General features: G+C 48.1%; 2 protein-coding genes across 2 annotated transcripts; both read right to left on the bottom strand.

Moving 5' to 3' along the window:
* Positions 1-601: 601 nt before the first annotated feature.
* Positions 602-18782, bottom strand: NT5C1A (5'-nucleotidase, cytosolic IA). The gene is made up of 6 exons (XM_054999486.1): positions 18488-18782; positions 11678-11845; positions 10076-10205; positions 7741-7863; positions 5978-6162; positions 602-3331 (listed from the first exon to the last, which is right to left on the bottom strand). The coding sequence occupies exons 1-6, from the start codon at positions 18641-18643 to the stop codon at positions 2966-2968; spliced, it is 1128 nt and encodes a 375-aa protein (XP_054855461.1). The 5' UTR covers positions 18644-18782; the 3' UTR covers positions 602-2965.
* A 9493-nt stretch (positions 18783-28275) lies between these two features.
* HPCAL4 (hippocalcin like 4) lies at positions 28276-48234 on the bottom strand. Its single transcript, XM_054999516.1, has 4 exons — positions 48148-48234; positions 30257-30426; positions 29502-29717; positions 28276-28473 (listed from the first exon to the last, which is right to left on the bottom strand). The coding sequence occupies exons 2-4, from the start codon at positions 30416-30418 to the stop codon at positions 28276-28278; spliced, it is 576 nt and encodes a 191-aa protein (XP_054855491.1). The 5' UTR covers positions 30419-30426; positions 48148-48234.
* Between the last annotated feature and the right edge of the window lie 22582 nt (positions 48235-70816).

Raw genomic sequence — 70816 nt, forward strand, 5'->3', positions numbered from 1 at the left:
TGCTGGCCAGGGGATTTGCCTTATGCATCTCACCAAGTTAATTCCAGTTCACAGAAATGCCTACTAGAATAAAAAACTTTTTAGTCTTTAAGGAAAAGCTCCTGTTTAATTTTATTGAAGAGAAAAGCACCTTCTGCATACCAGTTTAGTGGCTATGGCTTTCCCAAAGAACCCTCGGAAGTGTACTTTGGCAAGGGTGTTTTTGTGAACTGCAGAACTACAATTCCCAGGGTTCCCTGAGGAGTGGGAAAGACTATTTTACCAGATTAACTCTGCTTTGTAAGTACATCTATTAAGCTTCCACTGCCTAGCTTGTACATATCAAAGCTCTGTGCTGTGGTATTTTACTAACAGGAAATACAACTGGGGGATATTCTCCCATAATAAGCTGATGGTACTGAGAGAGAGGAAACTGGTATCAAGTCTCTTCACTAGGGAATCAAAGTGCTTGGAGACTCATTCCCTTGCTCAGCTTCCTGTTAGTCTTTAAACTCCTATCTCTTGCATTCAAAGGCACATGAGCTTGCTCCCAACACAGAGACAGACAGTGTATGAAGGGTAACAGAGAAAGTTTATTAGAGAGGAAACACCCAGAAGGACAGATGGCCATCAATATTTCCTTTCATTCATACAAAAGACTGCTTGCAGACATGGAAGCAAACTCTCTTAATCTCCGTATGCTATGAAAGAACCACCATAAAGACTAGCAAATAGGGATGGCTCCACCATATGGCAATCAGTTCTGGGTGGGTGTCAGGTGGGGTGGCATTCTTCACGAGTGGACAACAATGTGATAGGGTTTGAACTGACTGAGACCAAGACACAGAGAGCTCTTGGGGTTAGAGTGGACAGCTCCATGAAAATGTCGGCCCAGCATGAAAAATGCAAACTCCATGCCAGGGATTATTGAGAAAGAGGGGGAGAATAAAACAGCCAATATCACAATGCCCTTGTACAGAACTATGGTGCACCTGCATTTAGAATATTGTGTACACTTCTAGTTGCCTTCTCTCAAAAAGGATATTGCAAAGCTCAGCTGGAAAAAGCACAGAAGAAGGCAACCAAGATGATCAAGGAGTTGGAACGGTTGAAGAGTCTGGGACATTTTGGTTTAGAAAAAAGACAACCAAGGGGGAAATACACAATAGAGGTGCGTGGGGTGGAGATAGTGGCTAGAGGGATCTTTTTTCCCCCCTCTACCAAAATACTAGAATTTGGGGCACCCGATGAAGCTGCTGGGCAATAGATTTAGGGCAGTGTGTATGTGTGGTGCCCTCAAGTCATAGCTGATTTATGGCAACCCCTGGTAGGGGTTTTCATGGCAAGAGACAATGGTTTGCCATTGCCTGCCTCTGCAACCCTGGTCTTTGCTGGAGGTCTCCCATCCAGTTACTAACCAAGGCCAATCCTGCTTAGCTTCTGAGATTTGAGTAGATCAGGCTCACCTGGGCTATCAAGGGCATGGCCAATTTGGTAGAGACCAAAAGAAATATTTATTTATTCAACAGGTTATGGAATTCACTGCCAGTGGGTGTTGTGATGGCCACAAGAGTAGAGGGCTTTAAAAGATTTATGGAGGAGAGGTCCCTCAATGACCTCTCGCCACGATGACCACAGGGGACCTCCAGATACAGAGGCACTAAACCTCTGGACCTCAGTGCCAGAAGGGGAGGGGCCTTGGGCTCTATGCCCTGGTTTTTGGTCCTCTGGGGCAACTGGCTGGGCACTGCGTGAAACAGGATGCTGGCCTTTATGGACCACTGATGTGATCTCGCAGGGCTCTTCTGATGTTCTTAAGGGCTATTTACCCAACAGAATATGATTCCAGCATAGCCCATGAGCACAGAAGGAAAATTGCAACAACAACGAAGAGCAGGTCAAGCCGACCCCTTCAAAACTGCTTCAGAGACGGTGCCCATAAAACCAGGTGGCAACTAGCAAAAAGGTCCAAGAAATCCTTGAAAGATTCCAGGTGTTGTTTATTCATCACACCTGTGAGTTTTGTGGCTGAGAGAAGCTCTAACAGGGGTCTTCTTGCCAAGACCAGCTCTCTCCACACTACCACACTCATTAACACTGTTTTCATCTACGAACGTTTCACAACAGCCTGAATTGTGAGGGTGGGGAGAACGTTCAGGAACCAGCTTATTCCTCCTCCGCTAAGTAAAACATTTTTTCAGAAATGACTTGATTTATCACGTGTGCATCTGCGCACACGCTTCCTTGCTTCTATATCTGCAAAGGCAGAGTGGATCTCTTGACTGTGAAGCGTGCAGGGAACCAGCTACTTCCTTGTGCCCACCTTTAACCCTGCAGCCAAAACTCAGCTTCTATTCAGTTTCAGACCAAGCTCTTCAGAGGAAACGCTTCTGAATTTCCTCCCTTCTTCTACTGAGTTTCCTATGGTAAAGGCTGGCGTACACTACAAAAAAAAAATCAGAATCTTTGCCAAGAAAAGCCAACTTCTGCACCATGTGCAGCCGAAGTGCCCTGATCTGATTATTTTGCATCTGCTTCCATGAGCTTTGAGGTTCTATAGAGCACAAAGACCCCCATTTCGAGCCCCCAACCTCGTCCCCCACTTCAGAGTCAATACTACTGTTTGAAGTGGGTGAAGTCTGAGACTTCCTCGGGCATTTGCTGCATGTTTCCAAACATATCCACGCAACACAAGAGCTAGAAAAGCCCTCTCTTAGAAACAAGCAATTGTTGAAAGCTAGAACGGGCAGGAGAGAGGCATGAGTGGCACAGGAGCCGACAGGGGAGAGGAAGGACATTTTCACAAAGTGCAAAACACAAGCAGGAGGAAGGCTTTCCCTCCGAACAGCATAGCCATATAAGACACTGGCTGTCTGAACACCTTCGGTTCCCAGTCATGGAAGGTGCTCCATATTTTCCACTCACCAAGAGAGACGTTGATCTCCGTGTATCAAAAGGTGGCCTCAACCCTTCCTGCCCTTTGCAGCTACTTGCTGTTCTGGGTTTGTTTCCCCTGTTCCATGCGTCTGTGTTTCTGTGCCACTCCATAAGGGACATGGGCGGCAATCGTGCCCATCTCCTGTGCCCCCTCGACGTGGAACATCTGGTCATCAAAGAAGATGTGTGGGCGGATCTTCTTCAGCATGGGGCCTTTGGGGGCACCAGCAAGAAAGAGGGCTTCATCAGTTTCTAACCCCCAGCTCCGGAGAGTCTTTAGAGCACGGGCTCCCGAACTGGCAGCACTACGGGCTGTGACGAGGTAGGTGCGGATGGGACATTCCAGGCGGAGACCCTTGGAGTAGAATTTCTTCTGAAGCTTCCCAAGAGCTTCCAAGAAGCCTTTCAGTGGTCCCTGGAACAGTACAGTAAAGAGGAACCATCAGAAACGGAGCACAAAGAGGCCTCTCTGAAGCCTGCAGAACAAATGAGTGCCTCGGGCATTTGTGGGGACATAAATTAATAATAATAACTGTGCTTATCTACTGCTCTTCTAGACAGATCAGTGCCCCACTCTGAGTGGTAAACAATGGCAGTGTTATTATTATCTCCACAATACAGCTGGAGAGGCCATCTACTGAGCTCATGGCAGTAACGTTATACCACCATAAAACCCCTGAAAGCACGGCCAGACGTTTCCTACCTTCCATGAAAACAGAAAGAAGGAGCTAGCTTTAAAAACAAAAAAAAATAATGAGACAGAATATTCTGTCATGAATATGTGTGGCTTGTTCATCTCTAGATTAAACCAGTGGGATACGCCATCGAGAGGTTTGGAGTCAGGCATCACCAATCTGACCTTGCTGACGAAACAAAGCTGAAGGTGGTTCCCAGTTCCCAGTTCCTTATTCGCAGTTCCTAGTTCCTTATCCGCAGAGCAAAACACAAACATTGTGGGAAATTGAAAAGCTCTGTACTCCAAAATAAAGAATGTAGGAGCAGATATCATACACCTCCATATTCAGCGGACTCAGCGCTGGATCCAGGCGCGTGGACGCCGGGGGCAAACCTTGCCCGGGTGCTCTGTGCGCATGCACCGCGCGCGCTCCCGGCGCTGCGTGATGACTTCACTTTTGTGACGTCATCACGCAGGGCGGGAGCCATGCGCGGCAAGCCGGCTGCTCCAGCACCCGGTGAGCCATGGAACTGGCAGCGGTGCAGGCGTGCGCTGGGGCGGCTGGCTGGCTTGCTGTGCGCGCAGGACCTCCCAGCCCAATGCTCAGCCACCCCGCTCAGCAAGCCAGCTGCCCCAGCGCACACTCTCGCTGCCGACAGCTCCGCGGCTCACCAGGTGCTGGGGTGGCTGGCTTGCCGCGCGGCCAGCTGAGCGCAGGGCTAGGAGGCCCTCCGCGCAGTTAGCATGCCCTGCTGCCCTGTGCCGCCTGCGTGGCAAGCCGGCCTCCCCAGCGCACGGTGAGCCACGGAGCTGGCGGCAGCAAGGGCGTGCGCTGGGGCAGCTGGCTTGCCCCGCTGGTGGCTGAGCACAGGGCTGAGAGGTCCTGCGCGGCAAGCCAGCCAGCCGCCCCATTGGCGGGGCTGGCGAGGATCTCCCAACCCTGCATTCAGCCTACTGGGCAGCTGGCAGCCGCGCCCGGCGCCCCCTCTTTGGCTACCCCCCCTGCCCCCCCTCGATCCGGCCCTAAGCGGACTCTGCCCTCTAAGTGGACATATACTGGGTCCTCCTACAAAGCCCAGTTCTTGAATTAACAGCTTCAAATTAGGGTAAGAGATACAAGCTGCATAAGGAACTGGGAACTGGGAACCAACTTCAGCTTCGTGCTGACGAAGCATTTGGGAGCTGCTGTCTCTGTTCTTAACCAGAATTCTGGGCAACCAAATGAGGCTGAATCCAAACAAGTTAGAGCTGCTCAGCAAAACTAGAGAATCTTTGTGCCCCAGGTAAGCTAACTATGCTTTGCTTTAAAGGTGATGTTGGCCAAGGCAAACGCATTTGGGATTTGTGCATTCACACAGTGTCCGCTTTAAACTTTGACTTCTACCCTTGTAGTAGCAAAGGCCTACAGCCGTGCTCCTTTGCCTTGCCATACTTCAACCATGCCTGTGGTGAGAAGAACTGATGAGGTACTTGAACTGATGAGGTACCATCTACACACTTCTGGACCCCCTTGGCCTTTTGTTCTGAGAAGCACATTGCTAAGGTCTCTAGGGCAGCTTTCTAGCGACTGTCTGCTCTGCTAGCTGCATCCCCCTTTGCAGGGCATATCCAAGCTGGTTTCATTTACAAGCTTATAGCATGCTGGGAAGCTGCTGGAAATGCAACACAGCCTTCACTTGGTTTCCACTCCCAGTGTTCTTTTGTGCCTAATTCCAGCATTAGTTTTGGTCATACCTTCGAGACGGTCTCTCCCTAGATCAAAACTCCTTCTGTCTTCCATGCTCAGTCCAAACTCTGCTTCGATCACTTCCATGTAATATAAACTTCTGCTGCTAAAGCAAGGCCTTTGCAGCAGTGGCCCCTACCTAGGCTCTGGAACAACCTCCCTTTCCTCCTTTGCTTGCCTTCTGGAAGGTCTATAAAACCTTTTTTTGTTGTTGTTCACTCTTTAGGGGGACATTTTTGACTCATTGCTAGCTACTTTTGTTTGGTTTTGTCTTATTAAAATGTACGTTATCATTTTAATCTTTTTCTCTTGAGCACATGGGGAAAGCAGCAAATGCATTTTAAAAATAAAATAAATAACAATTGGTGTTTTGCATCCCAAGCAAAGTGGATCTACTGCCTCCTTTGGTGCAGGCACCCATCTCAGATCTGGCCAGTCATGAGACACGCCCAGGAGGCAATGCCAGTCACTTCCTATGCTGCTGACTCCCCTGTACAAAGTTGGCACCATCCTCACTGTGCCCCCACCAGCAGGAATTTGGGGGTAGTTAGCTGAAGAATCCATCAGAAACAAAGAAACCGAAAATTCCTTTCTTCCGACATACCTAACAAGTGGCCCTCAACAGCCCCTCACAGTGATGGCAGCCCCTATATTCTCACCTGAGCCAGAGGTTTGTTCTCATACGTTTTCTCATGTTCAAAGAACTTGTCAAGACCATGAGCCTTCACTATCTGCTCAGATTCATCCGAAAAAAGGACAGCATCCCCATCAAAGGCCACACGCAGCTGATTCTCTGCGATTTGGACATCCCTGTTCGGACTGAAGATGGTGGCAGCAGCAATCCCTTGTAAAAAGAGAGAAGAAGAGAGTCTCATGGCATCCCACCAAGTTCCCACTTACCCCCCCCCCCCAAATCTGGGCAAGTTTCATGACTTTCCCCCCCTCCGATGCATGTCTTTTTAATTCATTTGAAGCTAAAGTGACAAAACTGAGACTATTGTACTTTGGTCACTTCATGAGAAGACAAGATTCTCTGGAAAAGTCAATAATGCTAGGAAAAGTGGAAGGCAACAGGAAAGGAGGAAGACCTAAAACAAGATGGCTGGACTCAATAAAAGAAGCCATGCCCAGTTTGCAAGATCTGAGCAAGTCTGTTAATGATAAGATGTTTTGGAGGTTTTTCATTCATAGGGTCGCCATTGGTCAGAGGAAACTTGACAGCACATAACACACACACACACACACAATGCATTTAAAGCCCTGACCTGGATGGGTCAGGCCAGCCTGACCTCATTAGATCTTGGAAGCTAAGCGGGATCAGCTCTGGTTAGCAGTTGGATGGGAAATCACCAAAGAAGTCCAGGATAACTACACAGAGGCAGGCAATGCCAAACCAACCACCTCTGTTCCACTCTTGCCCTGAAACTTATGGGGTTACCAGGAACTGGCTGCAACTTGACGGCACTTTACACACACAATTCATTTTAAAAGGCAAGCAAATTCAAAATGTTATTTGGATTGAATACGGATATGTAAACAAAATGGTTGGAAAAGGGAACCATCTTAAACTGACTGAGAATGGGCAGATTCCATTTCAAGTTTTTATTGCTGCACCAGAGTAATATGGCAGCACTCTATATTGGCTAGTATGATGATAATAATAATCCTGGTTGGGCTGTTGTAGGGTTGCCAACCTCCAGATGGGGCCTGGAGATCTGGAATTACAACTGATCTCCAGATTACTCAGCTCCCCTGGAGGAAATGGCAGCTTTGAAGGGTAGGATCTATGGCATTGCATCCTGCTGAGATCCCAACTCTCCCCAAGCTCCACCCTTGCTAGGCTCCACCCCAAATCTTCAGGAATCATCCAACCCGGAGTTGGCAACCCATGTCAGTTTGTTGCAGAAAAACTAGCCAGATAGCCCAACAGCATTTTATTCCAGCATGTTCTCAGCATTCATCTGAGCTTATATCTGTCCATGACTGCTTACACAGGAATAATATGTTGTTGGTCTTTAAGGTGCCACAAGAAGCTGATTATGTTTACTGGCCTTTACAGTAATACTAACCTGGCATGGAGATTCTGAGCCACTGGAAAAGTTCAAGCCAAAGCTTGTTTCCCAGCATAATGCCACACAGGCACAGCAGGGGGCCGCCCTACCTCACTAGAGCCCCTCCCCTGTTGTGGATTCTCCCAACCCCAGGAGACCTGCTCAGGGCACACAATCCAACGGTACAGAGCCCATATTAGGCAAAAGGGCCGACGGAAGCACATGGGCCAAACAGCAATTCATCCTTTGAGGAAGTACACAATGGCAGCTTCCGTGCACACAAGCCGTCTTTCTGGCAGGAATCACTCCCCGCCCCCCCCCTCCCCAGTGTTTTCCTCTTCCACCCAAACGTTGACCAATGACAGACTCACCCTCTTCTATGGCATCGCTCACTTTCTCACAGTCAGACGACAGGTACAGGTTGGTGTGGTAGGCCTTCAGGTAGCCGATGGGGCTGTTGCCACCTGTCATGCAGAACCTCTCAATGAACAGGTCTAGAAGGGAGAAGAGAGCCACCATTATGTTCCTTTCCACAGGCGACTTCCTACACACAACCAGCCCTAGAAGAACACACAGCCGTTTCCACACTGACTGGAGCTTACAGCTGCACAGGTTGAGCGGTGGCGATGTTACTTCCAAGGGCCTTTTCCAGCTAAACTTTGCATTTGTGTCTTCCTCAGACTATCCAAATGCCCCCCTCAAAGAAGAGCTTCTAGAACTTCCAGGGGGAAATCTCAGTAACTAACTCCTCCATCTCACTGTATGGCATGAAGTTTGTGTTTGGGAGTTCTGGAGTGTGTGGAAAGCAAGTGCAGACAGGCCCTTTAACTCCACTGGAAAGTGCCTGGGTGGCCACTGAGGAAGGTGAGCCATGTGTGACTAAGTGCTGGCCACGGCAGGTCCATAGCCGCTGCTCACCACATCACATCACACCACAGCCTAAGTCCTGGCCCAGGATGCACCATGTTTTAAGATCCCAATCTGTCCCTGGGGAGGACAAGTGCCCACATGGGAACTGGCTGTGGCCCCCTGCTGCCCAATTCTTTCCCTTCCCAGCCATCACATGGTTGGAGCATACATGCGCTTTATTTATTTTCCTTCACATATACCCTGGCTTTCACCCCCATGGGGTCCCCAAGCAACTTACATTGTCCTCTTTTCTATTTTATCCTCACAATAAGCCTTTAAGGTAAGTTAGGATATCAGCCTAAGACTAGCCCAAGGTCACACAGTGACCTTCCATGGCAGAGTGGGGATTCAAACCCAGGTCTTTCAAAACCTAGTCCAAGACTCTAACCATTACATCACATTGACTTGCCTTCATTGCTGGGAGAATCTTGGCAATTCAGCATATGCGGACAGTTTTGACAATCACTCTTTCTCACCAGAGACCCAAATAAGAGATCTCAGAGTGTTCCCTGCTATCATTTCTAGGGTTTTCTGGGATAAGGTGAGGAAGAGAGATGTGAAGAGCCTAGGAAAAAATAGAGGGGGACCTTTCCCCTTCTGTTTTCCCCTTGGACTTCTATTTTTCCAATGGGAAAAAATGGGAATTTGGGGGAACACCAAAATAAATTCCTGTGAAATATTTTTCCTTTGAAATGAGTGACATTTTTAAAAATAAAATTTCCCTTAATTGACATTATGTATAGGAGGAAAACATCTGAGGGTTTTGGGGTTTTTTTTGTGCAATTATTCTAATGAAACAGTGGTCATCTGAACACTCTTCCCAATTTCTCTATCAGAAAATTTGGAATGAATGAAATGTACTAAGATAGCATAGGATGCAGCCATTTATAGCTCTCTTTCTCATACACTTCAGTATTGGGTGTATTTGCCATTTTGCATATAGAGAACGAAGGTATTTATACGTTTAAATTCCATAAATATGCAAAATAATACAGTTGTATGTGCTAACTAAATTATAAATGAGGAATTTTAGTTAAAGCAGAAACATGGGGTTAGGTTTGATAGGAAAGTAAACACTGCACAAATTTAAATTTTTCCCATAATGTCTGGCTGTTTTCTTGATAAGAAGTCCCCCTCCACTGGCATTTGGAGGGCGGATTATACATCTCTGGTGAGGGGCGCTGACTGTTGAACTGGAATAAACCAATATAGGCTTATATACACATGCACTAGCAGGGCTTTTTTCTGGGAAAAGAGGTGGTGGAACTCAGTGGGTTGCCAGCACAGGACCACACAATGACGTCACTTTGGGTCATCTGGAACAAGGGGGAAGTTTTTTAAAGTTTAAATCGCCCTCGGTGAAAATGGTCACATGGCTGGTGGCCCCGCCCCCTGATCTCCACAGAGGGGAGTTTAGATTGCCCTCCGCGTCGCTCCAGCGGATGGCAATCTAAACTCCCCTCTGTCTGGAGATCAGGGGGTGGAGCCACCAGCCATGTGACCATTTTCAAGAGGTGCTGGAACTCCATTCCACTGCATTCCAGCTGAAAAAAAGCCCTTGCAGTAGCTTGGTCCATTATAGGAAGAAGGTGGGCTTGGTTAGCCCCCCATATGCTATTTTTGAAGACTGCTAGTGTCTAGAAAGACCCTTGGCTTGTGAACACTCCCTCTCCATGCACACTAACTGCACCTGCACACTTACTGGGGGTTGGGTGCACAGCCACTGACAAATGGGCAGGCAGAATGGACACAGCCCACACCAACTTGTTGTGGTACCACTGAGTTGTGGCTACTCACTGTAGTGGTTGATGCTATTGATCAAGCGAACTCCCACTTGGGCATGGTTGTTGGTCATGAGGACAATGTCAAAGAGCTCCTCGCTGTCTGGATACAGCTCCCGCAGTTGAGTGTTGACAGCTTCCAGTGCCTGCAGAATCAAGGATGCTTCTGGCTAAGCATTCAAGGCCACCCCTTGCAGCAAAATGACTGACCGGCGGGGAGTGGCTGAACTCCCCAGTTCCAGCAAATGCCTCTCCTTTAGGACATTCTTCATCTCCTTATGCATGCAAAAAAATCAAACCCTGACTGCATCTATTTATTTAGGTCATTCCTATCTTGCCTTTCTACTTCTAAGAAGCCCTCAAAGAGGATCTCGATAACTTGATCCAAAGCTGCTTTGAAGCAATTCTTTAGGGGCATTTGGCAGAGGGAGAGGCCCCCTGCCTCTGCTAGCCTGGCAAGTATGGGGGGGGGCAGCTGTTCAGGCACATCTTTCCCCTCTCCAGGGCAAGGTAGGTAGTTCTTCAGCAGAAAGTGGCAGACAGAGACTCAGAAGGCTGCCTTAGGTAGGGATAATCTCCAAGCTGGGCAGGTTTTCTAAAAAACTAATAAACAGTCCAATATACCTGCTTTAAAAATTAGGGAAGTGGTGCCCAAGGACCCTGGAGGGAAATCCAGCTACTGGCCCGACCCATGAAAGTGCCTTATACTGCATCAGACCATTGGGCACTCAAGGTCAGTATTGTCTACTCAGACTGGCAGCAGCTCTCCAGGGTCTTGGGCAGAGGTCTTTCCCATCGCCTGCTGCCTGGTCTTTTGAATTGGAGATGCCAAGGATTGGACCTGGGTCCTTCTGAAGGCAAATCAGGTGTTTTAACACTGAGCCAGACCACTGCTCCATCAAGATCAGTATTGTCCACTCAGCCTGGCAGTGGCTCCCCAGGGTGTAAAATAGAGGTCTTTCTTGTGACCTACCACCAGATTCTTTTAACTGGACATGCTGGGGATTGAACCTGAGGCCTTCAGCATGCCGAGCACATGATGTACCATCAAGCTATAGCCAGTTCCCCATGCCTTATTTGATCACACAGAAAACACATGCAAACGCTCACTTTCATGTAGGAAGTGGTCATATATACGGGGCAGTCCTCTGACTGGCAGTGACTTTCAGGCAAAGGAAGGCCTTTCTCAGCACCAACCACAGACCCTTTTCCCTTGGGGTTGCCAGCTCTAGGTTGGGAAATTCCTGGAGCTTTGGGGGTGGAGCCTGGGGAGGGAGGGGTTTGGTGAGGGACCAGAACTCAGCAGAGGATAATGCCATAGAATCCACCCTCCAAAGCAGCCATTTTCTCCAGGGGAGCTGATCTCCATGGCTTGGAGATCAGTTGTAATTCTGGGAGATCTCCAGCCACCACCTGGAGGCTGGCAACCCTATTTTCCCTGGAGGCAAGTTAACTGGGGGCTGGACCTGGAGCCTCCTGCGTGCAAAGTAAGTGCTCTACCACTGAGTCATCCTATCTAACTATAAATGGACTGCTGAGCTAGCTCCTGCTCTAGCCTGATATCTCCAACCCAGATCGTGGCAGAAAGAAGAAAAAGCGCATCAGTAAAAGAACAGACCTTGACAAATGGAAAAGCTGCTCCAGGCAAGAATGGCTCGTTCTCATGATCCAGCTGGTATTTGACATAAGCCTCCACGCCCTGCTCGTTGTAAATCTTCTGCTCCTCTTCCATACGGAATAAAGCTCGGGACGACACCGCAATTGTGATGGCATTTTGTGGCTTTGGCTGGGAGAGAGAAATAGAAAGGAGTCACCTGGGTCGTGAAAGGTCTCTCACACTGATTTGGCTGGGATAGCCAAATTGAAGCTCCATATGAAGAGGCTCAGAACACCAGGTGCTCAGGACAAGCAACAGAGGAAACAGCCGTCCTTTCGTGCCGTTCTTTTCAGCTTCCAAGTGATGACTGGTGCAGTTCTTATGATATAATGTTTAGGGACGGAAATGAATTATGTATCCGTTCATTCATTCAACATGGCATGTCCACCCCCCACTTCACCACAATCCATTGGCTCCTTCTGACCAATCTATAAATAATGGTCCAGCAGCAATGACACCCCCTCACCCCTCTGTGCAAACCTGCCAAGCCAGAGGCATTGGAGGAAGGGGGCACCATCTGTGGCAAAAGGCTTGCCAAGCCCCTTTGGGACGGGAATCAGAGCTTCAGATTCCATTCTGAAAATGCCCTCCCAAGCAATGCCCAGATCTAGAACAACTGCAGGCCTTGCTTGTGTGGCTCAAGCCTGGACTCTTCTAAGTGACTCTGCATCTCTGCCTGCCTGCCTGTCTCCTTGCTCTGCTCCTTCCCTGCCCACTGGTTTGCCATTTCCTCATTTGGTTGGACTACCAAACCAGCCCTGTACTGTAACCACAGCTTAGAAAGCCTCTGTATCTGTGTAGTTGCAATAAAGATGTACCTGGCTTCTGGTTGAACCATGTCTTGTTTACTGGCTCCAACTGTAAGTAAGGATTCCTTTAAAATCTGGGTTTAAAGAGACAGCGCATTGAAGCTACCTGGTAGTCAGCCCCTCCTTTCAGCTGTTCCCAGAATAAGCCCTCTCACCTGCAAGGCTCCCCCTGGACTGACCCTTCAATGAAACTGTCCTAGTGCCTCCCTCTCCTTCTGGTCTCAAACCTGCACTTATGGTAAGGTCGCCAGCCTCCAGGTGGTGGCTGGAGCTCCCCCAGAATTACAACTGATCTCCAGGCCACAGAGATCAGTTCATCTGGAAAAAATGGCTGCTTTGGAGGGTGGACTCACTGTATGGCATTATACCATGCTGAGGTCATTTTCCTCCTCAAACCCTGCCTTCTCCAGTCTTCATGTCCCAAATCTCCAGGAATTTTCCAGCTTAGAGCTGGCAACCCTAACTTATGACTCTTGGTTACCAAGTGCCACCACCTCAACAAATTAGTGCCTGTGATACTAGAACCATCGCTGTGCTCCCAGCTGTAACAGATGGCATGACAGCTATACTTCCTGGGGGAAAGTCACAGCAAGGGAGACGGACGCGTCCCTGTGCCAGCTCCCAGAACCCTATTTGGATTCCCTGTCATCAAATAATCGCACACGTCCCCATGCTGCCTCCCCAAACCTCCTGCCTTCCTGAAAAGGCACTTCACCTCCCATCCCCTGCACTGATTTAGGTCCCAGTAGGCTGTCTTTTTTTCTTCCATTCTGGCTTTGAACCAGACTTCTGCCTAGTGCCTACTTGGCTTTTCTAGTTCTAGAGTTTTTGTTGCTGATGTATTTTGTGGGATTGGTTATTATGATTGTTTAGATGTGTAAGCTGCTTTGAATACTAAAGGTGGAAAAGCAACGTGTAAACGTTTTAAAGTAAATGTTTACAGTATTCTATTCATTGCTGTGTTGGGTTGTGTTAGGAAAGCCACATCATGTTGCATATAGCTGCCCCGGTCTTCTTCAAGTTAATAAAAAAGAAAACCCCACCTGGCTAAATGTGAACTGCTTGACCAAATCTCAGCTCCTTGGAGGATCTCAGCTGCTTCACATCCAATCACAAAAACAACCAAACAAGGTGCCAACAGATGGGAGGTTATAGCCACACTTCCAGTCTTTGCAAGTAGGTGAGATGAAATATTGTGTTAGTCATCGTTCAAAATGGTCAGTTATTAACCAGATGGGGGCTCCCGGCTAGCCATAATTCTCCCTAGTTAGCTACTTGGGAGCCAGGAGTTATTCATTAGCTAAAATATTATTTTAATAGCTCTTAAGAGAGCACAGGCCAGTTTGGCTCCCTGAGAGTGATGAAAAATAACTCAGAACTCCTTTGCATGTACACATTCCTGGGACCACACTTCAAGGACAGGCTCCGTTTGCCTTCTGGGTATTGATTTTGACCTATAAGCCCTTTCCTTTTCTGGTGTTAGAGACAAAAGACCCCAGTAACAGGGCACCCAACGTAATTTCCTGGGAATAACAGAGAAGTATAGTGCCAGCATTTTTTCTGGAAGGGTTTATTTCCCTACCTAATTTCATTCCCACTCTAGAAAAGCTGTCAGGATCCGGTTGCCAGCTCTGGGTTTGGAAATGCCTGAAGACTTGGGTGTGGAACCTGGGGAGGGTGGAGTTTAGAGAAGGGGAGGGACCTCAGCAGGGCATAATGCCATAGAGCCCACCCTCCAGAGCAGCCCTTTTCTCCAGGGGAACCCATCTCTGTGGTCTGGAGATCATTTGTAATACCAGGAGATCTCCAGGACCCACCTGGAGATTGGTCTGATGTTCGGACAGCTCTTAAAGGCATAGCATCCCAGCCAGATCAAAGATCACTGGGCTTTCCCGTGGAGGAAGAAAGTACAAAAGACCAGGACGCTCAAATATTCTTCCCATAATGGCAAACCTGTCCACCGTCATTGCTGATGAGAGAGGGGTGAAATACTTCTCTCCAGAAAAAGCACACAACGGGCCTTGCAGGAACCTGGGCCCTCCCTCGGCATCTACACCCCAGCCATCAAAAAGGCTGCTATTTCTCAGTTCACCTGAATGACAGTAAAAATCAGCTCTTAGCACTTCTGTCGTAGTAAGAAGCCAAAATTCTCTTCTGAGTCACGGGGCAAGACTGAAACCAGAGAAGAAGCCACCTCTGACTATAGAGGGTTTTCCACGGTGACATTCAGCTGTTGCAATGAGGCAGGGTGACTCTGAGCCAGCCCAGTTTCTCCTTCTAGCAACAGGGCTGTGCAGGATCAAGGAATGCCAATTAGATGTCTGGACAAAGGAAGTTTTCTTGGAGTGGGAATGAAAGGAAGTAGCCCTTGGCTGGCTGGCAGGAGAGGGAAAGGAATTCAAGGAGAACCAGGTGGGTTTGATGTGGTGGTGGGAATGCGATTGACTTCCTTCCTCTTGGAAAGTCTTCCTCACTCAGGGAAGGTGGGCAGGAGGGGATGGAGGCTACAGAAGAAATATTCTTGGAGCAGAGAGTGGGGAGAGAAGGGGAACGGGGAAGAGCAAGTTGGTGCCCCCTTCTGAGCAGAGGAGATTGCATCCAAGTCAAGTCATCATGGTTCACACTACGGCAGGCAAGGCGACTGGCACTGCCAACCTCCACAAATGGCTTTTCTTAAAAAAAGCCATTGCACCCCTTGGTAGATGAAAAGCTGCCAGTCACACAGAGAGGGGGGGGGGAGAGCTACCACAGGGCCACTGTTGAGCAACAACAGGCAGGCATCGTGTTCGAGAAGGGCCCTCTTGCCCAGTGATGCCCACCAAGGGAAATGGTGGCCAGGGTCTCAGCAAAGGGTGGCATAGGACAGAAGCAGTCTTCCTCACGGGGCATCCTGAGGAAAGTAATGTGGGAACCACAGGAGTGAGAGGAGTCACCGTAAAGCAAAATGTAACAAGGAACAATGTGCGCCCACAAACTCTGATCCATTGTATGACTTGTAAAACAACATTTTAATTAAAAATAAGCACCCCTACTTCCCCTTCTGTGATGCAATTGGCAGCTCCTCCTCTGCGACTGCATTTCAGAAAAGAGAAAAGCTGTTGGAAAATAGTTCCCGTCGGACCCTGAGCAAAAAATAAAACGTGAGGCAGTTTTGCCAAGGGCCACCAGGAAGTTTTGCCATTTCCAACTTGATCCCAGCTACGGGCCCTTCCAAATGTTTCTGACAACTTGCTCTGGATCAGATGTTGAGTAGGAGAGAAATGTCACAGGACAGGGTAAGAAGATGGCAAGAAGCAGAGGGGCTAGGCCTCCATTGCTGTTTGAGTGCGCGCGTGTGTGTGTGTGTGGGGTGGTGGTACCTGACTCCTGTCTCTCTTCTAGAGCTTCCTGCACCCTCATCACTGGAATGCAGCTTACATCCCTGCCAAAATATTAGTGGCTAAGGCAAGAGCATTATGGGACAATTACCCATAATGTATCACACAGAGCCAGTTTGCATGACAAAGCAGTGTGTCTATAACAAATTGTCTTCCAAGGATGACAAATCTTGACTGCAAGACTAGGGAGCAGGCAGAGTTGCCAACAGACCTGGAGAAAAAAATGTCCTGCTCCTTTAATCGAAAATTCATGCATGGAAATGAGTAGCTGAATCTTTTCCTGGCATGGAGTTGATCACATCACCTGGCAAATAAGGTCCCTTTAAGCCACTCTCTAAAAGGGACAGGGCATTTTTCTCCAGGCAGTTGGTAATCCTAGGAAAAACCGTAGCGGTGTCCCTGAGTTTTCTCCTGAAGAACAAGACCGCCATCCCTCTGCAGCACTTTTGACGGGCCAAGGGTGATACAGACCTACCCAAGGACAAAGACGGTGGTGGCCTGGAAGGGCATCCATCACACTGTTGCCAAACGGACCAAGTTCTTTCCAGAGCTAAACCCAGAGAAAATTAGTTCTGCAGGTTGGATGCAGAAGTAATTATTCCTGCCATGGTTATTCCTTCCATGACATTTCCCCAGTGCTAATTACCCTCTCCTCAGCTGCATTTTGTTTTACAACGGGGAGGAGAGACATGTGATTTCCCCTCCAGAACTATTTGAAACTTGCTGGGTGCTATTGATTGAGGAAACAGGACAGGGGGAAAGTGTTCAGTTCCCTTCCCAAGTGTCCATTTCCTCAACAAATGCAACATGTTCACAAGAGATCCTCGCTGTAGGTGCCCCAGCCATTGCTTTAGGCAAATGTCCGCTTTTTAAAAAGAGTTGTTGAGCCCAGGCTCATGACCCACAGCCAGTGGTGGACAAGAAGGAGTGAAAACAGAGAGTGATTGTCTGTCTGTGCTTCTCCCTAAGGCCGCAGCAGATATTGATGGAGTGCTCCTCGTGGTGTGGTGTCCCAAGTGAACTGAATGTCTCTTCGCTGTAACGCTGGACTTAAACACCAAAACCCGTGGCTGCCAGAAGATGTTTCAGTCCTCAAGGTGGAAAAGGCACAGGGTGTTCTGTGAGCTGCACTAGTCAGAGCAATTGTTATTTATTTTACTTCATTTATACCCCACCTTTCTCCCTAGTGAGGACCCAAAGCAGCTTACACCATTCTCCTCTCCTCCATTTTATCCTCACAACAACCCTGTTAGGTAGGTTAATCTGAGAGTTTGTGACTGTCCCAAGGTCACCCAGTGAGCTTCCCTTAGAGAGTGGGGAATCAAACCTTTGTCTCACAGATCCTAATCCATCACTCTAGCTGCTACACCACACTGCCTCTCAACCCAACCCTTTGCTTTTTTGTAATGCTGTCCAAAATCCTCTGCCCTGGGCAGCTGCCTTATTTTGCCTCCTGGCAGGGCCCGCCTCAGATGATCATCTGGGAACAAAACCTAACCCAACCCTGCTGCTAAAGGACTCAAACATTTCACCCTATGAATGGGGAACTCTCCCATCCACTTCATCAGCAAATAGGATTATGAAACACCCACACCTCAAGGAGATGATTAAAGTCCCAGTTTAGCCCAGGCTTGTCGGAGCCTGAGGGCTAAGCAGGGTTGGCTATGGTCAGTACTTGGATGGGAGCCCACCAAGGAAGACTTGGGCAGCTATGTGGAAGAAGGCAATAGCAAACCACCTTTGTCCATCTTTTGCATGAAATGCCTCGTGGAAGGGGTCATGGAAGGGCCATGAATCAGCTGCAACTCAATAGCATGTTCTTCTTCAGCATGAGCTGGACAGTGATGGATTGTAGCCTGAGGCCACAGGCCCTATTCACCTTCTCTGCGCCCAGACAATTGTATTACTTACAAACAACCAAGACCAGCCTACCTTCCCCCTGGACACGAGGGGTCTCAGCAGCTAGAACATACAACGCAGCCAGTACACGCTTGACCTTGGACGCAGAAAGATGGCATGTTCCACTTTAGTAGCTGTATCTTCCCCACTCCCTCCCCTGTTTCATTGTGTATCCAGAGTGGCTGCCTGCTTGCAGGCAAGGGCAGCTGCTCCTGGAAGCTTAGCACTCCCTACTGAATGCCAGCTATTATCTGAAAGATGTCATTCACCCCCAAGTGGGTCTGTGAACCATCTGGAGCTGCCTTCTCAAAAGCAAGAATATCGGACCACTCAGTGCAGCCGAGTAGCAGACTGGCAGCCACTTTCCAAGATCTGAGGCAGAGAAACCTTGCCCAACACCAAATCCCAGAAACTGGAGATTAAGCCATGCAAAGCACTCATTCCACCTCTCAGCTACAGACTTGCCCGCCATCGCACCTCCACAGGAAACGAGGAAGAGAAACTCAACAAGTCGCTTAACTTAGAATTTCTACTCCGAAGAGGAATTCCCTCTTTGCAGGTTTTCCTCTTCTCTGTTATATAAACACATTGCACTGCACAACCAGACAGCCGCCCGCCTGCAGCATGCATCCCACCAGCCCCCATCCTATTCCAAGCAGAGAAAGGGGGGAAAACATTTCCCTTACTGATTTGGGTTTCTTTTGCGGGGAGAGGTTGGCATAAAAAGCTTTGGCATCTTCCCAAGTCTCTGCTTTTGGCTGGCCTCCAGTGCTGGTTGCTGTGCTCTTGGTGTCTCTGGAAGATCCTTTCTCTTCCGGGGGCCCAAGTCCTGCTGGGTCCATCTTTCTTTCTCCCTGCCCTTCCAGAGGGGCAAGACGGTACTAGCAAGCGGTATATTCTCCTCCCAGTTAAGCAGGGCAAAGCGGGTGGGGATGGAGCCTGGAATAAAGCACCAGTATCTTTGGGATGCAGCTCAGCTCTAGTGAGAACGAATCAGGCAGTGGAGGAGGAGGAGGAGGTGCGAGCAGCAGGTTTGTTTGTGTGTGTGTGTGTGTGTGCTACTCGCTTCTCCGGCCAGGAGAAAATGCTTGATATGGGATCCCATAAACCTCCAGGGCATACTTGAATGCCAAAGCCTCCGGCCAGCAAGCCAGCTTAACCTCCTCAGGGCTGGATCTGCTGCATCCGGCAAGCCGCTGTCCTGAAGGGAGTGATTCAGTTCAGATCAACATGCCAAGGACGGAGGGGGGGATCTCTGCATCAGAGGAGCTGGCTGGAGCCAGTCTCCTGGGAAGTTCAGGCGGGCAGTTGAGTGCTTAGGAGAAATGCTTTCACACATTATAGTAGCTTAGGGAATGGCTGTGGCTCCTTGGTAGAGCATCTGTTTAGCATGCATGAGGTCCCAGGTTCAAGCCCGGCATCTCCATTTCAAGGACCAGGTGATGTGAAAGACCTCTGCCTGAGACCCTGAGAGCCACTGCCAGTCTGACTTGATGGACCAAGAGTCTGATTCTGACTTGGATAGACCAGGGGTCTAATTCAGTATAAAGAAGCAACATATGTTCGGCTGGACCCGGACAAAGAGCCATGCAGGCCAGGTTCTGGTTTGCAACAGTCTCTAGGAAGCCTACAAGCAGGGCATAGAAGCAATACACCAATCCTGCCACTTGCTCTGCAGCGAGGTACTTAAGATATGCTGCCTCTGAACCAAGGGGTGGTCTTAGTTAATGACCTGGATAGCCCAGGCTAGCCAGATCTTGGAAGCTAAGCATGGTCAGGCTTGGTTAGTACTTGGGAGACCCCCCCCCCCAAGGAAGCCCAGGGTTGCTGCACAGAGGCAGGCAATGGCCAAACTGCCTCTGAATGTCTCTTGCCTTGGAAACCCCAGAAGAGGTCACCATAACTCAGCTTTCCACCACCACTGACAGCCGATACTTTCACCGCGGCCAACAGAAGCAGCTGCCCCAAACCTCTTGCTGGGGGGGGTGGCGATTGCCCACAGCTGCTCCCCCTCAAAGCTGGGAGGGGGGAGAGAAGAGCAGTCTCAGAGCCAAGCTACAAGTGACGAATGACACTTGCCTGGCAAGTGAACAGACTCACGTGTATTCCTCCCTGTTCACTTGCCATTCACTTGCTCTCCACTTGATCAAGTGGAGCTCAAATAAATGGCAAGTGAACAGGGAGGAATACACGTGAGTCTCTTCACTTGCCAGGCAAGTGTAATTCATCACTTGTAGCTTGGCTCTCAGACTTCTGGTGGCATTTGTAGCTTCTGCCCATCTTGTACAGGGCAAAGACTGCTTCTTGCTTAGGCCTGACTCGAGAGTGGCAGCGATTCTGGGAATTCATCCTGGACTTCAGCCCAAGAATCAGTAAGATCACACCTGCCTGAACTTGGAGGCTTTGTATAGTGACTGTAGCTAGTAGCTGTTGAGTTACTGTGCTTTCTTTAACATGCTTATAAGTCCACTTTTCTCACTGAGACTCAAAGCCTAGAAAGTTACAGAGTGACGACGATGGTGGAATAAAGAAAACAGTGCAGTGACTAGATTACAAAAACTCAAAAATAATGAAGCACAAACAAGATAACACATACAATAAAGCGGGCAATATGCTACAAGCCTTTGTGTTCTCCAAATAAAGACTGGCACGAAAGGCAGATTGCAGCCCTGAACCAGGAGGACAAAGTCTGTACCGGGCAGTCCAAGATCAAGAATCCCCATACCCTGAATAATGTAGCTGGCTCCATTAGGGCCATGTTGTCTGCTTGAGAGGATAGGCGAATCATGCAGAGCGCTAAAACTCTATTCCTTTGGACAGAGGAAGCCCAGCTCACCACCAGACCTGGGGACAAAAAGCATTCTGTCCCTTTACCATGGGCTTAATATGCAGAAATGGGCTGCTGAAGTTTTTCGTGGCATGAAGGTCAACTGGGAAATAATATCCCATTCAGCCTCTGTTAAAGGTACTGACTATTTTTTCCTCCAGCCCTCCCTCCAGCCAGAAAGCAGAATTATTCCTCCTTCTAGAGCAACTATACCTGCTGGTTAGCCCTCCTCAATACTGCCCCCCCTCCATGTTTCTGTCCTGAATAGACTGGGAAATACTGAAGAACTACATCTCATAGGGCAGCTGGCTGGAATAGAAAAGGACACCTCCTGGATCTTGAAGATTTGGACCCAAGTCAAGAAATGCAGCTCGCCACAGCACATACATTAGGCAGACCTAGGCAATTGTCTAGGGTGCCAGGGGTAGGAAGGGCACCAAAAGAGTCTCAGGGCAAGTTCTGGACTGGGTTAGATCAGCCGTGGGGGTGGTGCCACCTTGCAGATGCTACCAGGGTCAAGCTAGCACCGTTATAATATATTTAAAATAAATATTTGTTATACAGTGTACACAGTAATAATATTAAAAACAAAGGGCCTGAATGCCAAGCTACACAGGAAAGCTTTAAGATAAGCTGTAACATTCTCCAAATACAGTTGATAATTTGTAGAATGTTACAGCTTATCTAAAGCCTGACATTCAGGCCCTTTGTTTTTAATTTTATTACTGTGTACACTGTATAATAAATATTTATTTTGAATATATTATAATGGTGATAGCTTGACCCTTGGAGCGTCTACAGTGTATTTCGGGTTGAGTTGTGGTGTCCCCCCCTTCTTTCTTTGTTTGGTCCCACCTTGCCCCAAGTTCACCACATTATGGGCAGCAGCACCGGGGTCCAGGGAGTGCTAGTCTGGCCTGCCTCCTCCCAGCCCGCTATGCCTCCAGTCCCCCCAAGGGATGGAGGAAGGAAAAACAAAGCTTTTGGGTTCCTGCTGGCCATCTAGCAGTATCGGCTTCTTGCCTGTCTGGCTCCATGACCCCTGCCCGTGTCATGGCAGGGGGTGCCAAAGTCATGGGCTGCCTAGGGCTCCAAAAACCCTGGGTACATTGGAAGGGTAAGAAAAGCTGCGCCGGTTTAAACTCCCTCCCGGGCATCACAGTGAAATGAAGAGGTGAAGCCCACCCAAGGCATAATCTGGTTGACATCTCTAAACGTCTCTTGCTTGGTGGCTTTCTCAGACTGCATGCAACGGCTTCTTGGTGACCCCGAGATCAGCACCAGTTTAGGTAAGGGCTAACTTTGTCTGGGGCAGGGCAGTATTATTCATAAGGCTGATTAGGCCGAAGCCTAAGGGCCCCGCAGGGACTAGGGGCCTCTCAATTTTTTTTGCTGAGGCACACCACCAGATAAATTACAATTAATTGATTCTCTTATATAACCTCTGTGAATAAGATAATTAACTGCTTCCTTATTGAAATGAAACAAATTGTCTCTTATATTAAAACAATTATCCATAAGTTATATATATATATATATTAATAATAAAAATTTTATTCACTTCAGAATATTACAGTATTGAACAATTATACCCCCAAAATGTGCTTTCCTGAAGAGTTCTACTCGTGCAATAAAAATATTTTTAAAATTGTGAATAGAATTCTTCAAGAGACCCTCAAAATGGCTATGTACTGCGGCCTAGTATCTACCATACCAGAGTCAGGCTGTCAGCTGTAGTGGGGTGATTGAAGCGCCGGAGGGGGCCCAGAATACCTGAAAGCCTAGGGGCCTGGCCATGGGTTAATACGGCCCTGGTCCAGGGGTGTCACCAGCGCATTTGTGCCACTTGTTATGGAGGAGCTTCAGCAAAGCACTTCATAGGAATTAGGATGGTTTTACCAGAGGGTTCAGTCAGACCCTCTCTTGTTACCCTTGGGGAGGCTCTGAAGGGCTGAATAGTAGGGGAATTCCTGCCTTGCCTCCTCTGTGTGAGACGTGTGTGCGGCCTGAAGAGAGCAGATGATTCTCTCCTGGATAAATAATCCCCGGAGGGTATTTGGTTATGCAACTCCATCCAGCTTACAATATAAAAGGGGATTAATTTTCATGGCTAAGATACTCTAATTGATTTAAAACCGCATTCAGGTCCTCTTTGCGGCAACTGATGCCCCACTCGTGTGCTTGCCAGCTGGTCCTACTGCTGCAACAACCAGCATCTGCCCCCCCTTCCTCTCCAATCAAAGCTCTCTGCCTTCAACAACTGCCTGAAGGTAGAAATCCAACAGGAGCAGCCTTCCCCTTTCAAGGTGATGCAGCAATGGGGAAAGCTGCACCTTTTGCATTTCTGCCTTTATTGAGGATTTTTACAGTGCCTTTCCAGAGAACTGTCTTATCATGTAGCTGTTAAAAATACAGAAAAATGTGGCGAGTCGCGACCACAGAAGGTGTAACAATGGTAGGGAGCCCGTGGCAGAACCTTCACCCCAGAAGTCATGCTAGATGTTCTACTTGGGAAATAATTATAATAACCACATCTGAAGAAGTGAGCTGTGACTCATGAAAGCTCATACCCTCACACAATTTTTGTTACTTAGAGGTACTACTGGACTCCTTCTCTTTTCTACAACCACATCAAAGTGATATTTCTTTTATATTGCAAACGCCATCCCACAATCTCCACTCCATCACCATCGAATAGGAATTCCCGTAAGAGCCATGCAGTAAATCTGAACAGTTTTCTTTGTTGGTGTTTTTCTTAAATCAAACCCTGCTTGCAGTCTGAAGTGCTGCAGCCAAGACATGGATTTACTCCTTCTGTGGGAAGTAGGCCAAATGTCTCCATTCTGCCCTGGGGGAGAGACTCTTCCATGGCTCATGCTGGTCGCAGAAGCAGCTATCTGAGCCAAGCGATTCAATTACAGCCCCTTTAAAAATAGGTGCTCTGCAATCAGGCCTGGGTTTCTAAAAAGAGGTGCCAGAGCTTCACGCCTGCTTCTGCCCTCTCAGCGCAGGAGCCAAACGGCTTAGATGTGGTTGTCCAGTCGGGCAGTCAATGTGTTCCATGTGCAGCTCAGGCAACTTTCTGGAGAACTGGGGGCGATGCCTGTGGAGGGGAGGATTGGGGGCATCTATGGCATACCATAGAGTTTGCCCGCTGAAGCTGCCATCATTATTATTAGGCTTCTAGCCCACCCTCCCAGCAAGCGGACTCAGAGCAGGTTACAACGAACTGTAATGGATAAAGTGTTCCTTAATACCAGGGCAGAATAAAGACTAGCACAATACCTGGGCAACTGAAATTCACTTGGGGGCTGAATGAGAGTAAACCAAGCAAACCTTCATGGGGAGGGCATACTGATAGCCAAAAGCATAGATGGCTTTAATCCATAGAATTTACCCTCTGATGCAGCCATTTCCACCATGGAAACTGATCTCTGTAGCATGGAGGCCAGTTGTAATTGTGGGAGGGATAGCCATTGTGGGGTTGGTAGCCATACAACATCAGACCTGGCATGGTATAGTGGTTAGAGGGTTGGACTAGAACATGGGAGGCCCAGGTTCAAATCCCCATTCTACCATGGAAGCTGGGTGACTTTGGACCAGCCTAACCTACCTTGCAGGGTTTTTGTAAGGATAAAATGGAGGAAGAGGCATGTAAGCTGCTTTGTGTCCCCACTGGGGAGAAAGGCAGGGTATAAATGAATAGTCATAAAGATATACACTTAGGCCTTGCCCACTTACGAGGCATAGGGGGCAGCCACACCTAATGAAGATCAATCTGAGATTTGCCAATAAATTTCTGAGCATTCTGAGAGAATCCTCACTCAAGAGGGCCAGAATGAAGCTTAAGAATCACAGTGCTGGTGAGGCAGTGCCTTTTTAATCAAAGGGGAAGGGGCTTGGAACGCTTTGAAATGCTACTAATAGCAATTGTGTTCCTTGGTAGTCAGTGATCACTCTGAATCTTGACAGATGTCTCATTAGGCAGATGTGGAGAAATGCAGAAGGCAGGAGATTGTATACTCCAATCTCCTGCCTCAGAAATAAAAGCACGGGAAGGCTTTAAGAGGTGCATCTTCGTGCCCATTGCAGCAACAACCCAGGGGCTGGCATTTGACTTGATCATAAAACTCAGTTTAGAATTCCAAAAGTGTGAGCACACGAACACAAATACCAGGCCAAAGTGAGGTCTCAGCAGCAACAGCGTAGAGAATGCAAAGCTGCAGCCGCTGGCTTTTTCTGTGGCTTCCAGTGCCCTCTAGAGGCCTGCAACAGAAATCCCACCGTTTTCTTGTGTTTATTGCACTGCAGGCTGTTTAGGCTTTCTTAGGCCAGCCACAGCTTGTTTATCCATAAGGTGCTACTGGACTTGAATCTTGCTGTTCTACTGCAAACCAACGTGAAACTTACTTGGACACAGTTTTGTATGATTTTTAATAACTGCATCGTGGACCAGTTGTTGATACTATAAGCATGAGCCATTAGCCACCTAGCACATCTAGTTTTTTTTGGACTTCACACACCTTTCAGAAAACAATTTCCAGAGGCTGCTCCAGGCAAGAAATAGGGGTTTGTTTGGAGACCAGCGGCAGCACTATCGAAACAGCCCCCACCCCCAATGTTACATGAGCCTTTGGAGAATAGACCAAAGCTTTGATTCAAAACAGAAACGCAACCTAGCTCAAACGGGACCGATGCTGCCACAGCTTTTCCCAGGCCCGTGGTGGGGCATTTTTAAAGTCATGAAGACACAGGCTGCTTGAGTGGTGAAAAGTGTCAGCACATACCCACCCAAGAACTTTGTGTTTATCAGTTGGGGTGGCTTCATGGTTCCATATGGTCATCAAGCGAAGAATCCAATATTTGTAAAAACTGATAGGGTTACATCACTGTGCCTTTGCACGCAGGTTCACTAGATCAACAATACAGGAGACAGCAAATTTAGGGTGAAGACATTCTAAAGGCCAAATGCTTCAATGGAAACCACCTGTTTTCACGTGCAGGAAAGAAACTCCTTTCACCGCACTTCAGACTGGAGTAACTCTGCAAAGAACTGCACTAGCTGGGCCTAGGAACGGGCTGTTAGAATGCCTGCCTACACCCTTAAGAAGTACAATGGGTTTCTTGGAAGCCGTGAATCCTCAGAGTTGCCAAGTATGGGGCAGGCTGCCAAACTGAAATCCTGTATTCATGAAAAGGGAGTGCAATGTATGTGTGCATTTTGTATACATGTGACACACCAATTCCAGTATTCGACTTACCTCTTGCCAAGGCAAGGATCACAGGAACTAGTTGTCTTCCCAGAGAGAGTGCCGGTAACACCAGGATTTTTGCTTGAACAGGTGTGGGAACTGAATTCGGAACCTGCTTAGGAAGGCGCTGATCCAAGCAGCACTCCCTCCTAGTGTTTGCAAGAGTCAAAGCTGATTTGTCTCTAAGGGGGTCCTTTCTCCCCAAGCACTTTCAGAGTGCTTATCTTCCTCTTTCCCAAACTGTACCTTCTTTAAGTGTTTCAGACCAAACCAGACTCTTATGTGTAAAATTTATTAGCCTCGTGGGGCTTTTCTTCCCTTGTTTTAGTGGCCAAAGCTATTATTGCTTTAGATTTTGGTCTAAGCAACACAATACTTAGCCTGGAAAAGAGAAGCAGGATTGGCTAGTGTGGCAAGAGGCTCGAACTGGCCCAAGAGGTCCAACAGCCAACTCCAAATCGCTGATCCTTCACAGGCGGGAGAGACAGGAACTGGCTGTGGGGGAAGGGGAAACCAAAGTGCAGTAAAAAAAAATCTCAGCAATTTATAATGCGAGAAATTAACCCCCATCCCAAATTAAAGTTTGCCAATTCTACTCTAGGGCAGATAGTTAAGAAGCAGCCACCAAGTTGGACACGTTTTATTTTTTTCCCCAGTTTTAAAAAAAAATATAACATCACAGTTTGTAAACAATTATTACAATATTCAAAACCACAACAAACAGACTGAACACATAACCCAAGAATAATCTTCAGTCCTGGAGGGGAATGCTGAAGGGCGGAGGTAGCGGGGCTGAAGGGGGAAGGAGAAGCTCAGCTGTGATCTCCCAAAATGCTGGTTTGGAGGCCTTTCCCTCTTCAATGCGGGTCAACTGGGAGCCCCATGGAAACCCCATGGGGACAAGCTCCATCCCACTCCACCAGCCTGCTCAAGGTCATCCCAAGATCACGGTCTCTGAGGGGCACCTTCAGGACTGCCTCTTACTTGCTCTGCCCATCTTGGAGCTGTTCTCTTTCAGCCTCAGTCACCTACATTGTACCCAGGGCACCATCATAGTTGCAGACACGAATCAGGATGAGAACCTGTTGACAGCTTCACCCAATGAACCTGCCCTGAGTCAAATGCAATCCAGGTGAGGAAAGGGGGAAAAGAAGTAGCACCCCAGCCAGGGGAGAGCAGTTCAGCCCTCAGAGGAAAAAAGTCAGTACAAAATGCCAGCCAGCAGTTCCAACACTCCAAATGCAAATTTGTGTACTCTCTGTTCATCCCAGGGACAGAAGAGGAAAAAACGAAAGCAAAACTACTCTTTTCCTTCAGAATGCAAGAATGTCTCCCAGCACTGAAGATTTAGCCCTAGAAATAACAGTTTCTAACAATCCCCAAGTTCTACGTGTGACAGGACTCCCTGTGCCACCAACAGACATGCACCAGAGCCGGATTTTTTTAAGAAGGAGGGGGTGCCCAAAGCAGACTGTCTCAGGTGGGTAGTTGGGAATCCCTTAGATAAGGAGTACCAGAACCCAACAGCGTTTTTCCTTGCCAACCACTGACTCGTTTAGCCCTTTTGAAAAGAATTTTCTTCCACTCTCCCTTACTATAGAGATTTTCAGCTGACTGAGTTTAAAATGTCAAGGACAAGAGAATTAGCATTTATGACACACCACTAAAATTACTTTTGAGCCACTTCTGACCAATGCTAACACTTACTTCTATAGCAGGAGTCACTCTGTTATAAGTGAAGGGAGTAGGAGGGATCTCTTTTAACTTGCAAAAGCCAGATGTTTCACATCTGCCACTGGTTGTTCATGGCAACAAAAAGGAGAAGGGAGAAAGGGGAAGAATCATTCCCATTTGGGGCTTTGCAAACAGAAAACGGAAACAACACGCTAGAATTATCATTAAGGGCCATGTCTCAAAATTACATTTCAGGTCACTAGAGGGAACGGAGGCGCTGCAATGCTAGAGGTTGGACAGCCCAGCAGAACTTGGGGATTACAAGATCTTGCATCAAGAGTCATGGATTTAGGCAGGCCACCCAAGGTAGGTTTGCTGGCACGGTCTTGGGGAATCAGGAAAAAGAGAAGGGGGGATGAATGGTTTGGGTGGATGAACGGTTTGGGTAAGAAGAGAGGGCTGGCACTAGACACGTTGGGGTCAGCAGATCTGAGAGCAAAAAAGACTCAAATCTGATGGCAATCTGAGGCAAGGCTCAAGAATATTGCCTAAAAGAACTTGCTATGTGTTGTCAATGTCAGGTGGTTCATTTTGTGGGACTCGGTTGGGTTGAAGAGGCCATGCAGAAAAAGCCCAACCTGCCACAGGGGAGTGGAGTCTGCAGCTCTGAGAAGGAGTAAGAGGCTGGGGAGAGGGGCAGGTTTGCATGCCGGGCCCCCCTCTATTTCTGCATGTCACACTGCAGCAAGAGGACAATGGAAGGGTCGCTCTTGGCAGCTTCCTTGAACTCCTCTAGGGTGATCTGGTCGTCTTTGTCCTTGTCCATCTTGGTGAAGATCTTGTCGACGCGCTGCTGGGGGGTCAGCCCATCTTGGTTCATTCTCATCATGATGACAGTGCCCACCATCTTGTAGATTGCCTGAAGAGGGAAAGGAAGGGGGGCTGAAATGGGTGCTCTTTGGCATAGTCTGGCCCAATGGCACAAGTCACAGTTGGAGGGCCAGACAGTATAACATCTGGTTCAAACCAGTGGTCCATCTAGTCCAGGACACTGTTCACAGAGTGGGCAACCAGTTGCCCAGGAGGACAAACAGGGCAGAGGGATTTTTGTCTTAATTTTACTTCATTTATAACCTGCCTTTCTCCCCAATGGGGACCCAAAGTGGCTTACATTATTCTTTCCTTCTCTATTTTAGCCTCATAACAACAACTCTGTGAGGTAGGTTAGTCTACTTCATACAGCGAGCTTCTGTAGTAAAACAGGAAATTGAACCTGAGTAGCCCAGATCCTAGTCTGTCACTCTAGACCCTACACCACATTGGCTCTCATCTCAGAGAGGCTTAGGTCTTCCCCTGAAGCTACCTCCCAGCGCTAGGATTCAGAGGTTTGCTGCCTCTGAACATGGATGCTCCCTTCATTCATCACATCTAGTAGCCATTGATGTACCTCTCCTCCACAAATCTATCTAACCTCTGCTTAAAACTATCAGTGGTCATGACTGTCACTACCTCAACTGGCAGGGAATTCCACAGCTTAGTATCTCCTCTTCAGGGGTCAGCAACTGCCAGGTCATGCACATGTGCCAAACCCTCTTTCTGGACCTGTAGTCAGAGATCCCTCCATAGGAGGCAGATGGGGCCCTTGGGAGACTGGATAATATGCTGGGGTTCTGGGAAGAGAACTACCCATTTTGGCACAGAATCCTTCCTGCGTGGTCCTGAACCAAGAATAAAAATTGCACAGGCCAGGTAAGTTGCCATGGAAACATCCACAGATAACATCCTGCTCCCTCAACATTCCTTGCTCCTCTCCCACACCTCATCCCCCACTCTCAACATCCCGATCCTCTCCCATACCTCAACATCCCCCACTCTCTCAACATTCCCTGATCCCCTTCCACAGCTCAACATCCCCCACTCTCTCAACATCCCGATCCCCTCCAGCACCTCAATGATCTCCAGCATCTCCAAACGTGTTATCTTGCCATCACCATCCAGATCGTACATCTCAAAGGCCCAGTTCAGTTTCTGCTCAAAGCTCCCCCGGGAAGTCACTGAGAGGGCACAGATGAACTCCCGGAAGTCAATTGTCCCATCACCATTCTTGTCAAATGTGCGGAAAGCATGCTGAGCAAACTTGGACGCATCACCATAAGGGAAAAACTGTGGGGAGAGAAGGCAGGAAAGGAACAGCCCCGTTAGTGGTATCTGCAAGAGCCCAAGAGGAGATGCTCCTGCAAACATGTCCACATGTCATGCCCAGGCTCAGCCAGAGAAGTTACATCCAGCAACCAGGTCAGCACCAGGTGCAAAGGAAAGCCAATTTAGAATATTTGATTTGGTCTGTGGAGACCTGGGTTCAAATCTCTAAATTCATTGGGCGACTTTGGGCTGGTTATTCCCTCTCAGCCTACTTGACCTCGTAGGATTGCTGTAAGAATAAAAGGGAAGGAGGAAGAATCATGTATACTGCCCCAAGCATGTTGGAGGAAGGGCAGGATAAAATAATCATGTCCCAGAAAACAGCAGAAATAGCTTAAGGGATTCACATACTTTGTCTGTTTTCCACTTCTGGGTCTCTTGTGCTAACTATGCCCTTAGGACAGTCTCCAAGACAGCCGGCCCCATGAGGATCTCCAGGGTCACCCACCCCAGCATTAGGGCACAGCCTGCTGGCCCCCTTTTCCTCCCCCTCCCCATACCTTGATATAGAGCTGCTGGAATTCCTCTAGATTGAGGATGCCCGTGGGACAGTCTTTCAGGAAACCTTTGTACCACTGCTTCAGCTCCTGCTCATTAAATTCTGTGCTCCTCACCAGGTCATCCAGCATCTCAGGGGCCAGCTTACTGTTGTGTTTGCCCATGGTTAGTTCTGGGAAAAAAACACATATCAGCAGTGCCAGAGCTCTGGGAATCCTCTCCACACCCAGCCTATGGGGAACTGCAAGGGGGAGTACCCATAAATGAGACCAAAAGCAAAGACCGTGCGCCATATGCTATGAAGAGCGAATGGCAAAGTGAATTAAATTGCATCTTCGCTACTTTATGGTTATCAGCTAACCAGAAGAAATGGCTCCGGCTGCTCTTGTGCTTTAAAGAGAAGCAGGACATACAGAAAATAGCAGGCAAAGCTGTTTTCACAGCATGTAAGCAGATGTTGGTACAGCAGCACACTGTTTGCGTGGCTACCTGGCACAGCACAGCAATGCAAAATTGTCTTTCTTCCCTCTAGGAATCAGAGAAGAAATTCTGAGGGTCCCTTGTCTCCCCAGCCCTGGAACTATGATGATACTACATTGAGTTTGCAATGTTATTTGAAGAGTCAAGGCCAAAGAGAGCCAGTTTCATGTATTGGTTAGCATGTCAGACAAGGATCTGTGAGAACCAGGTTTGAATCCCTACTTTGCTGTGGAAGCTCACTGGGTGACCTTGAGCCAGTCACAACACTTTCAGGCTGACCTACTTCACAGGGCCGTTGTGAGGATAAAATTGAGGAGAGGAGAATTATGTAAGCCACCCCAATGGCTAACCCCGTTGAGGAGAAAAGTGAGTTAGAAATGAAGTACAAGTTAAAAAATAAAATAAATACAAACAGAATGGGGTTAAAACTCTCTCTACCAACACTACAGGCTTCAGCAACTCCAGAAGGAAAGGCATTCCAGGAATGGACTCTACGGCATTAATCCTCATTGAGTCCCCTCCCCAAATGTCGCCCTCTCCAGGATCTACCCCCCTAAATCTCCAGGAATGTCCTAACCCAGAGGTGGCAACCCTAAGGGCTGGGGGGGGGGGTGGAGAAAGCCATAGCCTCGGCCTGGGGAGGAGGAAGGGGAGAAAAGGTCAGCTGACCACACGGCCCTCCTTCCTCGGTAGCATCTGCAGCCGTGCCAACCTGCATTGGATTTTGACAGCTAGCAGCTACGACTGACCGAGGCGTCTGCACTTGGCACGCATGGCACAAAGAGAGGGAGACTGTGCGCGCTGGCAACCGCCCAGAAAGACAGACCAGGCCTACCCCGGCGCTCTTAACATACCGAAGCCCGCAGGGGAAACTCTTCCCGACGGGCAGCGAGTCCAGCGCCGCCGGCCCCACCCCGAATTCGTGGCGCGAAGGAGGCTCTTCCTCTCTGCACCAGCTCGGAATTCGAGTCGCGTCCGCACCAGCTCAGCCCTGCGCTAACGGCCCAAGGGGCTAGAAGTGAGCGGGGCGGCACAAGGAGAGGCTGCGCTGCCCTCCCCTCGACTAAACGCGGGCCTCGTGGAGCACGACCTGCGTGAGAACGCTGCCTGCAAAGCCCGACTCTGCCTGCCCGCCTGCGCGACTTCCCTGCCGCAGCCCCCGCGCTTCTCCCCGCCGCCGTCCAAGGGCAGGACAGGCGGCGCAGAAGGGGCTTCCGAAGGCAGGCCACACGCTCCCGCTCGCCGACGCGCGTCTTCCGGCCAGCGCCCGAGAGAGCTTCGGCCGCGTCGGCGTCCCGCCGAACTCCGGCGCCCACGTGCGCAGCCCCGAGCGCAGCCACTGCGGCATCGCCCGGCTCTGGAAGGCAGGCGGGCGGGCGACGGCAGGCGCGCCTCTTCTCGCCCTCTGTTCCGCGCGGCTTACCTCGCAGCCGCTCCGGAGCACCTTCCCCGCTCGGCTCCTCCCGGGCTTGTGAAGGGCGGCAGGCGGGCTTGGAGCGGGCAGGCGCGAACGCTGCTGCCGATGAGGCCAACCTCAGCCGAAGCCAGTGGGGTTTTAGGCGTGTCGAGACGAGGCAGGGAAGCGACGGAGCCCTGAGCATGTGCAGAGTGCCTTACTCAGGCAGGCGCACCCACCTCTCTGCCTCCCTCCAAAATTAAGGCGTGCAAGTTGCGCCCCACGAAAGTTGGCGGCAGAGGAATCTCACACCGCCAGGATTGTCAGCTCCAGATTGGGAAATGCCTTGTTGGGGGGGGGGGGGAGCGGTGAGGGATAGAGCCTGGGGAAGGCAGTTTGGAGAGGGGAGAGACCTCAGTGAGGTGTAATGCCATACAGTTCACCCTCCAAGGTAGCAATTTTCTCCGGGGGAACTGATCTCTATAGCCTGGAGATCAATTGTAATTTCAGGAGATCTCCAGGCCCCACCTGCTGGTTGGAAACCATAGCCCCCTAGTAGTGCAAAATTGAGCTTAGAGCTTCCAATCGTGTAGCAGCCTTTCTTGCCTCAGTTTCCCATCTCCCCACCCTTCTCTCCACCTACAGCCTGCTGGCCTCTGGCCTCCCTCTCTCTTGAAACTTTGGCTTCAGCTGTTTCTTGTGGCCAGTTTTAGGCCCGGCAAGACTGACAACCTTCCTATGCCTCACAATAGCTGGACCGAAAAACCGCTTCAGTTCTCTGTGAGCAGCTGACTGCTGGGAGCTGCAGGGTCATCATCTAGAGGTCTCTCAGCCACAAGTGCAGTTCAAGCACCAAGTCACAGAATGTCCAGGGCTGGGCCATGGGATGATTGCAAAGATAATTCCTCCAAGCATGTGCAGAGTGTCTTTTGCTCCCAAACTAGTTTTAGACAGCCCCCAGAGAAAATAAAAACAAATAGGAATGCTGTGGCACCGTAAAGGCCAGCCACGTTTTATTATTTTCAGCACAGGTTTTTGTGAACGCCCTTTTCACAAAAGTGCAGGAATGTTTGGGGAAAAGCTGACAGTGGAATGTATTCACATCTGGGCTTTATGTTCTGGTCCACATTTTCACCACAGCTCTTGTGTCACCCTGCCCCACTATCTCCTGAGCATGAATTCCCCCTGCCTCAGTCTTGCAGAAGCACTGCCTTCTCAGTCCCCATTTTTTACCTTTCCTTTTCACAGGCATTGTGTGTGGCATTGGCTCCCTATGTATACTCTGCTGAACAGCACCATGTTTGGAGGGGAGATGCATGTCTGTGGACACATGCTCTCCACCACAGGCACATAGCCAATGCATGTCCCCATGGGTTTACAGGCAAAGTCTTCATCTTCCCTTCAGACACGAGTGTTCTGCAGGGAATTTGTGGCAAAGTCACAAACCGCAAGTTGCCCCTCTCCAGTTCCCTGCAGGCTGCAAGCAGAGGACTGCTTGCCTGCAAAGTAAACTGCTCCCCATAATGCAAGGCAGCCCCATTCAGGAATTCTTGGTTTCATAGAGTGAATTGGTTGGTCACTGGCCTAGGTGAGAGACGAGTTCACTATTGCCAGTCAGCAAGAGCAGCCTTGGCAATTCCTTGCCTGCAAAAACGGATGCTAGTGTGATCCTTTTAAAACCATTCTTTTACTTACAGGCCAGGGGAGGCCCCTGACGTGCCTGATCTCTCCCTAGAAGCACAGGGGGGCGGGGGGGGGGCGGGGCGTGCTGTGTCCTTAAAACAGCACAGAACTTCCTAAGCACATTGCTAGTTTGGGGAACCATGCATGGCAACTAGGGCAGCATAAAAAACAGCTCCAGTATTTCCTAGCAATTGTTGTTCCTGCTTATTTGAAAAGAGATACTGGATTAAGTGAAGCTAGCACTTTAAGGGAAGGATCGATCACTCGGAGAGGACCTTTTCAAGCACAGACCTCCTAACATACTGAATCTGGTCACTCACGGAACTAAATTTCCATGATTTGTTGAAAGGGAGCACCGACAATAAAGTGAGCTTCAAAGAAGTACACCTTTGCTGTAGAGATGAGCACCAGATGTCCAGGCAGGTGACCACACTTGCAGTTCCATCCTGCCCTGGCCCTCACCCACAGCGTGTAGCCTGCAGGGGATCAGGCACAAAGGAGGAGCAACAGAACCCCTCTACACAGTTAAAAGCTGTGAAGGAAAGGGAATTTCAGCAGTTGCAGCTTTTCTCTGGCCCAGAAGTTTGGCTGTCCTTGGTTGCAACTGGGTACCCCATCCCCCTGCACAGTGGGAACTGAACAGAGTCGCTGCAAGAAAAGAATGGCAAATGATCCAGCTGACAGTGACATCCCATAGTCCTACTGAAGTAGCCAGTGGGAAGCATGCAACATTGCCATTTGGATGCAGGGTACATCAAGCGTTATGGGGTAGCATAATCTGTTCTGCGCAAAGCTTTTGCTTTTGAGCTTCAGCCCAAATACACAGGCAGAAATGCCACTGCAGTGCCCTACCCTTCTGTCAGCCCTGGAGGTTCTGAGAAGGGGGCAGAAGAGGGGTGAGCTACCTCATTTATCACGCTGTCTGGAAGAAGTACGTTTCCCACCCTGCTCATGGGAAGATGGGTGTAGATATCCCTTGCCTTGCTGCTCTAGATCCCCTGTGATGTCCAGCCCATCAGTCAAGATCCTCCTCAGAAACTACTTTTATGTCCCACCTACAGAATTGAGGAAGGTGGCAACCAAAGATGGGACTTCTTCAGTGGTGGCATCTCACCTTTGAAATACCTCCCCTTGAAGCTTGCCTGGCATCTACCTTTAGGCACCAAGACAAAACATTGATTTCTATCCTAGTTTTTAAGTGAGTAGTTCCATCTTCTGAAGCTGTTCCTATGGTCTACTTCTAGCTGGAGGACTGGCTTGTGCCTATCTTCTCAACTTGCTCGATGTTGTTTTATGCTGTCCCTTATTTGTTTTTCAATTGATAGTGCTAGTTTTTATGATTTTATTGTAATATTTTACTTCCCGGGAGGGGTCCCCTTGCTATGTCTACAGAAGGTCCCTGGTTTAATTTCCAAGTATCACCTTAGCTGGCAAAGACCTGTGCCCACAGAGCAGACAACAGGCAAATAGATGGAGCAATCCTTTGACTCCACATAAGGCAACATCATATGAAATGCAGTCTGTACATGCTCAAGGGCATTATGCGCTTTTTAATTATTATTTCATGTGGTCCAGAACCTAGCATTCAGATGCAAAGGTCCAGGCTGAGCTTTTTTGAGTTTGGCTCAAACTGAGTCCTGAAGGGTGTAAGAGATTGTTGGGTTTGTAGGAAGGAGGTCTAACGTCCAGTTCTTTATCCACCACCCAAGGCAAACGGGGGTGTCTTGCACAAATCACAGGATTGTACCTATGAAGATAAGATAGGATGCATATACACAGGACTTTCCACTTTGAAAATAATTACTGAATTTATTGGTAAAGAGATCTGCAAGATTTTAAGTTACACAGGACTCTTTTGAGGCTGGATGTTCAATGAAAAACAAATATAAATGGTGAAAAGGGTATTTCTAGAAGAGAGTAACACTTTCCTTTCCCCTTTTACATTTTCTAGAACATACAACCCAAGGAAGAGCTCTGTGTAAGTCTAAAGCTTGCACCTGGTATTGTGAACCTCGGTCAGCCCTAATCAAGGAATTGCTTTACTGTCCCTATAAATTTTGTTCTCATGCAGCAAATTAGCAACCAATTTCTGAAGATAATATAAAGGTTATATCAGAGGGTTCTCCGCTATCACCACCCAGTGTTTGGATATTCAATGTCGCCTTTCCCCAGTCTTTATGGGGGTGTTTATTTCAGGATGTGATTTGGGAGCAAGGAAAGGAGGGGCAATCATCTCATTATCCTATTACATATAGCAACTGGTGCTGAGGAGGTTGCCATGGCAACAGTTGCACTGTAGCAAAATTGTTCTCAGCAGCAGCAAGCATCCCTGAGCTGCCCGCCAACTCTTTCATCCTTGTATATCTCTGTGTTTTCCTTTTCCCTACTTCCACAGATCTTTTATTGCTCCAGCCATAAAGAAAAGACATCACTTCTGACCCAAGGGTAAATCATTTTATCTTCGGGGGGTGGGGGGAAACAATTCAAATAGAAACAACAACCAGCATCCAGATTTCTTCCCCTTTAAGCAATGTTATATTAGGTTCTCTGTAAGTACTTTGAGCTGCGCTTGTTTCCCCCAGTTTTGGAACCAAGTGACATCCAGAGACTGCTTGCAATGCTCACTTGGGTAGGCTGGAGGCATGCCGCCAAAGCTGCTTGCCTCTTCCAAGAGGGTGGTGGTGGGGCTGTAGTGAAGGGAGAAGAAAGCCCTGCTATGGCAAACCATGTTGATCTTGGTACGTGATCAACAAGAAGTCAGTGTGATAAACAAGAGGCCGTATGGCAGTTAAGAGTGTCAGGCTAGGATCTGGGAGGTAGGTAAGGTAGTCCCCTGTGCAAGCATCGAGTCATTACTGACCCATGGGGGGATGTCGCATCATGACATTTTCTTGGCAGACTTTTTACAGGGTGGTTTGCCATTGCCTTCCCCAGTCATCTACACTTTGCCCCCAGGAAACTGGGTGCTCATTTTACCAACCTCGGAAGGATGGAAGGCTGAGTCAACCTTGAGCCAGCTACCTGAACCCAGCTTCCACTGAGATCGAACTCAGGTCGTGAACAGAGTTTGGGCTGCAGTACTGCAGCTTACCACTCTGCGCCATGGGGCTTAAGGATCTGGGAGACCCAGGTTCAAATCCCTGCTCTGCCATGAGAGCATGCTGTGTAACCTTGGACCAGTCACACTCTCAGCCTCACCTACCTCACAGGGTTGTAGTGAGGATAAAATGGAAAAGGAGAGAAATTTTGTAAGCTGCTTTGGGTCCTACTTGGGAGAAAAGTGGGGTATAGATAGCTAAAATAAAATAAATCAGAAACTCCCCATCTACTCCTCCTTCACACCTGTCAACTTTTCAACATCCAGAAGAGGGAACTTTTAGGAACTCTCTGTCCCCTTCCCTACTGTGTCTCTCCACTATTTAGCTCATAATTAAAATTAACCCCCTGCCCCCAAACTGGGCACATATACAGGGTGTTTCATTCATTCCAATCATATTTACATGTATGGAAAACAACACTGTTCATATCTGTTTTCATTATTCTATTTTATAAACAGTCAATTGGGAATTTCCCCTCTTTTTTAAAATTAAATTTATAGTCTGCCCTCCCCATGGATGAGGATATAGGATTGCCAGCTCTGGACTGGGAGATTCCTGGAGATGTGGAGATAGTGCCTGGGGAGGGCAGGATTTGGGGAGGAACTTTAGTGGGGTATAATGCTATAGAGTCTACCCTCCAAAACAGCCATTTTCTCCATTGCAGCTGATCTCTATAATCTGGAGATCAGTTGCAATTCTGGGAGATCCCCAGACCCCACCTGGAGACTGGCAGCCATTGCTGAGTTAAATTCTGCTTCCAAAACAGTAACTTTTATGCTGGCTTTCTAATATGCTTGAAAACATTTGTTGTGAAGAGTGGCTTCCATCTTGCATAGCTGGCTTGCAAAATCCATTATGGTGCTTTGTGCCATCTTAAAGAGTCCAGTAGCACCTTTAAGACTAACCAACTTTATTGTAGCATAAGCTTTCGAGAATCACAGTTCTCTTAGTCAGATGTGTCATCTTAGGTTTAGGAGGGCCCCTAGTATCTGAAGTTAGAAAGACGTTAGGTAGTGAGGCTGGGAAAAATCAGTGCTGGAGATGTTGGGCTGCCAGGACTGGGCTACATAGAATCCTAGTCTAATTCCCCATTATAAAGCAGCTTCATATGTTTATATACTTTTAGCAAAGTTTAAATTAACTTGCAAATAAGCCAGTGCCGTGTTCAAAGCCTTAGATTAAGTAATTAGTAGAGAAAAAAGGCAATGCAAATCATCAAGGGGTTTGTACACCTTCCCTATTGTGAAAGGCTACAGCATGGAGACTTCTGTACAAAAATAGATGACAAAAGGCTGTGTTACAAAAATCACGACTGCTATGGCGAATTTTTCTCTCTCCATCTGCTGTAAGACTAGAAGCTGGGGTTATCAAATGGAATGGACTGCCAGTAGGATCAGGACCGATGAAAGAAATTATTTCTTTACCCCTAATTAATTTACAGGAGTCTCTGCCATAAGACTGTATACCTGTATACCTTTGAAGCCAAATACTGGGGAAAGGGAGGCTGTTGCCATCAGGTTTATGGGCTTCCTAGTGATATCGGCTCCTCTTTATTGGGAACAGGATGCTGGACGAGATTGAGTCTTAATGGTCAGACCCAGCAGGGATCTGCCTTGCAAAGGAGCTATCGCTTCAACAACAAGGGGCTCCTCCGAGTAAATGCTACACAATCGAAGGAAAAACCTCCAAGGTCTACAGAAATAATTATATGTACATTTTGTAATTTTTATAAAGTTTTTTTGGTAATAAAGTTCAGTGCATAATACAAAGTGCTAAAGTGCTGATAAATAATTCATAATGAATATACCATTCAATAAATATCCAATAAATAATTATTTAATTATTTATTTGCAATCCTGATCAAAAAGTCCAACCGGTATCGTTTCTCCAATCAGATGTTGTTGTTGTATACACTTGAGATGTCGTATGTAATGTCTCTTGTCCTGTGGTTCTATTGTACAGGTGTTAACGTCCTTCTGGAGCTTCCTCACAAGACAACATGGTCTAGTGGTTACAGTCGACCGCCAAAAATTGGGTATTATGTAAATTTTGTAATTTTGCAATATGTAAATTACAAAATGTACATATAATTTTTTCTGTAGACCTTTGAGGTTTTTGCTATTGTGTTGCAAAGGAGCTATGCAGTCTTGCAAAGTGTTTTGTGTTGCTTTAACAAGTCCTTCTCTTGGAAAGCTTAACATAAATGTTGCCAATGACAGGAAATCAGAAGGATGGAGAAATTGACAGCAAATTTCAAACAAGTGCAAATTTGAGAGATCCTGTTTTTAAACTTTAATCTGCGGGGTACCTTCTACTCAAAATGGGAGGGGGGAATGCATGTCAGGACAGAGGGCTTCTCTGTTCTTCGTCAAGTCTGTCCCCCACAAATTCTTTGTCGTCAATTGTGGTCATAAGGGAGGCTAGCCACATGGACTGTATAGACGATACTGGCCATCTTTGGCACACTAGATCAGACTTGAGCCCACCATACAGCTGGGCTGTGCAGACTAGAAGCTGTGGGATAGCTGTCTTGCTCTCCCAATGTAGAGCCATCTAGATGCCCCCTGGCTGTCATTCTGCAGGATCTTTTACGCTGCTTCCTCTGAACTCCTATCCTCCCTCTGCCTCCAAGCTCCTTCCCACCTTGTTTCATGCCACCCAAGTGTGTCTGTTTCCTAGGTATGGACAGGCGCCACCGCTGTTAACCCACAGCAGAAATTTGACTGGGGTGTGAATGCTGGTTTGTGCTTAGGTCAGAGAATCTCTGTCCAGTGGGCAAGTTGCAGGTTTTGATTTTTTTTTTTTGGTGCCATCAAGTCAAAGCTGACTTATGGAGGAGTTTCAAGGCAAGAGGCAAATGGAGATGGTTTGCTATTGCCTGCCTCTGCACAGCAACTCTGGACTTCCTTGGTGGTCTCCCATCCAAGTACTAACAAGGGCTGAACCTGCTTAGCTTCTGAGATCTAATGAGACTGGGCTATCCAGGTGTTGCAGAAATCAGGCTCGCTGAAATGTGACAATGGAGAGGCCAAAGCACTCCCTCGTGGGATTTTGCATGTAAAGCAGCCCTGTTCAAACGAGACCCAGGTAGCTGTTTGCAAGGGCAGCAGCCCAGTTTTAGTCTCAGCCCGCTCCTTCTGAAATCAAACCTTCCTCTTCCTCTGGGACAGGCACACTGGCCTTCTGTGCCAGCTGGGGCAAAACATAAAGTGTTTTGCATAGGAGAACAGGAAACCTGTTGTAATGGCCTTCCTATTTGCATGACCCTCCTAGGAGATGCACAAATTATGCCACTGAAGATGGTTGTTTAGTTGCCTTTAACCCCTTGGTTGGTTTAGGATTATTAGAAGAAAAAGAATATTTTTGGCCCAGATCAATTTTTGTATAAAAAGGTACATATCCCATTTGTAGCATGGACGTTTCTGGGATTGGGGTGGTGGAGGAGGAGAGGCCTGCGATGGTTAGGGGAGGACAGAGCAATAGGCCAGGGGACACCTGGGGAATGGTAGGGAGCTCCCTGGGGCCCTGAGGTTTCACGCTGCATGGCTTGACTCAGACCTGCCTTGTATTCTAAGCCTTCACCTATTTGCCACCCTCTCTGCAATCATGAGGGATAGCAGCTTGCAAAACTGAACCAAAATGGGAGCCAAGAGCTTGGTCAAGTCACCAGGTCCTTGGATGGGACATCTTGAGAATGGAGGGCAGGTAAGTGAGCTTTCAGCCCCTCTCTGGTCAGAATCCTGTGCCCCAGTCAAGAAAACTGTCATCTCAAGTAACCAGAGCAACCCACCAAATGAGAAACATGGCATAGGAAAAGAGGCGTAAAGCCACTGCCCCCAATAAGCACAAAAAACCAACAGTCACATACAAAAGGACAACGTTCCTTGCAATGGCAGGTGACCACATGCTTTTTTCTACCCATCCAACAAATTTGTACATCGCACACCCGTGATGGGACAAATCCTGGATTGTGGACCACAAGCAAGCTTAGATTTGCTTGCACATACCAAGTTTGCTTCTTCAAATGCAGAGGCAACAGCCACATCCCCTAGAAGACAGAGACACTGCTTCGATCTGTCTGCCCTGAGGATCTGGAAACCCTTCCCTGGTTCAAAACTTGCCTTTGCTCGGAGCACACGAGCCTTTGGCAGCCGCCCCAACCCTCTTCTGCCCTGTTTGGACCATAATCTGTTCAAAACTGTTGTAAGGACGGCAAAACAAGATACGTGACGGGCTGTGAACACTCCAAAGAACTCCGTCCATTTTAAGGATGACCGTTTCTGCCCTCTTGGTTTGCTGGATCTCCAAGAACAAGAGGAAGGGAAACAAGACCCTACTGCACAATTATGCGTGTGGAGCTGGTGGTGGTAATTTGTTGCAGTCGTTCCACATTCCTGGGTCACCAGAAGGAACTGAGAATCTGCTGCCTTTCCAAGAACATGACCTTGCCTTTTACTAAATTAGACCGCCATGGTCAGGGTTGTCTGCTCACATTAACAGCTGCTCTCTGGCAGAGGTCTTTCACACCATCTTCTACCTGCTCCTTTTAACTGCAGATGCCAGGGACTGAACCTGTAACCTTCTGCATGCAAAGCAGATGCTCTACCATTGAGTCACTCCTCCTCCTCCTTAAATGCATTTCCCAGCCACCCAGCACATTAAAAAGGGTACATCAAGAGGCAGGAAAGACCGAAGGGCTCCTGATCTCTCTGTAAAATTTGCTGGTGCCACCTTCATTTCATTTACTTGTTTTGTTCTCACTGGTCTCTTCTAGGGATGTGCATTTCGGCTTTCTGAAAGCCGAAAGAAAGCCGAAACAAAAGTGTTCCGGCTTCTTTCAGGTTAGCCGAAACGTTTCAGGCTAAGCCGAAACGTTTCGGCTAGCCGAAAGAAAAAAAGCCGAAACGTTTCGGCTTTCGGCTTTTTCAATGGGAAAATGCCTCCGGCGTCTTCCCGGACGTCTGGGGGAGGCATTTTCCCACCGAATCAGCCCAAAATTGGTGGGGACCTTCCTCTAACCCCTCTCTACAAACCCCCCAAGTTTCAGACCGATTGGACTTTGGAGGGCCATGTTATGGCCCCCCAAAGCAGGTCCCCCTATCCTCCCATAAGAAAGCGAAGGAGCAGCATATTGTTAGCATGCTGCTGCTCATCTTCTTCATTATTTCCTATGGGGAAAAATGAAGAAGCAGGCTTCCTTTGCCAGGGGTGGCATTTTGCATGCAAAATGCCCCCTCACCCTCAGGGGCCCTTCTCCCACCCCTCCTCCCACCCCCCACCAAGGCTCAGCCTGCTCCCACTTGGGGGGGCCATTTCATGGCCTCCCCAAGTAGGTGCTCTAATCTCATTCTCTACCACTGACAGCTGGGGGAGGCATGTCTTGCCAGGGGTGGCATTTTGCATGCAAAATGCCCCCCAACCCTCTGGGGCCCTTCTCCCACCCCCCACCAAGGCTCAGACTGTTCCCACTTGGGGGGGGCATTTCATGGCCTCCCCAAGTAGGTGCTCTCATCTCTACCACTGACAGCTGGGGGAGGCTTGTCTTGCCAGGGGTGGCATTTTGCATGCAAAATGCCCCCCAGCCCTCTGGGGCCCTTCTCCCACCCTTCCTCCCACCCCCCACCAAGGCTCAGACTACTCCCACTTGGGGGGGCATTTCATGGCCTCCCCAAGTAGGTGCTCTCAGCCCCCAAATTCCACCCCCTACAGCCCCACATAAACCCAATTCCCCCCCAGCTGCCACACACAGACCCAAATCCCCACATTAGCCCCTCACAGACCCAAATCCACCCCCATCTGCCCCACACCCATAACCCCAGGAACAGGCTGGCAAAGGCCAGCCCTCTCCCTTTGTTCCCTATGCTGGGAACTTCTAAACTCTCTTTCCCTGGGCAATTCTGCACAGCCCAGGGGTGCCACAATGGTGGGCACACTTCTGAGTGCCAGCTGGTCCCTGTGAAAGAGCACCTGAACCACAGACACCCTCCCTCAAATTCCCCCACCACCTACAGTGATGGCTGGCCAGCCAGCCCCATTGTTCCCTATGATGGGAACCAACTGCACAACAAAGAATAAAACAAGAACAACACAAAATAAAGTTTTTAAAAATTTATTTTTTCCCTTCCAAAGTACAAGTAGGCAAAGCATAATGACACATTACACCAGCAGTCCCCCACACAGAAAAATAACACAACTCACTTAACATCAGAGAATCACAAAGCACGATTCCTGTCAAAAACACTTTATTTCTTGAACAGCTTTAGGTTACACAGCAGGGGGGAACACCAAAGGGCATGGCAGCACTATCTTACACAAAAATAACACAACTCATTTAACATCAGAGAATCACAAAAGCACAATTCCTGTCAAAAACACTTTATTTCTTGAACAGCTTTAGGTTACACAGCAGGGGGGGACACCAAAGGGCATGGAAGCAGTATCTTACACAAAAATAACACAACTCACTTCACATTAAAGAATCACCCCAAAAATTGCTGTCAAAAGCACTTTATTTCTGTAACTGCTTTATGTCACACAGTAGGAAGGCACAACAGAGCAGGAAAGCAGTGTACTACACAAAAATAACACAACTCACTTCACATCAGAGAATCACACAAACACAATTGCTGTCAAAAACGGTGAAGTGGGTTGTATTATTTTTTGTAGTACATTGCTATCGTGCCCTGTTGTGCCCTCCTACTGCGTAACCTAAAGCTGTTCAAGAAATAAAGTGTTTTTGCCAGGAATTGTGTTTTTGTGATTCTCTGATGTTAAGTGAGTTGTGTTATTTTTGTGTAAGATAGTGCTGCCATGCCCTTTGGTGTTTTCCCCTGCTGTGTAACCTAAAGCTGTTCAAGAAATAAAGTATTTTTGACAGGAATCGTGCTTTGTGATTCTCTGATGTTAAGTGAGTTGTGTTATTTTTCTGTGTGGGGGGACTGCTGGTGTAATGTGTCACAATGCTTTGTCTACTTGTACTTTGGAAGGGAGAAAATAATTTTTTAAAAACTTTATTTTGTGTTGTTCTTGTTTTATTCTTTGTTGTGCAGTTGGTTCCCATCATAGGGAACAATGGGGCTGGCTGGCCAGCCATCTCTGTAGGTGGTGGGGGAATTTGAGGGAGGGTGTCTGTGGTTCAGGTGCTCTTTCACAGGGACCAGCTGGCACTCAGAAGTGTGCCCACCATTGTGGCACCCCTGGGCTGTGCAGAATTGCCCAGGGAAAGAGAGTTTAGAAGTTCCCAGCATAGGGAACAAAGGGAGAGGGCTGGCCTTTGCCAGCCTGTTCCTGGGGTTATGGGTGTGGGGCAGGTGGGGGTGGATTTGGGTCTGTGAGGGGCTAATGTGGGGATTTGGGTCTGTGTGTGGCAGCTGGGGGGGAATTGGGTTTGTGTGGGGCTGTAAGGGGTGGACTTTAGGGGCTGAGAGGACTTATTTGGGGAGGCCATGAAATGCCCCCCCAAGTGGGAGCAGTCTGAGCCTTGGTGGGGGGTGGGAGGAAGGGTGGGAGAAGGGTCCCAGAGGGTTGGGGGGCATTTTGCATGCAAAATGCCACCCCTGGCAAAGGAAGCCTCCCCCAGCTGTCAGTGGTAGAGAAAAGAGCACCACCTACTTGGGGAGGCCATGAAATGCCCCCCCCCAAGTGGGAACAGTCTGAGCCTTGGTGGGGGGTGGGAGAAGGGCCCCAGAGGGTTGGGGGCATTTTGCATGCAAAATGCCACCCCTGGCAAGACATGCCTCCCCCAGCTGTCAGTGGTAGAGAATGAGATTAGAGCACCTACTTGGGGAGGCCATGAAATGGCCCCCCCAAGTGGGAGCAGGCTGAGCCTTGGAGGGGGGTGGGAGGAGGGGTGGGAGAAGGGCCCCTGAGGGTGAGGGGGCATTTTGCATGCAAAATGCCACCCCTGGCAAAGGAAGCCTGCTTCTTCATTTTTCCCCATAGGAAATAATGAAGAAGATGAGCAGCAGCATGCTAACAATATGCTGCTCCTTCGCTTTCTTATGGGAGGATAGGGGGACCTGCTTTGGGGGGCCATAACATGGCCCCCCAAAGTCCAATCGGTCTGAAACTTGGGGGGTTTGTAGAGAGGGGTTAGAGGAAGGTCCCCACCAATTTTGGGCTGATTCGGTGGGAAAATGCTTCCCCCAGACGTCCGGGAAGACGCCGGAGGCATTTTCCCATTGAAAAAGCCGAAAGCCGAAAGCCGAAAGCCGAAAGTAAGCCGAAAGCCGAAAGCTGAAACGGCTGGCCGTTTCGGCTTTCGGCTTATACGAAAGAGAATCCTCTTTCGGCTTTCTGCTTTCGGCTTTAGCCGAAAATTTTTGGCTTGCACACCCCTAGTCTCTTCTCATACATCCTCCACCCCATTAGAGCTTCTAAAGCAAAACCCTCTTGCTTCTGTCTGCTTTCCTCTCATAGTTACAATGAGGTGAAAGCAAAGCAAATCAGTAGTGAAACCACAAGGCCCCGTTTGGCCCCCCTGTCTAGTAGGAAGGCAAGTTAACAGATGCTCTCACACGCCATTTTCCAATGAGGGCAGCCTAAGGCAGCGATCCTAAGCAAACATACCCAAAGGTCCTGAAACCATTGGCAGCTACTTTTGAGAAAACATGCTTAGGATCAGAGGGCATTTGTTAATCCAGCATCTAACAATGATGGGGGGAAATTAAGGGCTGAAAAGGGCCAGTTTAGGGTTGCCAGCCTCCAGATGGGGCCTGGGATCTCTGGGAATTATAACTCCTCTCCAGACTAGAGAGATCAGTTCCACTGGAAAAAATGGCTGCTTTGGAGGGCAGATTCTATGGCATCACATCCCAGCTGAACTCCTTCCTACCCTCCCCAGGCTCCACCCCCAAATCTCCAGGAATTTCTCAACCCAAAGGTGACGACCTTAGGCCCAGACCAAGACATTTTTTGTGCGGGAGTTGGAAAATCCACGGAGGGTTAATTTGGGCCACGGAGCCCCTGGAAGGTCCCTTATTGTAGCTCTTTTGCAATGAATGGCACATACTCAGAGGGACCAGGACTTGGGGCTGAACCCAGAGACCAAACTGAGCTTTGACCTTTCCCCACAAAGCCCACCACATCTAGCCATGTCATAGTTTTCCTAGCTTGCCTCAATGGAATGGGCCATAGGAGCACCATGGAGTGCCAGTCTCTCATGGCAGCCTAGCAGCTGTGCTTATTGACCTTTAGCGGCCAGGCAACAATCTGTTTTCTCTGGCACTGTGTACTGTTAATGTAGGGCTTGAGCTGGGGTGGGAAGATGCCCAGATCTTTCTTTCTATGCATGCTATTTTAGACCCCAGTTTTTGATGGTAGCTTTATAGTTCTAATGTTTAAGATTTTAGAGAAGGCTGTTGTTCTTATCAGGAAAATTCTTGCCCTTGCAGTGTCTTTAGCTTCCTGTTGTTTTTTTAACTTTTGTGAGACCTCTTCAAAGTTTGCTTATTTATTTTTGCAAATCAGAGGTGTGGGATAAAGATATTTTTAAAAAACAATAAATGAGAGCCTGTTTTTTAAGCTCCATGAGGAACACAAACAGTGTGCTTCCAAACAGCAACTCACCTGGCCACCTGGGGCAAACGAGACCTTCACAAAAATCTGCCCTTTTCAAGCCATTAATATGCCACCAATAACTGTCGGGTTGCCAAAAGGCCTGGAGAAAATGCTCTGTCCCTTGAATAGAGGCCTAATGTGTAGAAATATGCAGGCAAAGCTATTCATGGCATCCCATTTGGTCTCAAAGGGACAGGGCATTTTTCCTTCAGGCAGCTGGCAACCTAAATGGCTATTGAACGCTTCATTGGTTGGCCAGTGAAATCCTTAAAAAAAAAGGCAGGTAACTTTTGGAGGAGTCTTTGCAAGGCTGACAGACACCATATTTTTAGGGGGGAGAGAAAGGAAATAGTAAAAGCATTTGGACATAGACTTTGGGGCACACAGTCTGTCGGCATTCTCTCTCTCTCTCTCTCTCTCTCTCTCTCTCTTCCTCCAGCCACATCCTTTGACTTGGACGAGACCCAATCCTGATAACTGATCAGAAACAGTCCAACAGTTCTTGTTTAAAGTCGTCTCTCGTCTGGTTTTCTTTCCTTACTGAATTGCCCCCTGTTTGGGCTCACGGGAAACGTGGTGGTGGTTGATCACAGGGGCACTAATATCAGCTGCCTCTACTGAGTCTTCAGCAGTTAAATCTCTGCATGGGGGAGAGATGCGCCTTGACTTGTTGGCCAGGTCAGGCCTCCTGTTCTAGGCCCAGAAGAGCTTTGGGGCAATGTGGGGGTTTCTGCTGAAGTAGTGGGAATGAAGGTGTTACCATGCCCTTTTTGTCTGTTAAATGTTTGTGATCACACAGATCACACAGACTCTTTTCAGGTCTTCGGACAGCACTGCCAAGTCTCCCTCCCACCCCCCGCCCATGTCAAGAGGAGGCCACATCATACCCCTCCTTCCTCTCTGGCTCCCTCCCTCTGTCCATCTGGTAGTTCCCAAAGGCAGAAACCTTCTCTTTCCTCTCCCCTGCCAGCCACTTGGAGACTGTACAAAACCAGACACTGAATTCACAAAGGCTGTTTTCTTTTCGAAAGAGGATTGAGAGGAGAAAGGGGATTTGGAGGAAAACTGGCGATGGGGGAAGAGCAAAACATTCTGGCCTGAGGCTAGCATGCCAGGTAGGAGTGTGTGTGCGTGCGTGCGTGCGTGCATGTGAGAGTGGAAAGGAAGCGTTTCACACCTCCCTAGTTGGACTGGAACCAGAGTTTGACTTGCTTTGAGCCAGGGCTTAGAACCTATTTTGAATTCCATAGCTGGACCCAGGATCCTGTAAAGGAAGGGTACCTCTGAGCATGGGCCAACGGCTTTTCTCCTTTGCCAAGGAGCTCTGTCCCATCCCAATCCCAGGGCTTCTGAGGGGATGTGAGCCACAGCCATTGGATAACCAACCAAGTGGAACCCTTTTTAAAAACCAGAACTTCCATCCCTTAAGGAAGGACAACTTTTCCAACAGAATTCTGCGGTGGGGAGGGGGACACTGTGTGGCTTCCAGCCTCCTAGAAGAAAACATCACCTCCTTAGTAAGGGGGCTCCTAAGGAATCAGATGCCATTTAATTGCAGCCCTGGCAATTAAAACATTGGATGGTTTTGGCTTTGCCCTCCCTCCAAAAAGCATCCTGTTACCCCCAGTTGATCCTCCCAAACCTCTGGAGTGCTGGAGTCATCAGGGGTTCTGCCTACCTTGGAGGGTCCGCCTGACCCCAGGGGTACCAGCCCCAGGTGCAAAGGTAGAGCTTCAGGAGAAGGAATGCCTAAGCCATCCACCAGAGGAGAGGCCTCTTGCTGCTGCTGCTGCTGCTGCTGCTGCCTCTTTTGATGCTGCGGCTTGGTGTGTTCCTCCACCTGCTCTGCCTTGTGCATTTGCTTCTCCTCCTCCTCTTGTATCACTATGTGCCCCTCCTAGCTTGGAGGAGGGAGGGGCTGCTGGCTCGGCTCTCAGCCTCATTGGCCGAGAGAAGTGCCAGTCACTGCCAACAGCTCCAGGTGGAGATCTTGCTTGCCTGCTTGTGCCTGTTAACCGAAGCCAGGGTCGAAAGGAGAGCATTCGGGCACAGTGCCTCTTGGCATCAAGCAAGTCCCAGCCTGGCAGCCTCAGGGGTTCACTCTGGACCTTCTGTCTCTGAACAAGGATGTGCATAAGTCACAGCACTGGAGAGAAACACGTGCAGGAGACACCACCCTCTCTGGAGGCAGTCCCAAGGTCACAACCTGCATATAAGGTACCCTTCAACACTGAGACTAATTTCTAGTACCCTCACACCTTTCTCCCAAGAAGTCATCAAGGGTTAGGAAAATGTCCCCTTGAAAATCTTAGCATGTGCTCTCTCTCTCTCTCTCTCTGAACGTGAGTTTTTCCCTGCTGTGTCCTTATCCTTAATCCCAGATATATCAGCAGTTAGCAGTCTTGTTGGAGGGAGTGCTCGGATAGGTATTCTCTGCACATGCTCAGAGGCTTGCATTATTATTGATGCACACATTCTAGGACAATGGTCTGGCTCTGGAAAGATGTGTTGAGCTTACCCTGATTGAAATTTATCCTTTCTAGGGATGAGCAGGGTGTAAGGGTATCCTATTCCATTTTCCCCATTTGGTGTATTGGACAAATGCAAATGTGAGAGTAAATTGGGGGATGAGATTGTGCCAGAAAACCATAATGGACCGGGGAGGGGGCAAGTACTGCTCTGCTCTGCGGGGTGCAGCATGCTGCAGCCGTCCACAAACGTTGGACTGCACGTTTCTGAATACAAGTGGGAAACGTGCTCTTGTTCAGCAGCAGTAGCAGAGATTCATAGCCTTGAATTCTGTTGCACATGTAGAAGGACACGAGGACAAGGGGTTCAGGGAGGCAGATGAAGGCAGAGGGAAACCACACGGAGCATCCTGGGACAGGTCAGCCAGGTAAGGGCTGCTGGGCCACAAAGGCAGGAGGGACAGTTCAGAAATTCCTCTGTGCTGAGACGTGGAGGAGCTGCAGAGAGAAGGAAGGAATGTCTGCTTGTGTGTTCCAGCGAAGTGTTTCTCTCTGAAGCCTGGGCATTTCCTCTCTTCAAGTCCTTCCTAAAAAGTCACCTTTCTCCTGAATATGTTTCCAATGCTTATGGCTCCTTAGTGGCTTAAGCGGCCCCCAATCTCCATCTCACCCACAACCTCGCAGGTCCCTCTCTGGTGGCCTTTGTCTCCCTCAAGGTTTGCTCCACTGCCAAAATTTGGATTTTGAAGGAGAGGCATAGACCCCCTCTTGTTTGCTTATATTGATGGCTCCATATTATTATGCATGGATAATAATCCCAAAAAAACCCACCCAAGCCGGCTGTTACTCACAGAGACACGACTAAAGCACGTCATTGTATATACTGCGTTTTCCTGTGGGTCCCCCCCCCCGGCTGCCGCAAAGTCCAAATGTAAAAAAAAAAAAAAGCGAATGAATTCATGCCAGACTCAGACACGAACTCTTCCCACCCCTTTCCCACCAAGCTTGGGAGGAGAAGCCACCCCAGGCTGTTACTGCAAGACACCGGAGCTCTCCTCAAAGACCTTGAAGAAGTGCACCTACAGCTCAGCACCTGGCAGGATTAAGGCCTCCTAGCCCACTGGTGACCCACCCACCACCAAAGGGTTAAGGGAAGCTGCAGTTTCCTTATGTGGGAAATCTGCCGTCATGATCTTTAAAAAGAGGGAGAAGCAGATTTCAGACACAAATGTGAAGCGTTGCCATGACAACTGCCCATGATATGCAGGATTGTTCCCCCTCCTAGTGACCTGACTCTTTCTGCTGCAGCAGCATATTCCAAAGGTTGCCCAGGCCAGTTCTGTGGGGGCTTCTTGCACCCGCAGTCTGCAAGAGACCCCAGCCAACCCCACTCTTGAAGGCAACAGAGAGCTACTGAGAAAGGCCTGCCTGACATGGCCCCGGGCTGAGGCCAGGCCCTGCTACTGAGCTCTGTGGAGCCCTGAGGCCTTCAGGTGTGGGCCCTTGCCAGAAGGTAATAGAAGTGGGTTTGGAAGAGGATTAGTGGTCCTCTTGGTCACAGAAGCCCTGTCCCCAGTCATGCATGTGCGAATGGTAGGGTTGCCAGCTCCGGCTTGGGGAATTTCTGGAGATTTGGGAGCAGTGCCTATGGGGGGGGGGAGGGATTTCACCCCACCTCTGTGGGTTCATTCCACTTAGACACATTGATCCCACTCCACCTCCACCCCCCTTCCCTGGTGTGCATTGACACTGTACATGCTTCTGTTGAGTGTAAGGTGCTTGTGTGCCATTGCCTCTGGCAAACAGACTTTGCAGGTTCTCGTGTCACTGAAAAGAAACTTTGGGCCAGAGGCAGCAGTAGGAGAACAACAGGAGGGGAGTGCATGCGTATGTGTGCGTGCGTCAGCCAAAGGGAAGAGAAAGCACTCTTAAAAGCATATTCATATAGTTTCAGGTGGGTGGATAGCCGTGTTGGTCTGTAGTAGAAGAGCAATATTTAGGTCCATAGCACCTTAAAGACCAACTGCATTTCCAGGGTATGAGCTTTCAAGAGTCAAAGCTGGAAATCTAGTTGGTCTTTAAGGTGCTACTGGATCCAAATCTTGTTTTTCTCATTCAGGTCACTCTCCAGTTTGAGGAGAGACATATCTGACCCTTTGGTTAGCCAGTTTGGTGTAGTAGTTAAGAGCAACGGGACTCTAATCTGGAGAACCGGGTTTGATTCCCCACTCCTCCATTTGAAGCCAGCTGGGTGACCTTCGGTTAGTCACAGCTCTCGCAGAGCTCTCTCAGCTCCACCCATCTCACAGGGTGAATGTTGTGGAGATAATAATAACATACTTTGTAAACCACTCTGAGCAGGCGTTAAGTTGTTCTGAAGGGCAGTGTATGAATCGAATGTTATTAATGTTATTATTATGTGTGGGGTGGTCGTCTCTGCTCTGAGACAACAGGGTGGGGTCACATCATGTAACATTGGGATGGAAGTCTATTTTTAACTGAAAGTGGAGTTGCACAGGTGTGTGTGAGGGAATTAAACTCTGGCTCTCTCCCATTTTGCCTGTCTGTGCACCTTGGTATGAAGCAGGGCTCATTTCGAGGGGGAAAGCACAGGAATGCAGTTCCAGCAGTTCCCTAAAGAGGTCACATGTCATGCGGCCCCACCCACCTGACGCTCAGCCATTTGGGCCCGTTTTGGCCTGGATTGGGGCCAAAACAGCCCAGATTGGGCCTCTGACAGGTGGTGGATTACTCTCCCGCTCAGCAGTGGCCCAAACCTGATCATTTTGGGGCCCCTTTTGGCCATTTTCAGCCCCTTTTTGCCCTTTTGGGCCCAATTTCGGCTCTGAATGGCCAGGATTAGGTCCAAAACAGCCAGGATAAGTGATGTCAGGGGGTGTGGCATATGCAAATCTGTTATGCTAATGACACACTTCTGGTGATGTCAAGGGGCGTGGCATATGCTGATAAGTTTTTCTGATGAGTTATGCTAATAAGTTCCTCCAGCTCTTTTTCTACGAAATGACCCCTGGTATGAAGTATTTTTTCCTCCTAGTCCAGCTGTGATAGTGACAATGATCCAGGCTGGAAGAAAATTGCTCACAAATTTCCCCAAAACCTCTACTTTGGCTCTGAATTTGCTGCTGAAAGATTCCACTGTAGGTGTTTCTCTGAGATGTTTAAAAGGTATGGTAGGAATACACCTAGAGCAGTGGGGTTCAGGTTGGGGTGAGGCAGGGCTTTTTTTCAGCTGGAACACGGGGGAACGGAGTTCCGGAACCTCTTGAAAATGGTCACATGGCTGGTGGCCCCGCCCCGATCTCCAGACAGAGGGGAGTTTAGATTGCCCTCTGCGCCACCGAGCAGCACAGAGGGCAATCTGAACTCCCCCCTTTCTAGACATCAGGGGTGGGGCCACCAGCCATGTGACCATTTTCTCCAAGGGCAACCCACTGAGTTCCACCACCTCTTTCCCTAGAAAAAAAGCCCTGGGGTGAGGGAAGCCTGAAGGTGTGGATTTATTTAGCCAAGAGGAAAATACATCATGTACTTATTTGTTAAAACGACCGTGTCTTGCATTTATGCTCAAAGCAGTTTGCAAGTAATCAAAGAATTTAAGGTAAAAAGGTAAAGGTGCAAGCACCGAGTTATTACTGACCCATGGGGGGACGTCGCATCATGACGTTTTCTTGGCAGACTTTTTACAGGGTGGTTTGCCATTGCCTTCCCCAGTCATCTACACTTTTCCCCCAGGAAACTGGGTACTCATTTTACTGACCTCGGAAGGATGGAAGGCTGAGTCAACCTTGAGCCAGCTACCTGAACCCGGCTTCCCCCGGGATCGAACTCAGGTCGTGAGCAGAGCTTGGGCTGCAGTACTGCAGCTTACCACTCTGCGCCATAGGGCTCTTTAAAGAATTTTTAAAAACCCAATAATAACAAAAACCACAATGGGAAATGAATGAAAATTACAACCAAGTAACAAAAGTCAGCAATAGGTCAAACAAATCTTACCAAAGGTAAGCAAGAAAATCAGTCCAGAAAACATATAGCAGAACATTCTCAGGAGTCAGTGTTTTGGGCAGTTTGGAAGAATAGGGTAGAATTTAATATGACACCATTGTCGCTGGGTAGATGATTATTCTGTAGGGTTTACATTAAAGGTTGTGCAGAATCCCTGAAGGGGTGCCAATCAGTTAGACTCATCTGCCCCTGGAGAACGATGGATCCAAACAGTTTCCCGACAGCTCTTGGTTTATCTCAAAGGACGAGGTCAGCTCTACAGTAAGATATGATGGTTCCTAAGTGTTTTGTGTGGCTTGCAAAAGGGTACTTAGTAGGGATGCTGTGACTCTCATATGGAATGTGTTGAACAGTTGGGCGTACTGTGCCTGACCATGACAATCAAATGTGAGCGGTTCACTGGGTCTGTTCAGTTCTGCACCAAACGGATCAGATGCCGTCTGCCTAGCATCTGTTTTTTTTCAAACTGTACATACACAAAACTACTGCTCGTCCAAAAAGATGCATTAACATCATTAAGGACTACTTAAATGAACACTACTGCATTTTAAGGAAGAAATACAGGGGAGGGACCTGCCAAACAGCCATGGAAGAGTCAACAAACGGGCTAACAATCCACTGGAAAATCAGCTCCCTGCTTGCAATTAACCAACAGACCATAAGCCAGACTGGGCAGGTATTCAGCCATCTCTAGCTAGCAACCCCCTTGGCTTCCTGAAGAGCTGTTTAAAGGACAAGGATGTTATTTTTGACTTTATTTATAGCCCACCTTTTTGACTGAGAGTCGAGGTGGATTACATGATATAAAACAATGCAGTCCAATAGCATGATAGCATGAGATATATTTAATTTATTGGATTTATATATAATAAACAATGCAATAGGACTAGGATTACAAATTTAGAAACAATGCAAAAAATATCAAGACTGGATATGTCAAACGATGCAGAGAATGGAATAACAGAATTAGAACACAATGCACTAAGAGTAACATAATATATACAATGAACAGATTATACATAACATGAACAGTGGCACAGGCTACAGTCCTGCTCCCTTTATAAAAGCATCTTCCTGAATCAATCCATTATATGATAGATAGCCTTATTGCCTTTGTAAAAATGCTCTCCTGAACAATTCTATTGCACACAGTTTGTGGAATGCCAGAAATTTGGGAGCCTTTCTGAGAGCTAAGCTACAAGAGACGAATTACACGAGGAGGAGCATGTGAAGGGAATCGCAATGTTAGCTGGGAAGCTGAGTTTTAAAAGAGATCGGAAGGTTTTGTCAATTTCCCGTCTCTACAGAGCCAGGGAGATTGCTGCTCAGAGGGTTTGTTTATTTCCTCTTCCACTCTTAGAAGGGAAGGTGAAATTGACAGAGCCTTTGGGAGGCAAAGAGGAAATTAACAAACCCTCTGAGCAGTGCAGCATTTCCCTGGCTCTGTAGAGAGGGGAAATTGACAAAGCCTTCCGATCTCTTTTAAAACTCAGCTTCCTGGCTAACATTGTGACTCTCTTCACGTGCTCCTCCTCGTGTAATTCGTCTCTTGTAGCTTGGCTCTGACCTGGCAGGCGTTTCCGGAAGGTGGGGGGGCTACAACAGAAAATAGAAAGGTACAGGCAGCTATCGATCTTAGCTGTTTGCAGGGTGGCACCTTCAGAAGGCTTTGATCAGGTGAACCAAGCTACTATGTAGGTGCATAGTAAGAGAAGTGGTCCTGTAACTATGAGGGTCCAAGGCCATGTCATGCTAAGTGTTTGCCTTGAATTGAATACGATGGCTGACAGATAATAAATGGAGCGACTACAGAATGGATGTAATAGTCCTACACCACCTAGCTCTTGATAGCAACTGAGCTGTGGCATTTGCTTCCAACTGGAGCCTCCAAGCTGTCCCATGAAATGTGCCTTACAGTAGTCTAGTCCTGAGGTCAGTGTGGCATGGATCCATGTGGTCAGATTGGCGGAGTCAAAGCAGGGAGTAATTTTATAGGCTACACAGAGATGGAAGAGAGTGTTCCCTGCAGCTTCTCCAGCAAGAATGCTGGTTCCAGTATAACCCCTAAGCTCTCAACCAAGTCAACAAAGGTTAACTGGACCGCATCACACGAGGCCTCTACCTGGTTTGCCTTTGAAGGCAGTCCATGTGCTTCAACTGGCTCAGCATGTGGTAGCCAAAATGCATTCATCATATGAAGCCTATTTTATTCCTGCAATATTGACTTTGTTTCCAGAGCCAATATTAAGCCTCTAAAGCTGGGTAGGAGTTTGTATGCTGACTGGTGTGGGAATTAGGGTTGCTAACTCCGGGCTGAAGATTTCCAGGAGATTTGGAGGTGGCGCCTTGATAGGATGAGGTTTGGGGAGTGACTTCATCAGGGTACAACACAGAGTCCATCCTCCAAAGCAGTCGTTTCCTTCAGAGGAACTGATATCTATAGTCTGGAAATCAGGTATAATTCCCGGAGATTACCAAACCCCACCAGGAGGTTGGCAGCCCAGTGGGAATGGTGGACTATAACTATTTTTAAAAAAAGAACAGTTTGGGTCCAAAGTAATACCACCCACTGTGCATTCACAGTTCAAGGAAGCACTGCTGTGGGAAGAAATGCACTTTATCTGAGGCCAGGCAGTGACGGACCCACACAAACCCTGGGGGGGGGGGGAGGGTTGGCCTGGCCTTACCTCTTAAGCCAGGAGGTGACAGGTGTACCTTGTAGGGGGGTGACAAAACATCATAAGCCAGCCCTGGCGTGTAGTGCCAGCTGTTCTTCCAACCCAGTGTAGCCATCGGGCTTGTGAAAGAGAGAGGAAACTATCACCCCCCCCCAGCAATATTTTCCCTCCCTCCTCTTCCCAGGATCCTTTGAAGCCTTGAAATATTTATGAAAGATTTAATTGAAACAGTTAATTGGCAAGCCCAAGGGAGCCTGGGACCTCCTTCCCAGAGGATCTGTGGTCTACAGCCTTCGTAATTAAGGATGCAGATATGGGGGGGGCGCTACTCTTCAAGGCCAGAATCTCATTGGCCACTGGATCATTCTCTCCTTCAGCCAAATGCACACAGTTCCTGAGAGCAAAGAAGACGGTGCCCTTAGAGGAGGCTTTGTGCATTTTAAAAAAAACACAACAACATTCTCAGGTACTGTCCCTTCCCTCTCCAGCCTGGGACATACAAGTACACCATGTACAAAAAGAACGCAAAGGACGGAGCCACTCCCATGTGATCTAGTGGCATGGCTTGTCCTTCTTGGTTCGAGATACGCTGACTGACATAAAATCAAAACCTGCATTTCTAAACAATCCAGAAAGGATTATTTTTTTCTTGTTTCTGTTCCATATCTTTCAACTTGCACACTGGGATGGCCAGCCTTTGAACCAGCATTTTCGGTGTGCGTTAAACAGCTGTTGGACTTTCAGCAATAAGCAGATGATATGGGAGACCTCCAACGAAGACCAGGGTTGCAGAGGTTGGCAATGACAAGCCACCTCTGTTAGTCTCTTGCCATGAAAACCCCACCAGGGGTTGTCAAAAGTCAGCTATGACTTGAGGGCACTCTCCACCACAAGGCTCACATAAGTTTCAACCTGGCACCAAACCTGATGCCTTTTCAGTGCCAGGCTCAGATTTTTTTTTAACACCTCGATGGGTTTTAAATTTTGTCATGTTGCTCAACTTCACTTCAACCTGTCTGTTCCTTAATATGTGCAGCAGCTGTTACTTACTTTCATTTATCATTTTGCTGCTGGATTTTAGTATTATTTCACAGCTTTACTGAATTCATTTTATCGTCTTATGATAATTATTTTGTTTCTAACCTGGACAGTGGGTGGGAAGCTTGGAAGCTAAGCAGGGTCAGCCCTGGTCAGTGTATGGATGGGAGACCACCAGGGAAGGCAGGAGTTGCTCTGCAGAGGAAGGCAATAGCAAACCATCTCTGCTTTTTGCTTGCCTTGAAATCCCCTTGCTGGGGTCATCATGAATTGGTTGTGACTTGATAGCACTCATGTACATATAACCTGGACAGTGCCTCGTGGACTCTGTTGAGAATATGATAGAAAAATTACATTTAATAAATAAATTCTTACAGCCATGCTTAAAATGTTTAAAACAGCAGCCATAGAATAAAAGCTGTAGAGCCACAAAGCAATTAAACTTGAGAAACACAGGGAGGCAGGTGGGATTCAACCTCCAAAAGCTAAAACAAAGAAGAATGACTTTGCTTGCAACCTAAAAGATGACAGAGAAGGCACCAAGCGTGTTTTGGAAGGGAGTCCCATCCGCCACATAAAAGCCTCTGTCTCCGCTGTACCCCACCCCCCGCCCCGGCTAACAGGCTGGAGGATCATTCCAAAATGATCTCAGCTGATGGTTCATATAGCAACCAAGGACCTTTGAAGTCCTTCCAGATAAAGGGCTGTGTGGTTGCCAGCCTCCAGGTGGTGCCTGGAGATATCTCAGAATTACATCTGATCTCCAGACTTCCCCTGCAGAAAATGGCTGCTTTGGACAGTGGACTCTATGGCATTATACCCTGCCAAGATCCCTCCACCCTCCAAACCATGTTCTTCCCAGGCTCTGCTTCCAAATCTCCAGGAATGTCCCAACTCAGTTGACAACCCGATGAAGCTGCCTTATATCAAGACAAACCGTTGGTCCATCTGGCTTGGGATTGGTTCTGCTGACCAGCAGAAGCCCTCCAGGCTCCCAGTCAGAGAGGGATCTGTCTGAGCTCCTGCTACCTATGAGCCTTTATCTCAAGATGCCAGATGCTGAACTTGGGACCTCATGCACGCAAAGTTATGCCCCTGTGAAGGAGATGGAGCAGGTCTTTCTGAGGCAACTGGCTACAGGACCTTTTGTTCTCCAAGGAAAGGGGAGGAGGCAGCAGCTAGTGACCGTAGCACATACCCACTACAGCTGACATGCTGTAGCCCCACCCCTGAATATTAAAAAGAGGTCAAAGTACATTGTCAGCTTGGCAATTGTCTCGCTTTTATTTTGTCTCTTGTATTTGAGGTGCTGTCTACTTGTCCTTCCAGTCTATGTCGTTGTTGTCTTTCTAAGCTCCTTGAGGTTTCTGTTCCAGTGCTCCAACTTTATGATATTGTCCAGAATTTGGCAGTCAGATTGTTGTGTATAGGGCTGTGGCTCAGTGGTAGAGCATCTGCTTGACATGGAGAAGGCTCCAGGTTCTGTCCCTGGCATCTCCAGCTAAGAAGTTCTGGTGGTAAGGGATGTGAAAGACTTCTGCCTATGACTGTGGAAAGCTCCTGTCACTCTGAGTAGACAAGATGGACCTTGATGGACCAAAGGTCCGATTCGATAGAAGGCAGCTTCGTGTGGGGTCTTGCTGTGGTTTTGACTAATGTGTCACCTGAGTGACAGGTTTGACCAAAAAACCCCAGCATGTTTCTTTAAAAACTGTGATTATTTCAGCAGGTACTTCACCTGCTGGACGGGAGGGTCTCAGATCAATGCCCTACAAGATACTTACATACTTGCAAGAAACACCAATGTTGGCAGTTTTTAAAATGAGGATGTGGGAGGTTGAGAGTTTCTAGCTGGACTTAGCTGAAACTGGGTGCAGTTGAGGGGGGGGAGGGGGGGTCAGCAACACAAGTTTGGGCACCTGCTGACTGCTTCAAGAGTGCTTGTTTGATTGCACCTGTGTTGTCAATTGCTGGGAAGCGAATTAATGAAGTGAGTTTTATAGTTAGATGTATATATATTATATATATATATTATATATTATCATCTTTTATGTATTTGTCCATTTTAAGTATTTAAAAACCATTCTTTTTTATCTGTACTTAACTTGGCTGGTCTTGCAACCGTAATAAATGATTGATTGATCGATTCCACCTGTGCTCTGCTTATAGCTTTAGAAATAAACAGCCGTTAAAAACCACTGTAGGTCTGCAGGGCTCTTTCCTCCAAGGACAACTAACCTAGCAGTTCTGCCCCCCCTGGGAGCACGTAAGTAGTGGGATGAGGTATCCTTGGAGATAAATTGCGAGTTGGTGTGATCCAAATGTAGCTGTGTTGGAGACTGGCGTCACTATCTGTGGACAGGGAGATAGACATACACTAGGCAGGCAGCCCAGGCTTGCCTTATCTCGTCAGATCTCAGAAACTAAGCAAGGTTGGGCCTGGTTAGTATTTGGAAACACCAAGGAAGTCCAGGGTCACTGTGCAGAGGCAGGCAATTGCAATACACACACACACACACCCCTGTTTGCCTCTTGCCTTGAAAACCCTTTGATGGGGTTGTCGTCAATTGGTTGTGACTTGACTGCACATTCATACATATAAGTTCCTTGGACCTTGATGGCCCAGGCTAGCTCACTCTAGTCAGATCTTGAACGCTAAGAAGGGTTGGCCCTTGTTATTACTAGGCTAGGAGACTGGCAAGGGAGTCTAGGGTTACTACGCAGATGGAAGAACACCAAGGGAGTGATAGGTGATAGCAAAACCACCTCTGTTAGTCTCTTGCCTTGAAAACCCTCTGGGGTCGCCATAAGTCAGCTGCAACTTGAGGGCACTTTACACACATTCAGGCAGATTTTATGTGAAAAGGGCCCCCAATCTGGCCTAAATGTGCACTTAAAGCAGCTTGAGCGTAAGGAGGAACCTTTCCTTCCACTACCTCCCACTCCTGTGCTAAAGGAAGTGCGGGCTTAGTTTTTACACCTAGCTCACAGAGCACTGCAATCTGTGCAGTGATGCGTACACTCATACACACACTCATACACAAACACACACACACAGTCTCAGCTAAAGGGATCCTCTCATGAAGTGGTGAAGCTCATCTACAAGCTTGGAAGGAAGACAGAATCTGGACAGGTTGCAATCAGAAATGAAGTTTATTGAGGGGCATGATACAAACAACTGGCTTGGGGAATTAATCAACTCAGGCAGGCACACCAAGACCACGCATGCAGCAATAGTGCACAACACTAGAATACCTGTGCCAAATAGTCCAAGCACACACCCTCCTCTCACACACAGTGTCTCATGTTCCACTCAAGGTGGAGTAGGAAACGGCTAGAAGTAAGGTTGCCAAATCCAAGTTCAGAAATTCCTGGAGATTTGGGGGGTACATCTCAGGGAGGGACTTTGAGGGGAACCTCATGGGGCTATAACAACAACAACAACATTTGATTCATATACCGCCCTTCAAGACAACTTAATGTCCACTCAGAGCAGTTCACAAAGTATGTTATTATTATCCCCACAACAAAACACCCTGTGAGGTGGGTGGGGCTGAGAGAGCTCCAGAGAACTGTGACTAGCCCAAGGTCACCCAGCTGGCTTCAAGTGGAGGATTCTCTAGATTAAAGTCCACTCTCTAGATTAAACCACTATCTGGCTCTCCAGATTAAAGTCCCACGCTCTTAACCACTACACCAAACTAATGCTGTAGAGTGCACCCTTCAAAGCAGCCATTTATTCCAGGGGGACCTCTGTTGTCTGGAGGAGAGTTGTAATTTCAGGAGATCCCCAGGCCCCACCTGGAGGTTGGTGACCCTAGCAAGAGGCCCAAGACACAGAGTGAGAAGGTAAAGTAGGAGCTACCCATCTGAGCTAGACTGGCCAAAGTCCGATTCCCTAGACAGGCAGTGATCCGAAAGGTAAATCCGATAAGGAAAGCAGTGAAGAATGGCCAGGAAGTGTGCCAGGAAGGAGCCTTTTCTGCCCACAAGTTATCTTGATTCATGACGGAGAGGTCCTGCTGAGAGTTGGTTCCACAGCCGCTCAAAGGGGAACTGAAGTGGCTCTTGTTCTCAGTGCCCTTCTGCTCTTTCATACTTTTGTCATGTTAATGTCATGGCCGGGACCTGCTTCTTGGCCCTCGAGACATCAAGACAGAAGCTGGTTCCACCTCCTCAAGACGGAGGGGAGCAAAAGAAGAAAGATGCCAAAGTGGAGACTGGAAGGCAACGCTGGTGGCTTCACTTGTTTGATCGGCTGAAAAGTGAAACAAAGCACTGTCCAAGCTGTTGTCCTGGAAGGTACTAGGAGAGGGTGGCCTCTAATGGGCACCTTATGCCCTATGATGGCTAACAAGAGCAGTTGCTTGTGTGATGAAGCTGGGACGGACCCAAGCGCCCACCCAAATTCTTCTTGTGGAGCACCTGAATGAACAGTGAGGGTGTCACATCCTCAAGCATGCCAAGAGGAGGACAAAGAAATGCTTGGGTCCCCAGCTCTTGTCCCACTGGCTGCACAAGGATCACTTTTTGATAGTTAGTGAGAGAAAGAGAGAGAGCACTGTCCACAGGTTTGGGGGGAAAGCTAGGGCAGGGGAGATCCACCAGGAAGCAAGGAAGGGCCTGTATAGCTTGAAACCCCCTCTGCAGAGAACGATCCAGGCAGGTCCAAAATGCTTAGGGAATGGGCTCCCCACAGCGGCATTGACTCGTTGAGGGGAGGAGATTCGGCTGCCCTAGTATCAGAGGGACTCCTGGATTTACTAGATTCCAAGCTGGTGCCATCAAGTTGCAACCAACTCATGGTGACCCCTCATGGGGTTTTCAAGACAAGAGATCTGCTCCTGCTCACTATTCCTCTGTGTTGCAACCTCAGTCTTCTTTGGTGGTCTCCCATCCAAATACAAACCATGACCATGCAGGTCATCTAAACCCAGAGTGCAGTAAGGCCTGGAAAGTGCCTGGATGGCCTACCTTGGCAAATTCATGCAGAACTTCATCTGAAAGCCCCTCCTGGAATCCTTAGGGAATCTTAGGCTGCTAAATGAAACTCAGAGGCATATTTAACTATGGTTCTTGTCCCCTCCCTGGATTCAGCCTAGGGTTGCCAGCTCCAAGTTGGGAAATTCCTGGAGATCTAGGGAGTGAAACCTGGAGAAAGTGGGGTTTGGGGAGGGAAAGGTCCTTGGCATGGCATAATTCCATAGAGTCCACCCCCAAAAGTAGCCATTTTCTCCAGGTGAACTGATCTCTGTGGCCTGGAGACCAGTTGTAATTCTGGGGGATCTCCAGCCACTACCTGGAGGCTGCACAGGAATGGGAAAACCCACCCGGGGAAAAACAACACTATTAAACTCAACACTATTAAAGTCAAATGTTTCTAATATTAAAGTGTCCAATGCTCAAAAGTGCTCAAAACATCTTCTACAGAAATTACAATATTCATATACAGTCAAATTCTTATGATTCATACATATTAGTTGTGCAAGACGCTCAGAGACAAGGCATAATTCCATAGAGTCCACTCCCAAAAGTAGCCATTTTCTCCAGGTGAACTGATCTCTTGTGGCCTGGAGACCAGTTGTAATTCCAGGAGATCTCCAGCCATTAGGGAGGCTGGCAACCCTAATTCAGCCACTGATTCTGCATTTGGGGGCTCTCCAAAGGCAAGGTTCAGGTGGGCAGCAAAAACTTAGAACATAAGCACATAATAGCTGCCTTCAGGTCCATCAGGTTCAGCATCTTGTTTCACTCAATAGCCAGCCACTTGCCCTAGAGGGCCAAAAACCAGAGTATAGAGGCCACGGCTTTTCTTTGATGCTGTTTCCTAGCATCGACATTCAGATGCTCACTGCCTTTGGATTCAGCTTGCATCTGTCCTTCAAAAATCTGTCTAATCCTGTTTTAAAGCCATCTATGTTAGTGGCCATCACTGCACCCACTAGCAACAGATTCCACAAGTTAATTACTTAAGAAGAGAAGAACTTCCTTTGTCTATCCGGCCATGCTTCCTCTTATAACTCTCTCTCACAGGGATCTCTAGCAGGAAGCTTGTGAGCTACTGGGAGCTCACTGGCTGGTGCAGAGTAGCTTGTGGATCCCCTAGAAGACCAAAGAAAAAGATTGTGAAAAGATCTTCTAAAACACCTTTTATTTCATAGGGTTTTCTTCTGTGACGCTTAACTGATAGCAACATGTCTGGTGCTCTTTCTGGTCAATAGTCTATTTCTAGGACAGAATAAAACTTGGTAACTTGCTGTAGGATGGGGAAAGTAGCTTGGGGTCTTTTTCATTTCAGAACTAGGGCTCATTAAATAAAAGGCTGGTGATCTCTGCTCTGTCTTGCTGTTCCGTAGTTTCCTTTTTTTCTAAACTGAAAAACGGCTTTAACCTCTCCTCATAGGAAGCCCCTTTAGCCTCTCCTCATGGGAAGACCCTTTAGCTTCCCCTCATAGGAATGGTGTTCCAACCCCTTGATCATCTCGGTTGCCCTCTTCTGCACTTTTTCCAGCTCTGCAGTGTCCTTTTTGAGATACAATGACCAGAACTGTATACAGTATTTTGAATGGGGGCGTACTATTGCTCTGTAAAAAGGCATTATCACGTTGGCTGTCTTATTCTTTGTCCTTTCCTAATAATCCCCAGTATGGCTTTTGTTGTTTTCATTGCCATGGCTCATGTTTGCATAGAGCTATCCACTGCAACCCTCTATCCAATTCAGTCTCATCAAGTTCAGACTCGATTAGCATATACTCAAATTTAGGATGTGTTTTTCCAACGGGCATCACCTAACACGTACCGACAGTTATCTTCGCCACGTTGTTGCCCACTCACCCAATTCAGAGGGATCCACCTGGAGATCTTCACATCAACCTTGGTTTTCACCACCCTGAATAATTTGGTATCATCTGCAGACTTGTCCACTTTGATGTTCCAGATAATTTATAAATAAACTGAATGGCACCCGTCCCAGTACCAATCCCTTTGGGATCCCACTGCTTGCTTTCCTCCATTGTGACAACTGTCCATTTATTCCTACTCTGTGCTTCCTGTCATTTAACCCATTGCATCTATAATAGCATCCAGGAAATTACATATGTTAGTTAGAAGAGCAATAAGTTCACATATTCAGGCGGGTAGCCGTGTTGGTCTGCAGTAGAAGAGCAAGATTTGAGTCCAGTAGCACCTTAAAGACCAACAAGACTTCCAGATTATAAATTTTCAAGAGTCAAAGCTCCCTGTATCAGATATCAAACCTTGCACGTTCAGTTTTAAGTACCTTAAGAACCCTCAGGTGTATTGCCATTTGGACCCAGAGATTTATATTAGCTTTTACTTGGCCCAGAAGTTCATTTCTCAACATCTCAATTTGATCCAGTTCTTCAGACACCTTTTCCCCACCTCAAAACAGCAGGTCTGGCATGAGAGTCCACCCACATTTTCCACAGTGAAGTGAGATGAAAAGAATTTGTTCTATTTCTCTTCCCTCTCCCCATCTTCTTTAAGCAATCCTTTTGTTCTTTTTTCTTCTAACATTGCCCTTGGTTGGCTCCCTAATACAGTTGAAGAAATGCTTATTGCTTGTCTGAATGTTCTTAGCAATCTGCTCCTCCAATTCTCTTTTTGCTTGCCTTATTATCCTGATTTTTTTGTTTTGTTTTGCCAGAACCTGTGCTCCTTTCTGTGTCCCTCATTCAAGCAACTCTCCTACTTTTAAAGGAAGCCTTCTAGAGTAACCCTCCAGAGGTCCACGCTATAAGCAAGGGCTGCAGAGAGGGCGATATTTGTGTGTGAGAGAGATTCCTGAGGTCCTGCTCAGATGCTGTGGAGTTGGGCAAGTTATAATGCTCTGTCTGTGAGGGGGCAGAGAAAATTCCCACTAGGAGAGCTTGGCAGTCCATTTGACATTTCTTCCCTTTAACAGGCAAAACAGACCCAGGTTTGATCATTTGGGAAATGCACAGCCTGGAGTTCCATTTAAATGGGCACTGGGTCCAAAGGGCAGAAACAGATCAGAATCTTTGTGAAATTTCTCCGTGGGTCTGAGGGGGGCACTTCTGAGAGCCAAGCTACAAGTGACGAATGACACTTGCCTGGCAAGTGAACAGACTCATGTGTATTCCTCCCTGTTCACTTGCCATTCACTTGCGCTCACAGTGGAGCACAAGTGAATGGCAAGTGAACAGCGCAAGTGAATGGCAAGTGGAGCGCAAGTGAATGGCAAGTGAACAGCGCAAGTGAATGGCAAGTGGAGCGCAAGTGAATGGCAAGTGAACAGGGAGGAATACATGTGAGTCTGTTCACTTGCCATGCAAGTGTCATTCGTCACTTGTAGCTTGGCTCTGAGTCAGTTGTCAAGCCAGAAGTTCCTCAGCAGCCAGCCAACTTTGCAGGGCTGCCAGGCCCACAGTTCAGTGCTGGTTCAGAGAAGGTCCTGCCAATTTTATCCTTATATCAAGACATGGAGCTAAGTTAATAGGATATGAGATGGCGGCTAGCTCAAAGTCACTCACTGAGAGTCATGGCAGAGAGGGGATTTGAACCTGGGTCTCTTCAAGTCCTAGTTTGGCATGCTAACAGCTTATGCACCTGGTAAGTATCACTGAGAGTCTCTACTGATTTCAAGTCCAGTGGGCTAATTCTGTTGCCAACTAGCCTTCTCAGGTGTTGTAATGCATGGAACTTTGTATTCCAAAAGGGAATATGTAGTGGCAAATGTTCAGGCAAATCTTGTGGGGCTGTAAAACTAGCTGGTAAGAATTGGCTGCTGTGCTAGGTTGGAGGGAGTGGAAACCCACGTAGTTCCTTGGTACTTCTCCGAGGTACTGCTTGGAGAGCAGTACTGCTTGCTAACCATTACATCTGCCATCTCGTGACTGTTTGGGGGTTGCATGTGGCTCAGTGATGGAGCATCTACTTGGCACGTAGAGGGCCCCGGTTTCAACCCCCAGTATCTTCAGTTAAAGGATCAGGCAGTAGGTGATGTGAAAGACCTCCACCAGAAACTCTGGTAAGCCATAGCCAGTCTGAGAATACGATATTGACTTCGATGAACCAATGGTCTGATTAAGCCTTAGGCAGCTTCATTTCTCACGTGTCTTCATCCTACATATAGTTGTCTCCCTACCTTGGGCGGTGGGGCAAGCAGTCCACAGTTCATCTGTGCTCTAAAGAGCACCCCTACCAGTGTGGAAAAGGAGGAACTCATAAGCAAGTGAGTGGTTGGATTCGGTTTTATGATCTTCTGTAGAATGCCATTATCCTGGGGACAGATGCTGGCAAGTCATTTGAGGGCCAAGCTACACATGACGAATGACACTTGAACGGCAAGTGGATTGAGTGGAGGGCAAGTGAACAGGGAGAAATACACTTGCCATTCAAGTGTCATTCGTCATGTGTAGCTTGGCCCGTAGTGGCTTGAGACCATGAAAGATCAAAATCCAAGTATGCAAAACTGGATTCTGGCCCCTTGCCAAAACCAAGCAAAGTGTAGATCTGGTCAGTGCCTGGAGGGGAGTTTCCCCAAGAACCCCACCCCAACCCCACATACTACAAACGCTGTCCAAGTTGTTTTCTGTGGGACTCTTTGCTCCTTCGCTGCTATTCATGCACTGTGCATTTGTGAATAACACAAATATTACACAAACACCTGTGCTCAGCTGAAGGGAATTAAGTACAGTACTTTTCTGGGAAGTCTTTACAGCTTGTAAAAAGGGGGAGTGTGGAGCCAAATAGGGTTTCATAGAAAAATCCTCTGAGATGCTGGTCCGTAAAGTTGCATTTACAGTGTTAAGGGGCTGTTAGAGACTTTTAGAGTCTGGGAATGTTGAATCTTGCTATAGAGTTGCCAGCAAGGCTTCTACAGGGGACATTCCAAATGGGTTATTTTCCAACTTCAGAACATTACAAAGGGGTGGGAAGTCGGCATGGTATAGCCCAATTTCGTCAGATCTCGGAAGCTGAGAAGGGTCATTACTTGGATGGGAAAACACCAAGGAAGACTCTGCAGAGGAAGGCAATGGCAAACCCCCTCTGCGTCTCACTTGCCTTGAAAGCCCCTTGCTGGGGTCCGTCGCGACTTAACAGCAGGCGGGTACATAAATAAACATAACAATACTGTGCCTTGTAATGGATAAGACTGGACCAGCAGAGGGCGCTAAAGGACGTCTTTGGCAATGTAAATAGGTCCTGTCGAGCTTTGCGGAGCGGGCGGGGGTGGGGGGGAGAACCCACGCCAAATTAATTGATAACAGATAAAGCAGAAAATGGCAGATCAAGACCCGGCCTCTCTTCTTAGAACTTTTGGTCAGCAGTGGCTCTTTTCCCTTTGGGAAAGGATGATGGGGAGAGAGGGAGGCTGACCAAAGAGACTGAAGAGCCTGAGGCAGAAAGGCCAAAGTCCAAATAGCACTCTTACCCCCTAACGCAGGTGGCGCAAGACCCCTGCGCCAGATGGCAAATGAGAAAGGGGACTGCGCAAGGCGCTCTCGTGCAATTGCTGTTCGTTCCAGCGGGGCTTGCGCCTTCATGCCCCGTGTGTCAGTTCGCCTGCTGCCCGATGGTGCCCTAGATCTGCCTCCCCCAAGGGGCTCTTCTGAACGTAGCGATGTGACGCTGACTGGACAAGAGCACTTTCTCAACGTCTCTCGTTTAAACTGATCTGTTGCCAGCACCAGCTAAATCGAGCCTCTTTCCTCTTGCCGGCATCACAGTAAAATCGAGCCTTGAGTCCCATTCTTCGTGCTTCAGGAAAATGATGTAAACCCTGAACTGGTGAGCGCCAGTCTCTTTATAAACGGCTCTTTGGGAGCAGTGGAGTTGCCAGCACTGGATGGGGAGATTTGGAGGTGGTGTCAGAGGAGGGTGGGATATGGGGAGGAGAAGGACCTCGGCACATAATGTCGTAGAGTCTTCTCTCCGAAACAGCCATTTCCTCCTGTTGAACTGGTTTCTGTAGTCTGGAGATCCGTTGTAATTATGGGAGAACTCCAGGCCCCTCCTGGAGGCTGGCAACCCTCCTTGGATGTGGACTGCAGTATTCCCCATCACTTAGCGCTGCAGCAGGCAGGCATCTGTAGTGGGCCAGTAAGTGTTCCTTAGCTGCTTTCCATCCCAGCCACTTTCTGCCTCCTCCTGGCATTCCATCGCCCTTTTCAGATGCTTTATGTTGGCACTCCAACCCCCTGGAATGGGAGCACAAGCTGTGTGCAATCCTGATGTGCCCTGTCTCCATTTCTTGTAACTGGAACAACGTGGGTATTTTCCATGTACCTTTGCTGGATGCAAAAGGAACCTTAAATTTGTGAGGAAAGGCATGCACGCACGCCTTGCTGCCTCACCCCACAGTATCATATCCCTTGCTCCTGTGACAATCTTCCAAATACATTCAGGAATGTCACAGATGCAGCTTGTTTTTCAAAGGATATCTCTAGGGAAAAAACAACACCTGTCCAGAGCTTCTGCAGCTACCTGATCAGTCCTCACCCACAGTGTTCCCTGCTCCTCTATTCAGCATAGACATTTTGCAAAATCAATCAATCAATGCTCCTGTCCCCACTTGCAGAGTGCTTGATGTCTTGGGCTACAGGCAGGTTCTTTTTTACACTTTCTTTCACAGCATCTCTCTGGGGGGAACATAATAGCTCTATCACATATCTTCATCCTCTAAAAAGAAGCTCACTGCTCATGCTGGAAACCTTTGCCGGGCCAGTAGCCACAGGCTTGGCTGAGGTCCAGGAAGCTTATACTGGCTCAGGAATGCCCAGAGAGCCAAGCCACAGCCAGCAGCTTATGCCAGGCCAGTAGCTGCAGTGGTACCCCCAGACACTGGCAGAGGAGATGCTGAAGAGCAGCATCCCTGCTCTCTCCTCTATCAGCAAATTGCCACAAAATGTGAGATACAGGCTCAAGCCTCCGCAATGCCTTGTGGCGGTTGCCTCTCATTCTACATTACTGCACATGCTCAGAGGAATTTTTGTTTGGCATAGCTGAACTCTAGCTACTTGGTACAAATTAAACCCTGAATACGCATGGTCCTGTTCATGGAGATAGTTTTAGGTGGGTAGCTGTGTTGGTCTGTAGTAGAAGAGCTAGATTTGGGTCCAGTAGCACCTTAAAGACCAACTAGATTTCCAGGCAGGGGCCTGTCTGTCAAATATAGTACATAATGATGACTGTGCCTACCCACAAACTCACGCTTCACCATGTATACACAGCTGTGCTCCCCTCCAATTTCTGCAACCAGCAAAGCAGCTTCCCAAAGGCAAAATTTTGCATACTTTTAAAGAAATGCACAAACTCCTTAAACAAAAATTCATTGCTTTCCCCAGGCGTGTCTTTGATTGGCTGCTCTAATAGAAAACAGCTGCTCCTGGAACATTTTTTTTAAAGTAGTGAGTAGAGAAAATTATAGGCAAACACCCAGCTGACGAAACACAGAGTAATCCAAGGTTCCCAGGGGGTCCTGCTACTGATCCAAGGTCCTTGTTGGAGAAGATGGCAGCGGGATGGGAAACTTGGTAGCGCAGGTGATAGAAGCCAGAGGAGAATTGTCTGGAGAGAAACCCAAACTTTGGCTCAAGCCATTTTGGCACCCTGAACATCTGCACTGCATTATCTAAGAGGAAATTCAAAAGCATCCTGGGGAAAGCATCTTAGGTGGCATCCGGATGCTTCAGCAGTGCACCTGTTCATATTGTCATCCTACCTGACTTCTTGGGTTGCTGGCACAATTATGAACTAAACTAGGTCATGTGTACAACAGACTGTATCTGCAATGTGGTGTAGTGGCTGGAGTATCGGACTAGAATCTGGGAGAACCAGGCTTGAATCCTCACCCTGCCATGGAAGCTTGCTGACTGAGTCACACACTCTCAGAGTAATCTACCTTACAGGGTTGTTGTGGTGATAAAACAGAAAATGTTGTAAACCAATTTGGGTATTCATTGCAAAGAAAAATGGGGTACAAATGAAGTGAAATAAATTTTTAAAAAATGGCCTCTTCCCAGCAAGCCCAGGGATTTTGCCTAGGGTGTGTAATGCAAAACACGGTATGCTCCCTTTACAATGCACAAATATGGCTTTCTGTGTGGTTCAGTCATGTGTTACAGTACAGACTATTTTATGCTGCCCCTCCAATAGTCCCTTAGAACAAAGGCAGGTGCTACTGAAGCTCGTGTATGTCCAACAGCAGCAGGTCAAGAAGAGCCTCTAGAAGGCTACAAGTAGGGCATAATGATGGCGCTCTGCCCTTGTGAGGTGTCCAATGACTTGTATTTGGGGTAGACTGCCTGTGCACCTGGAGGCTCTATCCACAATCACAGAATCACAGAGTTGGAAGGGGCCATACAGACCTTCTAGTCCAACCCCGTGCCCAATGCAGGATGAGCCTAAAGCATCTCTGACAAATTTTCATCCAGCCTCTTCTTGAAAACTGCCAGTGAAGGGGAGCTCACCACCTCCATAGGCAGCTGATTCCACCTTTGAACTACTCTGACCGTGAAAAAGTTTTCCCCAATATCCAGCCAGTACCTTTCTGCATGTAATTTAAGCCTGTTGTTTCGAGTCCTATCCTCTGCTGCCGACTAGAACAGCTCCTTGCCCTCCTCCAAATGACAGCCTTTCAAATATTTAAAGAGAGCAATCATGTCCCCCCTCAATCTCCTCCAAATGAAACATTCCCAAGGCCCACAGCCTTTCCTCATAGGGCTCAGTCTCCAGACAATGAATGTGTCCAATCATTTTTAAAGCTTTCTAAACTACCGTCCCTCACTACCTTACGGTAGCTGTGCATTTCATAGGTTATAAATGCATTTTTGTGCAGAAGTGTTTTCTTTGGTCTGTCTTGAATCTACTGCTAATTCATTTCATTGGGTGACCCTGGATTCTAATGCTTTGAGAGCAAGATGAGCTCTGCTTTACTCCTGTTCTGAAAAGCCAGCCATCTTCTAGCCAAGAAGAAAGTCAGTTGACACCCTAAATGTGACTGAAACAAGGAACTCCATTCAGACTCCCAAATGGCAAACCCTAGAAGACTTCCCAGGGGACATTTCCGTGGGCATCAATGCGAGGGTCAGGCTGCAGAACCACCAGGGGGGGGGGGTGGCAGGGAGGGGAGGGGAGAGGCCCTGCAAGGATCTGA

Source organism: Eublepharis macularius, chromosome 15 (assembly GCF_028583425.1).
Source record: "Eublepharis macularius isolate TG4126 chromosome 15, MPM_Emac_v1.0, whole genome shotgun sequence".
NCBI lineage: Eukaryota > Metazoa > Chordata > Lepidosauria > Squamata > Eublepharidae > Eublepharis > Eublepharis macularius.

Bases quoted from the DNA above. Each gene is read 5' to 3' on its own strand.
- NT5C1A (XM_054999486.1), bottom strand. From the start codon at position 18,643: ATGGACCCAGCAGGACTTGGGCCCCCGGAAGAGAAAGGATCTTCCAGA. The intron at 7,864-10,075 runs GTGAGTAGCCAC...TCTCCCTTCTAG, and splicing joins CAATAGCATCAACCACTACA to ACCTGTTCATTGAGAGGTTC. The intron at 6,163-7,740 runs GTGAGTCTGTCA...TCTTTTTACAAG, and splicing joins GAGCGATGCCATAGAAGAGG to GGATTGCTGCTGCCACCATC.
- HPCAL4 (XM_054999516.1), bottom strand. From the start codon at position 30,418: ATGGGCAAACACAACAGTAAGCTGGCCCCTGAGATGCTGGATGACCTG. The intron at 29,718-30,256 runs GTATGGGGAGGG...CTCTCCCCACAG, and splicing joins TCCAGCAGCTCTATATCAAG to TTTTTCCCTTATGGTGATGC. The intron at 28,474-29,501 runs GTGCTGGAGGGG...TTCCCTCTTCAG, and splicing joins AGATGCTGGAGATCATTGAG to GCAATCTACAAGATGGTGGG.